At 36.9% G+C, this 72,089-nt stretch overlaps 4 protein-coding genes across 4 annotated transcripts in view; 2 read left to right on the top strand and 2 right to left on the bottom strand.

The window, feature by feature from the left end:
- LOC100890708 overlaps nt 1–7,731 on the top strand; it is an 8,339-nt gene extending 608 nt beyond the window's left edge. The window contains exons 2-4 of the mRNA XM_030985515.1: nt 5,118–5,308; nt 6,239–6,310; nt 7,214–7,731. Of these exons, the coding sequence (XP_030841375.1) occupies nt 5,185–5,308; nt 6,239–6,310; nt 7,214–7,434 (417 nt within the window). The 5' untranslated portion in view covers nt 5,118–5,184 and the 3' untranslated portion in view covers nt 7,435–7,731. The remainder of the gene's footprint in view (nt 1–5,117; nt 5,309–6,238; nt 6,311–7,213) is intronic.
- A 6,137-nt stretch (nt 7,732–13,868) lies between these two features.
- LOC100891085 (F-box only protein 30) lies at nt 13,869–21,597 on the bottom strand. The gene is made up of 6 exons (XM_030985516.1): nt 21,462–21,597; nt 19,336–19,462; nt 18,633–18,801; nt 16,890–17,118; nt 15,984–16,351; nt 13,869–14,459 (listed from the first exon to the last, which is right to left on the bottom strand). The coding sequence occupies exons 1-6, from the start codon at nt 21,478–21,480 to the stop codon at nt 14,409–14,411; spliced, it is 963 nt and encodes a 320-aa protein (XP_030841376.1). The 5' UTR covers nt 21,481–21,597; the 3' UTR covers nt 13,869–14,408.
- A 504-nt stretch (nt 21,598–22,101) lies between these two features.
- On the top strand, nt 22,102–30,135 carry LOC582470 (phospholipid phosphatase 5). Its single transcript, XM_782418.5, has 7 exons — nt 22,102–22,326; nt 24,855–24,963; nt 25,689–25,776; nt 26,387–26,450; nt 27,595–27,719; nt 28,060–28,230; nt 28,761–30,135. Exons 1-7 carry the CDS (start codon nt 22,238–22,240, stop codon nt 28,958–28,960), a joined length of 846 nt encoding a protein of 281 aa, XP_787511.3. The 5' UTR covers nt 22,102–22,237; the 3' UTR covers nt 28,961–30,135.
- A 4,619-nt stretch (nt 30,136–34,754) lies between these two features.
- On the bottom strand, nt 34,755–53,910 carry LOC592950 (major facilitator superfamily domain-containing protein 10). The gene is made up of 14 exons (XM_030985517.1): nt 53,852–53,910; nt 53,012–53,270; nt 51,757–51,853; nt 51,058–51,161; nt 48,456–48,614; nt 45,538–45,732; nt 42,310–42,406; nt 41,207–41,318; nt 39,725–39,780; nt 38,928–38,980; nt 37,938–38,028; nt 37,589–37,636; nt 36,104–36,193; nt 34,755–35,492 (listed from the first exon to the last, which is right to left on the bottom strand). Exons 2-14 carry the CDS (start codon nt 53,210–53,212, stop codon nt 35,389–35,391), a joined length of 1,407 nt encoding a protein of 468 aa, XP_030841377.1. The 5' UTR covers nt 53,213–53,270; nt 53,852–53,910; the 3' UTR covers nt 34,755–35,388.
- Nucleotides 53,911–72,089: the final 18,179 nt, after the last annotated feature.

Below are 72,089 nucleotides of genomic sequence, written 5' to 3' on the forward strand. Positions count from 1 at the left end.
GTGTGAACATGGTGTGTTTACATTATGGAAGTGTTCCCAGTGTGTGGCAACAGAGGGAATCACAGTGGGAGCACATCAAGTGTGAAAACAGAGATTATTTGCAACACTTTCACGACGCTGGCAATGTGAAAATAACGAATTCAAACTGTGCATGGCCAACTGTGGTCTATACACTACTGACACTCTGTGATTATATATTGTTAATGTAACACAAATGTTCACAGTGTAGTGACACCTTGTTTGACATTATGTGGTCACATAGCAAACTGCAGTACAATGTCTCCACAGTGACAATTTACAACACTTTCACAGTATTGACAATGTTAAGACACTGTGTCCACACTGTAGGACATATTTATTACAGCAGATTCTATAAATCACAAACGTAGAATACATGAATGAACTTTTTATCATCTGGATCACAAAACAATCTGAAGAGAGGAAAGGAGATTCCATGCTCACAAAGAACCAAAGTTATTATAAATTTGTGTCACATTGAGCAAAACTTGCATTATTTAAAATGTTCATAATAAACAACTTATTTTCTATACCTTTGACCTAAAGAGTAGACTGCTATTTGTGTGGGCCTAAAAGCAGGTCCAATGTTTTGTAAAATAGATTGTAAACCCTCAATTTATACATGAAACACTATTCACCAAGTCTGATGGCCTGGTTTGAGATATCAAAAGTTATGTTAAATTTAACGGAAGCCACAGCCAATACAATTAAAAGAAAACTATTTGCAAAGAACAGATTTGCGTACATTGATTTGCGTCAGACCGGTGTATCAACAATGGCGATTAGATACTGACAAAAGAAAATGAATGAATGAATGAACTTTGGAAATCAGGTGACTGGAACGAAGTGATAGCAGTTTGATCTATAGCTTTACAAATATAAATCTTACAAAAATAGTCTGTCGTATTCAGACACATTTACAATTTGAGTTGTGTCCATAATCATGATGGTTTTACCCTGCCAGCTACTCTCAACCCAAAAGTAGGACCTGTATACTTGGACAAACTTTATTTATTCAATTATGACGATGAATTTAAAACTTTTAAGCTGACGTATCAAATTTACAACAACAACCAAAACAAATATATTGCATGGAAAAATATTCGTGTAGCAATGGGCTTCTTTTGTACTTATCAAGTTTTCCTGCTAAGATGTAATTAATAGTATTACAATGGTTTCAAAGTTACCTTTCAAATCGATCGCAAGTCTTATGCTACAAGGAAATAATATCAAGTAGGAGAAGGATAACATATTATGGTGTCACTCAAGGTTCAGTCCTCGGGTCCACTTTGTTTTTGATATATTAATGATATACCATCTTCTACTAAATATTTTGAATTTAGATTATTTGCTGATAATTCAAATCTATTTCATACTTTTGATAAAAGACAGAAAGAAATTAATATGAATGAAGTAAATATAAAATTTGTGGAAGTCCAAAAATGGTGTTTTGTTAACAAGTTGACAATGAACTTAAAGAAAACAAACTCTATGCTCATAAAGAGACAAAGGCAATTATGTAAAATTAGGGGTATATTGAAACTCAGTGATAAAGTGATAGATAGAGTCAGTTTATCATTTTTCGAAGGAATTACAATGATGAAACCTTGATGTATCATCTGTTTAATTTTGTTATTTTGTTACCCACTTGAATACATTTGTAACATTGTGTTATGTTGTTAATAAATTCAAATTCAATTAAAGAACTTCAATGGAAACAGCAAATGTATTAATGCTCATGTCTTTGTACCTTTTTTGCAACTATAAACTGATCAACTCCTGATTTGATAGACTGTTCCAAAAACTACTTTAACACTGTTCATTCGGTAATATCTATTGATAGAATTCTATACAATAAACATGTACTACTATTTGCTTTTCCATTGTGTGGATAGGTATAATCACGGTATCATTGACGTCAAATGACGTAGGTAAATCTTTATTTTTGCTTCATGTTGGGATTTTTTAATCTGACATGCTATAATCTGGAATCTATAGAACAAAGTGCTGAAGTTGCTGAAATATGATAAGCCATAAAAGCAGATAGAACCACACCCTTAGATCTTAATATGGGTCGATCTCGTGTCAAATTCGTCGAATGCCTTATTTGGAAGTACCACAATAACTATCATTAACTTTGTAGTTCGTTCTATTATTTTATTTTCATTACAAACATCTTAAAATATACAAGAAAATCAATGATTTGAATTATCAAATTGAAGTTGCCATAGAGTTTCGTTTGTTTGTTTGTGTAATTCTTGGTGTTGCACGGTTGTGCATCGAACACCCTCTCCTCTGTTCTTTGAATGGAAAGTGTACACGTCCATGTCGAGAGAAAAGAAAGGAACAAAACTTTGGATCCAAAATCTTCGCTCACTTTTATCTTTTTAACTATGTAAGTTTTTTTTAAAACAAAATTATGGCGTGACGCCTGCTTGACAACTATTGTTCACTGCGTGGTCTTGCCAGAATAATTATTGTTGGAAATGCTCCACTGAATATGAATAAAGGTTACCTTGACAATGACTACACGTACCAACGTCACTGGTTTTACATCCTGCATGTTCCAAATTCATTTGAAATGTATTTTCTAGGCCTGGGTTCTCGGCTAACAGAACAAATGGATTTCCAGGGAAACTTGTGACGCATGATCTTTCCATTATTTACGCCTTAAAAGGCTTAGAACATCGGTCAAGTTCATAAATAGATTAAAAGAACGACACAAGTCAATAGTGAGATCTGATTGAACAATGCTCTTTAGCTATAAACATAGGTCATCGTATAGTTAAATCTATATAGCGACAGCGATTACGTAGTGCAAAACTTCAAAAACTGTCACCTTTCTTTCTAATCCAGATCATAATTGCGTCAATGGCTCTGTTGAATTACATTATTTTGAAGATAAACTATTCAAACTTGCAATCAAAATCATGAACATTGATATGAAACAAATTATAATATTATGGTAATGTATGATCACAAATAAGAAATTCGTCACACCCTTATACTAAACCACTAACTTCAACACCCTTTTTACTATGAACTGCATGTAAATGGATCTATGCTTCTTCCGAACTGTTTAATTGACCTGGGTCGACGGTTTCATTTCCGGCATTCAAGTTCATAGTAATGACAACCATATGTGGGCGTCATGACAAACCCCGTTTTGATATTCTTTGTACTGTAGTAAACGTCAGCTTCTGACAAGTTCCCTTTAGTTCCCTTGTTGTAGAATTTCCTGTTCCTTGTTTAAGTTCGCGGAAGAAATTAAAGGCTTCACATTCAGAGTCATTCGCACAAAATACACGTAAATTTTACCTTTTTTTGGAGATGCCCCCCCCCCCCCTGGCGCACGAAATTTAAATTTCAGCACACTAAATTTCAAATTGACTTCAAATTTGGCCCCCCCTCCCTAAGACATCCTGGATCCACGTGGCGATTTTTTCGACCTGCCCCTCCCCCTAGCCCCAAAAACTGTTTAAAAAATAGGATAATAACGTAAATTTAACCTTTTTTTAAACAAAAAACAAAAGCGGCCCCCCCCCAAAGAAGAACAACTAATTTTGTTTTCGCCCACACCAAAAAAAAAATTAGTTTTTCTTCTTTCCATCACCCCCCCCCCCCCACCTCCAGCGTATTCACCTGCTGGATGAATCGCTACAGATTTTCTCACGAATTAGCCCCCCCCCCCCAAAAAAAAAAAAATAAATAAAATAAATAAAAAAAATAAAAAATAAAAAATAAATAAATAATAATACTAATAATAATAATAAAAAAATTAAAAAAATAAAAAAATAAAAACAAAATTATGTGCTCTTAGATGACTGATTCGAGGGTACAACACAGTGTGGTACTTGAGACGAAGATGACTAATTGGAGGGTACAACCAGGCGCGTACGCAGGATTTGTTCAAGGGAGGGGGTTTTAACATTTATAAATCGGGCCTAAAATTTCGCAACGACTCAGCCAGCCGCTGAATAAGCCGGGGGGGGGGGGGGGGGGGGGGTAAGGTCAGCTTTTTTAGGTCAGCCATGGGAATTTTTTTTTTTTTTGTTTGGTCTCGAAATTTGAAAATTTGACATTTTGCTCCGTTGGGGGGGGGGGGTAAGGTCAGCTTTTTTAGGTCAGCCATGGGATTTTTTTTTTTGTCCTCTTACCCCCCCCCCCCCCCCCGGCTTATTCAGCGGCTGGCTGATTTGCAAGGGGGGGGGGGTTTAGGGGGGTGAGGGGGGGGGGGGGTTACACACAGAAAAATACCAAAGGGGGAGGTTAAACCCCCCCCCCCCCCCCCCCCCCCATGTGTACGCGCCTGGGTACAACACAGTGTGGTACTTGAGACGAAGATGACTAATTGGAGGGTAAAACACAGTGTGGTACTTGTGACGAAGATGACTAATTGGAGGGTACAAAACAGTGTGGTACTTGAGACGAAGATGACTAATTGAAGGGTACAAAACAGTGTGGTACTTGAGACGAAGATGACTAATTGAAGGGTACAAAACAGTGTGGTACTTGTGACGAAGAATTGGAGGGTACAACACAATGAGGTACTTGAGACGAAGATGACTAATGACTCACTTAGGTGGACAAACGCGCTGTAAAAACGTGATAACAGATTAGTTTCTTCATTTGACACATATTCTCATGTGCATAACTATGTGCTAAGTGTGACTATACAATTGGCGTCTTTTTAAAACCATTTTATTCTAGGGTTTACAGAGAAGACATTCTCAAAGGTTATGACAGTTTTAAAAGCAATGACGTTCATGTATGGTGAGCTACGGAGATATAAACTCAACCAGAGTAAAAATAGTTGTACCAGAATTTTTTTTTAAATGGTATTAATTGTCGTTTAAAAAACTAATTTATAATGACAATGATGACTAGATTGCGAGAGTGTTATTAGGTAGTATACAACTTTATTTCAAGAGCGTAAAACCTAATTCACTGAAAAGAAAACTGCATGTACTATATTATCACTTCAAGAATCTCCTTCCTGATATTCATGCAACAACAGAGGCGTCCAATTTGCATTTATTGTGAACTCCCTTCGAATGGTCTATCTCATCTTTTTAATTTGTCTTTCTTTATCTTTACAGCTACTACCACTGCCTGTTCTGTAGCCAGTGCCTCGATGGCGTTCGCACCCTGTCTAATTGTTCTAGAATGATAGATACTCAATGCACAACATCTTGTATTAAAGCAACCGATATCTTTGACAAGGGTAGAAAGGCCTGTGTCCCAGACCCGCGATTCAAGGAAGATACAACGAAATCGGCTGATCAAACAAGTAAGACACTTTCTTTTTCATTTATATAATTTGTAAGAAATCAATGAATAGATTAAAAGAGAATAAACGTAAGCGAAATGTTTTCCAGAAAGAACAAATCTAGCAAAACCATCCTCGTAACTCCCGATATTGGATTATTTGACAGCCACAAGGTAAATGAAGAAAAGTTGTAAGGAAACATAACCTCGTAGATCCTACCTTGCCTGATTTTATAGGCCTAGTTTTATCCTAATACTGCAAAGAAAGGTTACTTGATCTTGGATTTGTCTCACACACACACACAAGTGACACAACAACAACAACAAAATCTTTGAGAAAATCAGGACCAAAATAAATAGTTTATTGTGTTTATTGTCATCCCAATTAATGAAGAAGAAAAAAAAAATCCACGTTGATGCCCGTGTTCAATTCCACTTTTTAAAACCATGGATCAGACCCTGCCATGGATGAATAATTAGCGGGGGCGGTACAATAATAATAATAATAATAGCTCGTTCTTATATAGCGCTTTTCAGGACCGGAGGCCCTCACAAAGCGCTTTACAGATAAGTATATTATTACCCCGGTCATTGGATTCAGGCTTACCCGCACGCAATGTATGCACATTCTCCACTCCCTGGGGAGCATTCCAGCCAGGCGTCATTTTTACATGCGCACACTTGCTAATCTAACCACATTAGCTTTCGCATCCTACCGGGTACCCATTTATCACCTGGGTGGAGGGTGGCAAATGTAGATCAATGTCTTGCCAAAGGACATTAGTGCTGCGGGACTTGAACCACGGACCTTGTGATCCACAGTCCGGTGACTTATCCACTCGTGTACAACACCTCTACAACCCAGTTTTACAGGTATACGAAAGGATATGATTAATTGACACTAATTTCAATATTTGTTGTAATATGCGTTTTGCATTATTTCATTTTCCAGACTTGGTGGATGAAGGTGGAGTTCAGACAGAGGGAGAAAGGACGAATAAACCATCGTCGATGCAAAATACAGGTAAGGATTACTATAAACTGCAAGCTTGTGGACTTTTGGTTGATATGATCGTGTACTGGCCTATTTTAATATCAAATCCAATGAAAGATGAAGGAAACTGCTTTAAAAGTGATAAAGAATTGGAGCAAGTATATGAAAATAGTTAAAGACAGAGAGAGAGAGAGAGCGCCTGAACAACAAAATGGTCACCATTTCATGCAACTGTCATAAGTTTATGCCAACAAGTTCGCTTACATCCCGATGAAAGGAGTGATAATATTGTAAAACACGCTTTTTATTGAGATTTTGTCGAACTTCAGTTGGTTTCGTGAAAAAGTTTCCCATAAACAGTGTAGTTATTTCAATGGTGTGGGTCCGTATCCCACTGCTGCCATCAAGTTGAGCATCGGATTTGGTTATCATTTTCACTACTGTTTAATGACCAAAATTTAAACAAATCTCATCGTCTAGAGATTGGCTTATTACAATATATACATGTCAGGGCGGAAAAATGGCTAGGCAAAAAGAAGAGAAAGGGTAAAATGGAAAAGATAGAGGAGGGAGGTTGAATGTGGGAGGCGAGAGGAGAGTGAGAAGACAAAAAGGTAGAGCAAAATGGAGAAAGGGCATTTTAAAGGGGATAGAAATAAAAGGAGAGGAGAGAAACAGAAACAAAAAGGACAGGAAGGTATAAAATTGGAAATACATAGAAAGGGAAAGTCGAAAAATGGAAGAAAAAGTGAAAGGATGGAGGGAGGGAAAATAACATGTACGTGTGTGATTAGACATTAGAGGTGTCTGTCTCGAGAGAAAAGTAACATTCCATTGATTCATTATCATATCTGTATTTCAGACTACCCTGTGCATATAGACTGCAAAAACAATTGTATCTAAACCAAATAAACTTTTCCATTTTGTGCACAGACAATCACAATCCGAATGGTTCCTCCGGCAAATTGCTGTTCCTCGCTGACGACAAATACCTCCTGATCGTAGGCGGGGCCCTCGTCGTCGCCGTAGTCATTGTCCTGATTGTCAACATTTTCATCTGCAAGTACTTCTACCATAAAAAAAAGCGCGACCAGGAAAAAGATCAAGAAAAAGAGAAAATGCTGCCGTCGACATCGAATGACCCCGATGTGTGAAGGTAGCGATGATCATTGTCGTCTTCATAAACCAACTTGATCTTGCCATCATCCTGCCTCTAGAGATGCTGCGATTTATTGGACCATTTCGGGACAGAATGAAACAGATATATGAAAAGGATACTCCGAAATCTGTTTTTTTTTTATATTTCGTAAAAAGTATAGTGTTAGGGTGACGGTTGCAACTAGGTTTTTAGTTTAGGATTAAGTTAGGGTTAGTTATAATATTTGATTCAGGTTTAAAGTTAGAGTTGGGTTAGTGTTGGAAATCGCCGCGGAGCAATTGTTACAGGAGTCAGTGTCAAAATGCAAAAATATTGTAACTGAATTCGATAGCAATAAAGGAAGACGTAAAGAACAAGTATGAGTCACTGACACATAACATGTAAACAAAAAAGTAATACATTTTTATCGGGTTTCATTAGGAATTAATTTCTTTTCTCGAATGAATGGATCTTTTTTTGTATCACCAACAAGCTGAAATATGTTTTGCAAATTTATCTGAAATGATTGACAATGAAGTGTGTATTTCACATGTTGTGTTTTGGCTCGCAAATCAAGACCGTACACTAAGAGCCCTACAAAATATATCAGATGCATGAATATAAAGAGCAAAGAATTGATGCACACTGCATTCACTTTTCTTGATGCCTGGAATTTTACAGAGGAAAATGTGCTTCAAATTCCCAAAATCGGCAACACATTTAGAGGTTCAAAATCATTATTTTCGATCAAAATTTGTTATTTTAACAACTTTTTTTTTACTATGTTCCCACGCCTAGATATTGCGGGTTTTAGAGACACTGTATTTTATTAGACCAATGTAGTGATAACTCAAAATTGTTATTGTTGCCAATTTGAAGAACAACATGTGATCAATTCAGCCCTTAAAATAAATCCTGTCCTGAAATGGTTAAGGAAGGATGTAGATGGCGACTGTGTGCAATAAATATTTGTATCATAATACGAGTACTATATAGCTACTGATGAAATTATGAAAATGATGAAAATACTTCTAAAACTCATGTTATATACTGTAAAAGTGGCTGGAATCCACCTACTTGATCATGCAATTATCAATCTTTCAGCTCGGACTTTTGTCAATGCTACGTCGATCAGCAGCCAATCTGATTCTTGTATCCCAAACAATCAATCGGTATAAAAAATTAAGATAATGAACAATTAAGTAGCTTTTATTTGCTTTAAAGGTAAAGACCAGTATTGGAAACGCCCAATTTCAAAAAAAAGAAATGGAAGCTCTCATTACCAATCATGTGAAAGAAAATGTTTTGACTAATACATGATGATAAAAAATTTGCCGGGAAACCGCCTACTAATTCACATATTTGGTAAATTTGTTTCTCTCATGGTCTGTGAGAGATATAGGGTAGTCCCATATACATCTTTCTGTGTATAGTGCTTGTAACTTTACAACGAATAGGCCAAATTTCTTATCATTTTGATGATTCCAGAACCTTGCAGATGCTAGATGCTAGATGATCAACCTTTTCTGATCGATTCCACAACGTTTCTTTCACAATGCAATCGCATGACCATAACTGGCCTTTACCTTTAACAAATAATTTGATCTCATTTGTATAGGCCTGATTTTGTAAAACGCGACTAAAAACAGTAAAATATACTAACATGAATAAAACTTTATATCGTACTTGAATGCTCGACACAAGAAATTGAGTCGCGGCGGATTATAAATGTAGCGGTTAATTGTTAGGTCGTAAAGATACTATGCAAGGAAACCCAGGCGCGGATCCGGGATTTTTTAGGGGAGGGGGCCCAACTTTTTTTTTTTTGCTCCCGAAAATTTGAAAAACGCGCCGGCCAAAAATTCGCTCAGTGGGGGGGGGGGGGGGGGGGGGGGGGGGGGGGGGGGGGGTAGTGAGCACATTTTTTTTTTTGATCCTCAAAAAAAAAATTCAATTTGCACCCCCCCCTTGAGTGCCAAAGTAAAAATCACGTGATTTTACATGATTTTTTTTCTCAAGGGGGGGGGGGCCGGGCCCCCTGGGCCCCCTCCCCCTTGATCCGCCACTGAGGAAACCCGTTTACTTGCTAGACTTCACTGTCAGACACGATTGAGTGACTGACTGGCTTTTTTTCTTTTTGGTAATAACATATATAAAATGAGCTGTAAAGCGTACGTCAGCATTTGTACATCAATAACCCACTTCTTGTAATGGCCAAAATTAAACTTATTGAATATTTGCGCAGCATAAAACGTACGACCATTCGGTATAATATTCTGAAAATCAAGACTATTACTTATTGGCTCTATAGCTCCTAAGTCGATTCAACAACTAATAGTCGTTATTTTCCCACTTAAAGACATTTTCAAGGCCCCCCCCCTTTTTTTCAGGGAAGTCCTAATTTAAATGCCGTTGGAATTTAACCTTTTCATTTGTTTGGCCTGCAAATGGGACATAGTACCTTCAATGTAGCAAAATATAAAGAATTGCTAATACGCAAAGAGCTGGACTCAATGAATTTTCATCATTAGTAGGCCTATTTAATAACTAGTAAAAGTCATACGAGTATTAATAACAAATATTGTAATATGGACATGCACAAAGGCATGTGTAATAGTTTCTAAGTTATTTATAATTATTCTAAATACGATATTTATTGAATTAATTTTGCATTATAAAAATTCGTCATTCCACCATTGTGCTTCCAATATATTTAACTATACGGTTACTATAACAGTAAGGTCATTATTGTAAAGCGTAATCTGTTTTTGTTTAAATATTTTATATTACTTGTATTTGATGTTTCTTCATGTCTGTATTTAAGGGCTGGCCCGATAAGCTTTTATTTATGTGAAGTGGATATGTATATTATATATATTAAATTGCTGGTCAGTTTACGAATCTGAAAAATAAGTGCGGTGTTGCATTTCATTTTGCATTGTGATTTCGTACATTTAGACTATAAATTCTCATTCATGATTTTGGTCCCAAATATGATAATAGATAGATGAAAAAATTGAAACAATTTACCTCATGCATACTATTAATATGCACGAGGTATATTGTTGTTCTTTATAATGTCATGGAAAGAACAAACAACCCTCCACCCCCCCCCCCCCCACTTCCCTTTATTATACATTTCGATAAAAAAAAAATTCTTCAAGTTCTTTGCTCTCTCTCTCTCTCTCGCTCATTCCATCTCTCTCACCATGGACCTATACTATTTTCTCTCTCCCCCCCTCTCTCTCTCTCTCTCTCTCTCTACACCCCTTCATTCTCTAGATATATGTCAGTCTCTCTCTTCATATTCTCCAACCTCCGAGTATGTGCTTATAAAAAGGGGCAAAAAGAAAGAGTGACAGATAGAGGGGGAGAAGGGGAGCGGCAGATATATATATATATATATATATATATATATATATATATATATATATATATATATATAATAGAGAGAGAGAGAGAGAGAGGGGGAGGGAGATGGAGAGGGCAGAGAGAGAGGGCAATGTATATATATATATATATAGAGAGAGAGAGAGAGAGAGAGAGAGAGAGAGAGAGAGACAGACAGATATATATATATATAAAGAAAGATTGAGATTTGGAGAAGAAAAAACAGAAAGACGGACATAACCCGAAATATGGTTCCCAACACAAGTTTATAAATATTATTAATACATACAAAACAAAGCATATAAAGATATCTATAATACTAATAAATTTATATTTCGACAATGTTGTTCAATTAAATAGCACTACCACTAGTATTCTCTGCTACTATTGGAAGACCTTTGTAACCTTTTTAAATGGCAGTTCCATATTTTCAATAAACGTAATGGCAATTTCATGTACTTGTCTTTACATTATTATTGCATTTTAAAGAATGATTGCACATAACTGTTGTATCGTCATTCAAGTAACTGAATGTACCCCATAACACTCTAAGGAATCTGTTTTGGGGCTACATGCTTGATAATTGGTTAATAAATTTATCAATATCCAACAGTAATCACCAATATAGTCGTATCCTCTTCAATAACTTATTCATTTGAAGTTGTCACAAAAGAGAATAACTCTACAGGATAGCCTTACTTTCAAAAAAGGCGGGGGGGGGGGGGGTAGATGGAAGTCCATTTGATATCACTGCTATCATTTCAATTTTGTTGTATAATGAATAGCCTGATGCAAAAAAATGTGGTTAATTTAGATATAAACATCATTTAAATTATAATTACAGATACAGTTTAATTGGGTTTATATAATTACGGGAAAGGTAAAATAAATTGCCTAGACACATGTATAGATACGTCCAACGATGCTACATGAACATATACATTTGGTCAGCCAAATAAATAATTTCTCTAAAATAAATTAGTACAACTACATGGAAAATGTACATGTATGAAAGTGCAAATATATTGTAAGTACATTACCAGATTATAAAAAATACAATGCTTTGAACACAAAACTAACCTGTTAAGATTCTAATATTATGTCATATTAGTTGCAAATCAATACAAATTCCTATTTCTCATTTAAGTCACTTTTGGCACTTCTTTTATACACATTTGGGTTAACAAATGATACATTAAGGCCACGAATAAGATAAATATAAAAGATTCGAAATGACAATCATCATTCACTAATTTGTTTTGTAAAAGGGCAAACCAAGTAAACAAGCAATGGGATTATATTTCACCAATGGAAATTATTAGATAGTTATGGCATGTTTATGCCATACTTTCTGGGTGTGGTTCCCGTACATTTGTTTAATTAAATGGTCTAAATAAATAACTTCAACTCCTCTTTTGACATATCTCAAAATACTAACTTTGCCAGAAATCTTCCATCCAAAACCTTTTTTCTTTTTAATACCAATTCGAATATGCTATTACTGTACAATTCAGAAAACATGCTCGACTAGATACATGGCTATATGCATCTTTGCTGACGACAAGAACATACGGTAGGTCAAATCAAAGTTTTCAAGTATTGCGATGCTGGTTGTAAATTCTCCTGCATATACATTTTTAACTGAAGTCTCCATAGGATAATAATTTATAAGTGGGTGTGAAATTTGACATCACTAACAAAATGATGTGACATCACTTTGATTACTGATAATAATGTCTCTAACTCTCTATGCGCTTTCAAAGAGCTTTGGAACTTATTACCCTAGCTTTAGCTCCGGCAGCCGTTATCAGCGCACAGTGCATTTAAAGGAATAATCCTACCAGGTTCCCATTTATCTCACCTGGGTGGAGTGTGGCAAAAGTAGATTAATGTCTTCGCAAAGGACATTAGTGCCGCTGCGGGACTCGAACCACGAACCTCGTGATCCACAGTCCGGTGACATATCCACTCGATCACGACACCTCTATTGTTGCAATAAAAACTGGCCAAAGTCTATGAAGAAGATGTGATGGCCCATTAGGTCCCGGATTCGAAACTAAGTCATTGTCTTAGTGCTCGTTGGTAAGGCATCAATCCTCTTTACCAAGTCCCTCGGAGAGTACATAAAGCCGTCGGTCCCCTGGTTGCTTACTTAGACATGCTTTCTTGACATTCAGGTAAAACTAACCATCAAACTACAGCAAAGTTTGAACACATGTTATGACTAGAAACATAAGAACCAAAATACATTTTATCTAAGAATAAATAGCACCTTGTATGAAAATTCAGAAATGTATAAAATTACAGTAAATATCCATTGGTCACTCAAAACACCTACACACTGTGCTAAATGTGCATTATGATAGGAGTATAAATAAATACATGTATACAAATGTTAAAGACCCTATCGGAATTAAAAAATGAGACAGATGAATCATAGATAGATAAATATATCAACGGAAAGCTTATAAGCCATAAATTACAATAATATTGATTACAAATGTAAATGCTATTTAGTTTTTTTGTCAGAGGAGTAACTGCTCACTGAAAAATTAAAATCTAAAGCTTTGAAAATCGGGAGTTGTCAACCTAAAAACTAGCAATCGACTTGATGACATCATCTTATGTGGAGTACGCATTTTCATAATAACTTTGTATTAATCAAGCAAGGCTCATCTTTTCAGCTATATAGGCGAGCCGACCGGGTTCACATCTTATGTCGTTATCGTAATAGCAGCAAATTTGACCCGTTGACCAGTAATTAGGAGCGATGTTGAAAATGAGACTTTAATTTGCTTTTGTGCAATACTGAAAGTGACAACATTTTGATAGATTTATATTGTATTTGTATTCTACGTTTATTCAGCTTTCCATTGATATAAAGTTGTATTTTCATTGGAGAGGGTCCTAAGTGTAATGCTCTAAAATAAATAAAGATTAAGCTAAGAAAGTGTCATTTACATACGGTATACCTCATCTGATTTTATTATGCATTATTACAATTTTAAAAGACAAAATGGAAAGATTCCAAAATTATAATGGTACATGTAATTCCTTATTTTTCTCCATTACCAGTATACTTAAATCAAAGAACTTTAAATCATTACAGCTTTAACAATCAAAATTCTATGAAAAGGCTTAACTTCAGAGGTATTAACAAAGACATTTACGTGCTCAGTATAAAAATAACCCGTTTATAAAATAGGAACTGAAACTCACCACACATGATGAGGAAAAGTCATTGAATAAGTATTGAGGCCTGCTCGGTCATTATAAAGCCACTTTCAAGAAAATTGCTCCTTTGAAATATTTCAAACTCATGATGTTAGCATGCAAATGTAGATCTTTAAAAACTATTTGTAAGACTAATCTTAAAACATTATCCTGTAAGTACTGTGCCTGTTCTGATCATCCATATGTATTTGGACCATAAAAATATAATATATTGCTTTTAATTCCTAAGATCTACATTCATATATAGTTGCCTAGACACCAAATTCAATAAACTAACAATTCTGAATTACAAATTATTTTATTCTCCCCGTATCTTTTATTTAAAAAGAATATTTCAAATATGAAATATGAGTACGGTACGTAGCTCTAACTTTCCTTCGGTTCTGGTTTGAGATGTGCCGGGACATACCGCCAAATCTGTAGGAGGTACAAACAAAATGAAAAAGAAAACACAAAATATTGGATAATACATTCTTTTGTACTGTACATGGTCTTTTCAGTATACTTGGGTAGCAGTTTATAAATGTGGAATTTAATACATGTAGGTAGATTATGCTCCAAACCTTTAAATTGCATATCTTTTACACTCCAGCTCTGATTAATTAATTGTTCCATGTGTACACACACTTCAAAACATGTTTGATAAGAATGTTTTTTTTATGATTCTTATAATACTGCAGTAGCAATATATAATAGGATACCGAAATGCTAACGTCATATTTGCTTGTTGTCTCGGCCACTGGTTCCAATAAACAGAGCCTGTGCATGAGGTTCACCGCGACATCATTCAAGCAACGGGCTGGGGCAGGGCAAAAACAATTTTTGGTGCTGATGTGATCACAACGCCATTAGGGACTTTTAGATTTGCACGACGAGAACGTGGACTGCGACATGTAACATGCTTTTAAGGCAATATGACCTCCTTTAAGGCACTGGCAGTGACGTCAAATTTCCTTAAAAGGATGTCACACGAGCAGTCCATGTTTTCGTCGTGCAAATCTAAAAGTCCCTATTGTTTCGAACCAGCTATCTCGACACTTTGGCTAATATGACGTCACACTTCGGTGCTCTATCCTTGGCATGTATATCATTTTACTCAGTATTGTTTTTAGTTTATGGTCAGTGAATTGCCATTCAATTCATTGCAAGGCATTATTTCATAATGTGGTTGGATTTGAATCTGAATCAACAGCAAGTCTGCCAATCAATCGCAAGTTTGCAGTCTCCTATCTCTTATGTACATAGCTGCATTTGATATCAATCACAAAGAAGTTGTGATTAATCTCAACTGTTTAAAAGACCGAGGCCCAGATCTTCGGCCACATAGTCTTGCCTCAAGTTGTATGTAATCTGCATAATGGTTTGGGGCAAGCGTTAAAAAAAAATCAAAAAAAAAAAAAAAAAAAAAAAAATCAAAAATCAAAAATCAAAAACCAAATTTTCTTCAACTATAGTAGCTTTTGTTTCTTAAAGGTATAGACCAGTTCTGGTCATGCGATTCCATTGTGAAAGAAACATTGTGGAATTGATCAGAAAAGTTCGATCATCTAGTAGTATATAAGTATTGGTGTGCACTGCAAGGTTCTGGAATCATCAAAATGATAACAAAATTTGGCCCAGTCTTGGTAAAGTTACAAGCACTGTACACATAAAGATGTACCGTATATGGGACTACCCTATCTTGAATATATTTTTGAATAATTTGATATGTCCCTAAATTGCCATGATAACATAATTATTTCATAGTTATATTGTTCTTTATTAACTATGTTATTACATTTTAGTGACAGATTAAATTATTCAAAAACATATTCATATGGACACTTGGCATTCCATACTTAGTCGGAGGATTAAACCATGGACTAAAGTTCGAGAATACCACTCTATGCATTTATCTCACCACTACTCAATTCTCAATTATTCATCCCCTCCCCAACTTACCCTTCCATCTTCCATCCATTTGTCATCCTCTTTCTTCCATCTCGTTTCCACCAGTCCCTTCTTCCGGAGGAGGGATGCGGCCACTTCCCTGAAGAAGAGGGAAGTGAGGGCAAGCTCATGGAGTGACTCCCGGTCCAGGTGGAGCCCAATCTCCTGGAGGATCCCGTAAGGCAGGAGACTGAGTTGCACAGACTCATCTGGGGATGGCAAGACGGGGGGAGGGGATAGAGGAGGAGGGGAGAGGGGAGCAGTTGTTTCGTCTTCCCCGTCTTGCTCCCCTTCTCCTTCCATCCCCTGATCCCTCAGCTGCCAGGGCACGGTGTGGAGAGGATCCTGAGGCTTGGGCGTTGAGGAGGACTTTACATCTTCTAAACATATACAATATAAGAAAAACTATATATTATAAAAAAAAATGTAGATAGATTAGCAACACTTGGGGACACTTTGCATAAAAATAGTGACTGTGTATGTCCACAATATGCCCCACCTATTAAATTAATAGTCAATCGTGTTTGGCCACCACATAATATTTGACCTTTCGAATCCAAAATTTAATCAGTCTAGCCTGACAAGATAAAAAGCATTTGAGCCAAATTCGTACAAAATATCTTCAGTTGGTCTTTACAGTAACCTAATACTGTACTGAGATCTGTTACACTCTCTAAACCCTTTGATCTTTGGACTCTGGCCTCTTGACCCTAAAAGTTCTAAATCATAGTGCCATATTTCATGGTTAATATTCAAACAGAATCTGCTTCACAACATACAGGGTATAAAACCTAAAAACAACATGCAACCATGTTGAATTTCAAGAAGAATGCAGACTTTTCATAATTTGCATCATTCCAACCTTGCACTTACAGCAGGTAAAAAGTAAACTTAGGAAAACTAATTTACTTCTCTCACCATCTTTCTTCCCTGCACTGTCCGTTTCATCCTTCTTCTCAACCACGCCATCCCCTTCTTTCTCCTCTTTGCCCTTTGACCCGACCTCTGCTGACCCCGCTGTTTCCTCTGCAGGTTCTGCAGGTTCCATCAAGGCTCTACGTTGCTCCTTCCACACCCCAAGGACAGGCTCACACTCATGATCATGACCATCACAAAAGTGACTCTCATAGTCATCTCTTGCTATCGACTATTCAAGAGAAGATACAAAAACAGAGATTGCAAGAGACAACCACAGTATACATGTTATAACCACTACACATGTAACCATTACACTAAACCTGACCCTAACCCGAACCTTTACTATAATTCTGTTCCTAATCATAATTCTGATGCTGACCCTAACCCTAACTAACCAAAAACACTGATCCTAACCTGAACCTTGACTAATCCCTATCCATAATCCTGACCATGAACCTATCTTACTGGTTCCAGTTGCACTTAATTCTTATTTGTTGAACTGGAAATGAGTACCCATAACAATATTTTCCAGTTCGGCAATTGGTTTCAACTGGAAATTTTGTATTCCAATTGAAACCAGTTGGAGAATTCAACTGCATGGTTTCAATTGGATTTTGGTCCTGGGTAACCTAAACCTTGACTGATCCTGATCCTGATCCTGACCCTAACTAACCAAAAACCATGATCCTAACCTGAACCTTGACTAATCTCTCACCATAATCCTGACCCTGATCCTAACCCAAACCTTTACTTATCCCTAACCACAATACGAACCATGATCCTAACCTGAACCTTGATTAATCCCCAACCATAATCTGGTGGCTTAATGTCTAATCCCACTTTGTCTATACATCTTATTTATCCTCTATCCATGCCACCTAAGCAATTTGTTTGATTTTTCACATAGTCTCTTGATGATTCTGTCTAATGACCAGTTTGATAGTTTGATTATAATGTACATGCACATGTACACATGTAAATCAAGGGAGTGTTTCCTTAAAGACCTCATCTAATATTAAACTTCACAATGTTGGAACACATTTTTCAATGAATGTCATCTATTTTCATCTAACATATTTTTCTCAAGTATTGTTCAATTCGTGGCTTGGACTAGCCTGACAGTCATCTCTGTATCCACAAACCCAATTTAAATGAAATGATGACAATTAATGGTCATCTTCTTGGAGCCAACATCAAATTTTGTAGAAATTTGCAGGAATTATGAATATGTCATGTATGTCCTATCTGTGAAATTTAAACGATAGTAGTATCCTAATATTCAAATTATGCAAGGAAACCGTTTACTTGCTAGACTTCATTGTCAGACACTATTGAGTGACTGACTGGCTTTTTATCTTCTTTGGTAATAACATACATACAATGAGCTGTAAAGGGTACATGAGCATGTTGTCTACATCAATAACTCACTTCTTGTGATGGCCAAGATTAAACTGATTGAATCTTTGCGCAGCATAAAACGTATGACCATTCGGTACAATTACTTACTGGCTCTATAGCTCTTAAGTCGATTCGACAACTAATAGTCGTCATTTTCCCAATTAAAGACATTTTCAAGCTCCCTTTTTTGTAGGGAAGTTCTAAACTAGTATTATCTTTGAAATGCCATTGGAATTTAACCTTTTCATATTTTTGGCCTGCAAATGGGACATAAAAGTAGTACCTTTAAGAACAGAGTTCATCCTGACTTGGGCCCCTACATAAATTGAAATTACATTTCCATACCTGGCCACACATGATGACATGGGCAGGGCACTGCTGGAGATGGTTGATGCATAGAGCGCGTCTCATTATCGCCTGGCAACCAAGTTTAGAGTTCAGACACTCTGTCTTGACATTTTGACATAACTCGCTGTGGTCATCGGCCTTGCACTGATGAAAATAGGCACCACACCTGTTTAAAAAAAAAAGTTTTATTTATGGCAAATTTGTCATTGCTGATAGGAATCAACTAACCGGCCACTGTAGTTACTGTGGTTTTTTTTACAAATCAGAAAAAAAAAAAATCTACCTAAGATTAGTTTTGACACATCAGAATATTCTACTTTTTACCTCAATACTTTATAGGGTAACCTTGTTTTTCTCCTGGATAGGTGACATGTAACCAGAATATAGGTCACAGGGTTCACAACCCTGCAATGGTACTAATGTCCTTTGGCAAGCCATTAATTTACATTGCCATTCTCAACCCAGGTCAAGTTAAGGGTATGGCAGGAAGAAATTCCATAAAAGCTGGAGCACGTTAATGACAGCTCAGATAAAGCTGGAGTATAAACAGTATTACGGTAAGTGCTTTGTATCCTTAAAAAAAAGAAATGTTTTGTCAATATTATTGTAGACAACACAGTAATGGGTTCAAGACATCAATATAAACTTGTCTCTCTCTCCACCCAGGTGAAGTACCCGGTGTGTTGAATTATCGACTCACTTGAATGGGCAGTAGATATGTGCACATGATACCCCCGGTTGAACAGAGACGTTACAGCGTTTGGTGATGCAGTTCAGACAGTGGGGATGTAAACCAAGCTCTTCTAATGTCGGATCTCTCAACTCATCTGTGAAAAAAAAGTAGATACAAAGAATACAGAAGGCAATAAATGACTGTTTTGAGATCAATAAAACAAGGAACACTGCAAAATCATTATTGTTTAACCATGAATAAATTCAGAGAATAGTATCAATTAACTGCTAATTTTTAATGATTCAAGGAGATGACAAGGCATTTCAAAGTTTTTTTAAGCCAAAAGGTTAATAAATGCGAGGCTTTTATGTTATGGTTTTTTAAAGTGATTATCTGCCTGCCACTACACATTCAAAAAGTTTTTATGAAGACGCACTTGTTTTCAGGAGCTTTTGAATAGATTATTTGTTGTTGTGTGTCTGACACTGTAAGAAGTTTTGTTTTCATCACAGCACAGTATATAGTAGCTGCACTATATTTGATCTAATTATTATTTATTATTAACTTAAATGTTTTCTTTCTCTCTCTCTCCAGGCATATGTGGATTTATGTACATGCATGGATCTCCTCTTTCTCTATCTCTCTCTCTCTCTCTCTCTCTCTCTCAACATCCCTTCTCTTCTAAATTTCATTGCAGAGCTTGTGCCTTTGCTGCTCTAACTCAATTTTCATTTCTTTTTCCTCGTGTTAATATTCCTTCAAATGTATTGTTGTTATGTACATTAATGTACATTTCAAAACTACATATGCAAGATAATATAACATCTTATTTTCACAACTTAGGATTTTAGGATTAGGCCCTTCTGCTTATCTGTAACTAATTACACTCAGCTGTTCTATAAGAATCTGTTTTGGAATGTGCACCTGTTACTTTAAATACTACTCCAGATCATACAGATGGCAAAATCACAGCCCGCTGACTTACTTGCAAGCGCCTACATGTACACACAAAATATGACTTTCTTTTTTCATTGTAATTGTAAGCCGATACTGTGACTCTTCCTCCTCCTCCTCCTCCTCCTCCTCCTCCTCCTCCTCCTCCTCCTCCTTCTCCTCCTCCTCCTCCTCTTATTCCTCTTCCTCCTCCTCCTCCTCCTCCTCCTCCTCCTCCTCCTCCTCCTCCTCCTTCTCCTCCTCCTCCTCTTCTTCCTCTTCCTCCTCCTCTTCCTCCTCCTCTTCCTCCTCCTCCTCCTCCTCCTCCTCCTCCTCCTCCTCCTCCTCCTGATCCTCCTCCTCCTCCTCTTCTTCTTCTTCTTCCTACTCTTCCTTCTTCTCTTCTTGTTTCCTTCCTCCTCTTCCTTCTCCTTCATAATCTCCTTTTTCCTCCTAGTAATACAATCATCCATATATTTTGTTCACATTGTCACTGTGCAGCTAGCTATGCTAGCTCATTAAAATAAAAAATCTTGTTTTTGTTTGTACTTGATGTAGAAAGTTTCTTCTTCTTCTTCCAGTGCAGTGCAAGTGCTGCTTCAAAGTTCAAGGTGATGACTTTCACATATCCCGTTATTCCACATTTTAGTTTATGCTGATATTATTTTTTAAGTAATAATTTTCTTTTTAGTTTGTCTTTAGAAAATGAATTTCTCCTTCCCACACTGCAACTTACAAACATGACAAAGTTCAACTTCTACTTGAGGTTCTATTGATAGTTGTTCTAACTTCTAGATCTAGAATCTAGACTAGAGTCAACTCAGTCGAGTAATTGACACCTAATTAGTTGTTAAATTCCTTCTTTTTTTAAATTCTAGGCATAGATCGATCTAGTTCGACAAAAGTACTAGATCTACATGTAGTATATAGAGGACAATATATCTAGCTTTCATTAGTGTTTCATTAACTCTCCTCCAGTTCCATGACATTCTCATGAGTTTCCCTTCCCATAATCCCATTTCATCCTTCACTCTCGGCAGTCGAGGCCCGCCCGCCTCGCCTCGCCTCGTCCGATCCGAGGCGAGGCGCCTCTTACTATTTTCAGTATTCACTGGAATGCCGGATCATGATCATGCAGACTTTCAAGTTGCACAATCAAAATCAAAGATGTATAAGTCGTACTCGTCGATAAACATTATACCCAGTACTGCAATTATTACCTTGTCCTTGGATTTCCATGATAACAAAGTTCCCTTCTGATCTGTATCTGTTTCAGAGATGAACAATATTAATCGCCATTCCAGGAAAATGTAAACAACTCATAAAATGAATGGAGGTATTTCATAGCAGGATAATTTCTAGCTTGATTTCAGCCTTACATATTTATATCATAGCTATTTTGTACAAAAACTATAGACTCTAGAGTTAAATAAACTAATGTGATATTTTAAAAAAAAAATAACAATTTTAAGTTTTATATGATATATATTATATTAATACATTATTTTCAAACAAAGAAATAATAAAGTTTCTAAAATGAGAATATTAAAAAAGCCCCGCCCATGCAGCTGAGAGGAAAAGAATCTCGCCCAAATCTTGGCTAAAAATCGCCAACACGTTTTTAGCCTATATCAATAATAAAAAACATTTTAATAGTAGTTTCCTATATAAGTATAAAATTTGTCCGACTATTTCAATTTTTTTTAGATACATGTTATGTATAAAAAAAATTATTGTGTTATAAATCTATTTTGGTTTAAAATATTGTGAAATAAATATTAACGTTATATCTTGTTTCCTTTATTAAAACTAGCATAAACAAGAGTCAGCTGTGTACTGTTTACATTATGCACAAGCCGTGTGTATTGTACACGTGGACAGTGTATGAAGTGTCTGATATGCCATTGTCACTGCCATGCAAGCAGCAGCAGCATGCACACAGCACAGAACAGAACAGATTTCAGCACAAAATTTGAGCTTTAAATAGTCGACAATTATGTTGTCTTGTCGATGTCACATCAATACTCATGCTGCTAACATGATCTTAGAATTGCTCGTCAGGATATTCCTCTTGATTGCCTTCTTGTAAGTTTATTTTCCATGAAGTTTTAATTTTCATTGTCACTGATCATGATTGTTAATCAAAACTTGAAAAAGACATACAGGTAGGGGTCTAGACCGAATTTTCCGTCTCTTTCGTTCGTTAGCCTCTTATTGGGGTAGGGTCGGCCGGCTCTCTCTTTAGAGACGGAAACCGTCTATACACATTCCCTTGATAACGCCACGGCCATTTCAGGTCGTAGCGTTTTGCCCCCAAAATCCCCCAAAATGTCATTTTACCTCGTGTATATCCAAATGTAAATTAGGCCTAGGCTATAATACATCGGTTCCACTTACTAACTTGATTGAAATAATCCGTTTAATGGTCCCTTTTAAGGAAATTATGGGTCAAAATCGACATCCATGTTGAAAATCTTGCAAGCCGTGTATAAACTCTCGCTGCCGGAGTCATCTAAATCAATCACATCCCTTCTAGTCTACGCCGAAGGCAAAATGATTACGAAGGAAAAACTGTGATAACGCCATTACGAACGTGTAGATAGCGCACAGTTTTTCTGTACACAAGGTAAAATGACATTTTGGGGGATTTTGGGGGCAAAACGCTACGACCTGAAATGGCCGTGGCTTTATCAAGGGAATGTGTATAGGCCTAGACGGTTTCCGTCTCTAAAGAGAGAGCCGGCCGACCCTACCCCAATAAGAGGCTAACGAACGAAAGAGACGGAAAATTCGGTCTAGTAGGGGTCTAGATCTAGGCTAGATCTAGACTAGTCTAGGCTTAATTGTAATGTTTTAAATTAAACTTTAATAATTTTTTCGAATTAAATGTTAAACTTAACTTGGTAGTAATTTTATACATTTTGTGCAATTCATTCCTTTTTTTATTTGTTATTTATTTGATTTCCATGTAGATCTTCATGTAGATCTATAAATGAAACAGAAATGACAACACAGGGCATAACATGAAACTAAAAGAGTTACAAATACAAGACAGTCACAGTAAAAGTGCCACCAGCAGACGCCTGAGGATTACCTAAAAGAATTTCCATTCTGTCATGAGGTTCTCCAAGTCCGCTGTTGTAACATTTGAATAGATTTAAGAAGTATTAATAACATAACATAATTCAATTTAATGTAATTCGTAATACCTCAAGGGATCAGAGATCTGTGTGAAGAGACCTCCACACCACCCTGCCTGAACGCGCCAAGAAGCTTATACTCCCTGAACAGCCAGTCACTGAAAAGGCGCTACGACACAAGTGCTAGAATTCAATCCAATTCAATTCAACTAATTAATTAAATTTAAGCAAACTAGCGAAACCGAACCGAACCAAATTCCAACACCTACATCAGAATGCCCTCTCAATGGGAGACTGCTCAAAGAGCAAACCTCTCAGCGCACTAAAACGAGGCAACATACAGTAGAGGTCCCCACATACAGATCCCTGATCCCTTCAGGTAAAGTATCCCAGAACCTAGGAAAGGCATAAAAGCATGAAAATTTCAGAGCATTTGATCTTGCAAGTTGATGGTTGAAGAAAAGACTATGGGAGCGTCTTGAACTGGGAATGGGAAGAACATAATCTGGTACATCATGACAACTACGGATGCATTTTACAACAAATGACATGTCAAATAAATGAGACGATTCGTGGTGAAGCTAGCTTCTCAAGACGTTGCTCGTATGTACATGTAAGAGTGTTAGAAATGTGGTATGGAAAACAAGAACGAGTAAATCGTCTTTGAATAGCCCCAAGAGCTAAGATATGGTTTTTTGGTGTGGCAACCAAACTGGGATATTGTATTCAATCAATGACAGGTCGATCTACATATGGTACAGTATAATCGTTGAAGGACGGTTGTATTTCTGGAGTTTGCAATCCGACGCACATCAGGAAATCATTGATTGGATATGTTTACTCCAAGAGAGATCACTTGAGAATATTAATCCCAAGATGTTTGTGTGAGGTAACCGCATTAACAAAAGTTAATTGGCAGTTTGGCATGATTGCTGATTGCTCTGATGTAAATTTGTGTGTTCCAAAAATAGAACATCTAGTATTAGTAATTACTGTAAGTGCAGAAGCTCTCTTTTTAATTATATAAATTATAATGTGCACTTTTCTATGACTGTCAGTGTACAACACTGCAACTTCTATTCTAAATTAATTCTGCATTTGTCATTTTTGTGTTTGGCTTTTGGTTTGCTCTTTTCACCTCAATCGTCATCGTCGTTCTACCAATTCCTACGAGTCATGACTATGACCCTTTGTGACCCTATTTATTACAATCTCTGCAATAGTCCACCAGCACAACCAGTAAAGAAGATTGTGTTGCAACTTTTGCTATATAATTGTTAACTCAAAAGTCAGCAGTACCAATTTATCGTCTTGAATACACCACAAAATAGCTATTTTTCTTGTGTCAAAATGGGAAAGTTTGATAGATCTATCCATCTGATGTCAGAGGGATAGATCTTTCAAACCAAGATGAGATACAGACTTATTAACATGCCTTTGGTTTACTTATTTTTTTGTCTTTCAATTAAACAGAATTACTGAGGAGCTTGACCCATTTCAACGAGTAATACAGCCAGAAGAGATGTGGTTATACAAGAACCCCCACTCTGTGCACAGCACTGTAACGACAAGGATGCTATTTGTAAGTACATGCAACCATGTAAAAGATATTTCTAAAGTTACCCTTTATGAGGTCAAAGGTCAGAGATAAGAAATAGAAGAGATGTGCATGGTTTAATATACGAGAACCCCCACTCTCTGCACAGTATTGTAACAATTAGGATGTTATTTGTGACTAGGCCTGTAACCAATCATCGGATCGGGGGCCGTCTTGAGCCGATCAGGTGAGCATGCCTACATTATAATCCAAGATAGCGGCCCACATGTTTTGCCTCTTCTCTTAGACCAATATTATGAATTTCATGGTCATGAAAAGGCACTGAATATCAACAAACATGGTCTACAACTCCAAATGACAAAATAATCCCAGCTATGCATTTTGTAAAGCATTTGATAGCCCAAGACTTAAAAATTTTCAGCATTAAAAAGAATAATAAAAAAAAAAATGCCAGTAATTTTTGCCGATACCGATCACAGGTGCGAGGGTGTCGCTCTGATCTTCCGATCTGATCAAAGCTCCAACTTACAGGGTTATTTGTAACTATAAGTCCATGCCACAGTTCGTAACATATTTCTAAATTTAATCTTTATGAGGTCAAAGGTCAGAGATTTTTAAAAAATGGAAGAGAAATGGTTATTATACAAGAACCTCCACTCTGCACAGTATTGTAACAACTAGGATGTTATTTTTAAGTCTATGCCTTGTTGTGTAACATCTCTCTCTCTCTCTCTCTCTCTCCCCCGCAGAGCTCTGCTATCCTGGTGCCGCTTTGTGTTATAACAATCTTTAGTCTTATGAGGAAAGATAGACTTGATTTTCTACATGCTGTTTTAGGTAAACTTCATTGTTTTATGACCCTATAAATTTACCTTTGAACTAACATTTTTGTGAAGTGATATACTGTTTTATTTTACGAATAATATTGAGCCGACTAAATTATTACATTAAAAATATATATATACTGTACATGTATGTAAAACGCATTCCCCAAAGAAAGTTTTCACTTCAGAAGATTAAATATCGATGTTTGTGGAGAGTGAATTATGTTAATGTTTATTGACAGTTGATCGTGACGTAATTGTTGCAATAATAATAATAGTAATACATGTATAAGAGGCTCTTTCCCTTTTTTACCCCCGAGAATCAGGTTAAGACCCAGTAAGGTTGATGGAAGGTGTGTGTGTGTGTTTGTGTTTTTTTTTTGTTGGGACGGTGGTCGGTGGGTATGTTTATTATTCATGTTTCATATTTCTTGGAGTTGAAATAATTATAAATTCGTAAATTTGCAAGAGGCTTTATGCATTAATTGCTCAGAACACTTCATTAAAGCTTTTTTGTTGCTGTATACAAAACTCATGATTGTTTGTACATGTATGCTTTCAATGCTTTGCTTGCATTTTATTGACTTAAGTGTTTTCATGTATTTTATCATTTCATCTTACAGCTTGCTCGCTTGCTGAGCTTTTAGATGGAGTGCTCACCAATAGTATCAAGTTAATTATTGCAAGGTAAGGAATGGAAAAAATTCTTCAGAGTGAGAGAGAGCTTTCGATTTAAGTATTAAGAACTGGTTACAATGATGAGCACTGAATGCTGATGCTTCTTCTAGAGTTATTATCCTGGCTTTTGCTGAGCATCCCTGATGAGGTCCACAAGCAATCAAGGAATTCCTTCCTACCAGGGCCCCCGTGGCATAAAACTTACCATTGATGGTATTTTGTCATCAATGGCAACTACCGTATTTGCCGGCGATAAGGCCGCAGTATTTTCGGAAGAAAAAATATCAAAAAGTCGGGGTGCGGCCTTTGCGCAACAACAACAAAATTCAGCAGTCAAAACAGAACGTCCATTTGAACATATGGGACTAGGATGACTAGACAATGGTACAGGACAATTCTAGAATAACTCCACACAACTTACTGACAAGTTTATGTTGCATTGTTGACATGAAGATGAAAATAAACAGCATAACTTATTTTTATAATAAAATCTGCCGATAGATCTAGATCTAAGTCTGTACCATTGCATTGTCAAAAAGTAAAAGAAGGGACAGACCGTTACAGGTCGAAGTCGCAATTCCGGATTACACCGCACATCGTGGTAGGGGTATATGTAGGATACCAACTCTGCGTGCGATACAGTACTAGATTTAAAATCTTTAAAGATCTGCTAAATTACGATCATTTTTGAGGTAAACTTCTTGAAAATTTATAAGAAGATTGATGAATTTGGTATCAAAAATAGTGTTCTACAAGAAAATTACGATTATTTTTGTTTGGTCCTTTTTTTTTTCCTCTATGAAATGTCAAAGTTGAGGGTTCGGCTTATACGGCGCTGGTTACAGGGCTCAACAGCCAATCAAAATCAAGGTTTCCATGGTAGTTACCAAAGAGTACCGAAGCTGTGACGTCATAAAAATCTATTTTCAGAATTTCTCAATTTTTTCTTCATTTTCCGAAGGAGCATCAAAAATAATGTCAAAATGTCGAAAACCAATTGAATATGTTAAGTATTGGCTGAGATATGACCATCTGAATAAATATATGTCCTATGGGAACTCAGTGTTATATGCTCTGGCTCCTAACCATGGTCCATGGTCAGTTCATGAATAACAAATGCCTGACATTTTTCATTGTTTTCTTCACATCGCAGACCACGGCCAGACTTCTTTTATCGCTGTTTTCCCAATGGCGTGATGACAACAGATCTCAAATGTACAGGAGATTTAGATACAATCAATGAAGGCAGAAAGAGCTTTCCTAGTGGACATTCCTCATGTGAGTAGGATTTTTAGTTACCATATTTTTGGCTTCCTTCCTGCAGCTGTTCTTTATGCAGGGAAAATCAGAATTTGACTGAATTTCAGTAATCCATCGAAAACCAATCTGGTACCATGACCCAAATTGCATTATCAGTGTGTAATATACCAACTCATTGCCATCAGCTTTGATGGATATAGGTAACTCGTACAATAGAGGTCAAACACACAAACTTGCTCTTTTTGTGTTTTTGATTCTCTTCTGTCAAATTGACATTAAAAAAACATATACCCCGGTACCTTGCCAGCAATGTGATGGTTACCGTATGTCTTTTCTTTTGACTTTTTGTTTCGTGCAGTTTCATTTTGTGCCTTTGGCTTCACTGCCTTTTACCTGGCTGGAAAACTACACACATTTGAGAGTCGAGGTCGAGGCGTAGGCTGGAGGATACTGGTAACATTAGCTCCCCTATATGTTGCCCTCATGGTTGCGTTATCAAGAACAGCTGACTACAGGCATCACTATGAAGGTAAATTAATGTTGTGCATATAGATGATATACATAGCATAATACTGAAGGTCATTAGAGAGCAACAGTGATGGTTGTGGAGCCAATAAGTACTGAAGCTTTCTTGCGAGATAAATATTATCAGTAAGAGATGGGGGGGGGGGGGTTGAGGCGGGGCGTAGGGCAACACATGCCCCACTCAAGTAAAAATCTGGTTACATTTAATTAACACATGTAACCCCCACCCACAATGGCACCAAATTGAGATTTTTAATTTTTTTTTTTTTTTGGGGGGGGGGGGGTCAGAGATGTACAAGGATCATATAATAAATCAGTTTTTTATCTCAAGATTGGCAACATTAATATACATTTATGTATTTCTTACGCTTTTATTTCTCTGACAAAGTCTTGTGCATCTTAAATCAAACTTTACCAATATTGGGGTAAAAATTGCCAATTTATCACTGAAAACATATGGCTAATTTTGAATGTACTATAAATAGAATTAGTAGTTATTTCAATTTAAAGGTCTGTAACTGTGTTCTCTCATAGATGTTATAGCTGGGTCTCTACTTGGTCTTGCCGTTGCCTATGCCATCTATCGCCAGTACTTCCCAGCCCTCACCCACGCCACGTGTGACAAATCTTACGCAAGGCTTTACGCCCTCAGAGACGCAATGTCATTACAAGAGTACAACACAAACAATGCAATAAGTACACGTATACCACTGGACAGTGTTAAAACTGTTTGATGAATGGAGCATGCTCTAGACTCCAGTATTACAGAAGATATGGATGTATTGATTTTCGAAAGACATGCAACGATCAAAGATCACGTACGTCTGGAATCATGTAGTCCCTTTTGTTTACAAAAAATGGTCCACGTCAAGAAGGAAATGCGGGCTTACTTCATTCCATTGGGTCTGGTTGGCGGGTTACATGAACTTTTGTTGATTATTGAGCCCTAATTCTGAAAGGGTCGGATGAAAATGTTTGTGAAATAATGTACACCCTTCAATTTCACCAAAGTGTAGAGTCCAGTTTACCCAACACTTTCTCTACAGCAAATCTACAAAAAGTTGTGTCTCAACCCGACACTTTTTAGTACAAGATAAATAATCAAAAGGGTTCATAAAAAAAGCTAGTGATCTACATGTACACTTCGTCATTGTATTGGCACATTTTCGCAAATGTAATTGTAATGATACATGTACTGTTAAATCTGCATAGTACAGATACAAGTTGTATTTTACTGCCGGTATTTACAAAGTACTGGGACTAAAGAGAAGGACCATCTGTTAGATGATTTAATGCAGTTCTCTCTTCACAATCAGTGTTTTGGTATTAGCTTTTCACTTGCCGTGATGCAAGCCTCTTCAAACCTCTGTCGTATATCTACCGTATTGTCGTACTGCTATAACAAATTGTGGTTGTGGAGAAAGAACTACTTTTCAAAGTGCTGGGACCAGGCTAATATTAATATTCCGCTTATATAGCTCTTAATACAAATGTCTCTAAGCGCTTTACAGATATACTATTACCCCGGTCATTGGATTCAGTGCTTCCGCGCACACACTGTCTGCACAATCTCCACTCCCTGGGGAGCATTCCAGCCAGGCGTTACTTGACGCTTAAAAACTGTTTGACCAACAATGGCAGTCGCATCCTACCGGGTACCCATTTTAACACCTGGGTGGAGAGTAGCAAGTGTAGGTTAATATCTTGTCAAAGGATATTAGTGCTGTGTCGGGATTCGAACCCTCGACCTTCGCATCTCCAGTCAAGCGCCTTATACAGATATACATTGAACAACTCAATTCTTGACCAAAGTTTGTCACTTCATTTGGACTTTGCAGGAATTATGAATATGTCATGTATGTCCTATCTGTGAAATTTAAATGTAGGCAGTGTCCTAATAATCAAATTATGAAAGGAAACCTGTTTACTTGCTAGACTTCACCGTCAGACACTATTGAGTGACCGACTGGCTTTTTTCTTCTTTGGTAATAACATTGTATAAAATGAGCTGTAAAGGGTACATGAGCATTTGTCTACATCATTAACCCACTTCTTGTAATGGCCAAAATTAAACTGATTGAATCTTTGCGCAGCATAAAACCTACACCATTCGATACAAAGGTCTGAAAATCAAGACTATTACTTATTGGCTCTATAGCTCCCAAGTCGATTTGACAACTAATAGTCGTTATTTTCCCATATAAAGACATTTTCAACCCCCCTTTTTTTAGGGAAGTTCTTAATTATCGTAGTATTATCTTTCAAATGCCGTTGGAATTTAACCTTTTCATTTTTTCTTGCCTGCAAATGGGACATACCGGTATTACCTTTAATGCATATTAGTTTGTACAATTTATTTATGCAATTTATACGTTTGCATTTTGTTTATAAATTTCTTTGATAGAAATGATAACATCAACATACATTAATGAAACAACATAAGAAAAGTGTTACTTATTATTCATTTTTATTTTCCTTCATTCAGATATTGTCTGTATTTTTGTCATTTTTTAAAACCAGTTTATACAAACAAATATTTCACTATTTAATTAAGGTGATTTGCCTACCGGTATACAATGTATACTAAGTTGTATTTATGATTATCCTTCTGAACGCTTGTATTATTACATATTTATTTTTTTAAAGAGCGATTTCAGTTGTGTAACATGCTCTCAATACATGTAGTGTGCCCACAATCATTTTTTAAATGATAAAATAAATGAGAAAAATCAAAATAATATATTCTTGTTCATCTCTGCTTGTTCTAGAATTGATGAGACCTATACCAAAATACAAATGTACATGTGAAGTAATTCTGTTCAAAATATATGTATAGTACTTCTCTTACATATGAACGTCCTATTCCAAGAAGTAAATAAGTTAGGGGAAAACAAAACGTACCAATACCCTTTTTCATGCTACAACTTCATATACTACATGTACATGATGACTGAAGATGTAACGGAATTGCAAAACAAAGACACTGTAGCTTCATTCATTGTGAGTAAAAGGATACTTTAAAGGTAAACACCAGTTCTCGTCATGCGATTGCATTGTGAAAGAAATGTTGTGGAATCGATCAGAAAAGGTTGATCCTCTAGCGTATAAGTATTGTTGTGTACTGCAAGGTTCTGGAATCATCAAAATGATAAGAAATTTGGCCCAGTCTTGGTAAAGTTACAAGCACTGTACACAGAAAGATATATATGGGACTACGCAACACATGCGCGATATCTATCCGGTCCGAATAGATTTAATAATTTACCAAATATATCAATTAGTAGGCGGTGTCCCGGCAAAATTTGTATCATCAAGTAATAGTCAAAACATATTCTTTTACATGATTGGTAATAAGAGCTTTCACTTCACTTTTTTGAGAGGGGGGGGGGGGGCGTTTCCAAAACTGGTCTTTTACCTTTAAAGTGTGTTAATGAAATAGAAAATAGCATATCACAATATTACATCAATAGGTCATGAAGGCTGGATTGCTAACAAACAACACCAATGCACATGTGAAAGAGCCCTGTTATGGTGGTTATAATACACAAATATATAGGAGCCAGGGTCTGTATTCAATTCAATACTTAGGACAAGTAAGAAGTTTACTAAGTAAATGGCGAAGTTAAGTAATTGACTTATCTCGTATTCAAATCGCATTTTAGACTTATACTTGCGTAAGACAAAATCTAAGTAAAATACTTACTAGTAAGCATTGTGACGCCACAAAGTCAATCAAAAGTAATGCGCAATTGATGCATTGTAATAAATGCGCGCTGATATAATTGTGCGCAGGATATAATACTGCGTAAGAAAACCATATGCCTGCCAATCAAGGCCACCAAATAATTGGCTTAAGTGTGGTATGGAGTTGGCTTAGATTTAGAGTAAAATACATAGCCAAAAGTGTGAATTGAATACCATAATTGGTTAAGTATTTTATCTAAGCCAAATTCTAAGTAAAAAGCTTAAATTTTGTAATTAAGTATTGAATTGAATATGGGCCCTGGTTACAAATCATTTTATGGCTCACAATATGGCTTGTCCTACCTAACTACACGGAATGTATGCAAATTCGCATTCTGACTATCGAAATACAATTATTCATAACGGGTGAATTAAATCATTTGTAACGAGGCACTTAACAAAGATCTGTGCATTAAATTTCATTATGTTATGGAAATGGCCCATTGGTGAAATAAACAAACTTCTGCACTGACTCAATGCATGAATTATGAAATCAGTGGTTTTCAACTGATAGTTACTTCTACCTTGCATAATATTGATTTTGATGTACATGTACGGAACCTCCTGGTTCGATAACGAAAAAAATCTCTAATTCATCTCAAGGTCATTTTGACAGTGCCATCTGTTAACATACCATTGTTTTTTAGCCCTGACATGACAGGTTTACAATATACCGGTAACAAGTAATTTTTCTTGGTCTAGAAAGAGATTTTCTATATTCTACACCTGTTTGTGTAGGTTAAAGGTAATACAAAGTTTTGGTATGGGGTCATGAATTTGGTTCAAATTAACATATTGGAAGCATATGCGATCCTAAAATATTCAGTGATCATTGTTGCGGTTGAAATCGAGTCTAAAGTTATGAAATTGTAACTGATAAACTCTTTATGTTGTATAGCTCCCTCTTAAGGTCAAGATATTAATTAAGCTATAAAACAATGTTCTTGACTAAAATAGAATGATTGGCTATTCCCTTTTGGAAATTATGTATCACAACTACATATTCTGAAATGTTCATGGTCGCAGCTACCATTATATGGCCATTATCAAAATTTACCGGGAGCACCAGTTAATTTTTATTTTTCATTTTTCTCGAAAGCAGAAGTGTTTTAGGGGCTAAATTTTCTAGTGCTTATAATACATCCACAGGGGCATCAAAATATATCAAAATTGTGAAGAATCACTATCCAGCCAATTTTCAATATTTCCCAAAACTTTGTATTACCTTTAAACTTTATTGCAAATCCTGTTTAATAAGAAAAAGTGTTTTACATAGTTGGCAAACATTATTCTTGTGCATGTTATGCTCTTCCAAATGCTGCTTCTGTTCACTCAGTCTTTGGGAAATTTATAGTCGAGCATATCATTTTAATCTTTAGCCTCCTAAATAATGGGAATGATTCCCTGAAACCCGGCTATCAATATGCTGGAAAAAATGATATTGAAGAACAAATTAATGTAACTCTGCCTGCAATTTGACGTTCTGATAATAGTGATGTACATCATCACTGTGTGAAATTAGATTGTAGTTGATTTAGGGTCTTTTTTACCTTTGGTCAAAATTTGAAATATATACAAAAACAAATGAACAAACAAACTCTTTATTACCACTATACTAATCCAAAAAAATCTTTTTATATGCTTGCAGGTACACTGTAATATCCTTAAAGATAAACTTGAGTTCTGGTAAATATAGAAAATAAATACTCACTTAATCCAACAAAACTTACAGTGAATGTTCAAGATTACAAATAAATGAAATGTGCCAAACAATTTTTGTAGAAAATGTATAGTGGCTGAGTTATGAGCATAGAAAGATAAGGATATCCGGGTAAGCAGGCCCGACACCATGTGCATAACACAGGTCACTATGTGCAAATGGGAGTTGTGGTTTTATCGAAGATGATGCCCAGTAAGTTTTTTTGCGTTAAGTTTTTATTTCACTGGTTCAAACAACCAATCTACTGTAGGATAAACGATCCAGAATAAATCATGGCAATTTTCTCTCAAAATTTGATTCCCATACCAGAGCTCAAGATTAGCTTTAAGAATTCTTTATACAAGAATATTATCTTAAAAACACTTACGTACAATGTATCTTATAATAATGTATGCCTAAATCTAATATTGCTATTCCTATAACCTCACTATTAGTTCTGCATCCATTATGCAGATTTCTAAAATAAAAATTGGTATACTACTGTATATTCAACATAATTTTATTTATCAATCTACTTCATCATGTTCCAATGTAAAATAAAAACTCTAAATACTTTAAAGGTAGGGTATTCTACTGACACTACTTCAAGTTAACGTATACTGCCATATGTACTGCCACTGTCGACAGCTGTGTCCCACAATGCTTCACCAAATCATGATGACGCGCTCGAGACAATGCTTGGATACAGGAATTTGAAATTGCTCTATGTATGCCTTAACCAAAGGATGGCGCAATTGAAAATAGACTACATCAGTGGTAGCGATGTCTGTAAAATACCCTGACTTTATTACAAGACAATTATAGCATTATCAATTTGCATTCATCATAAATGTACAATTCTTTTTGTACGATTAAGTACATGTACTATTTGTCAATTAAAGACATGATTTCTTTACTAAATACACAAAACAAATCATAACAATCATAATCTTTTTGATTATTGTTGGAAGACATTTTCAACACATACCAAAATTTAAAAGTACCGGTACAAACAATATTGTCAATATCTTACACGTCAGACAAGTACTCCAAAACAAAATCTTTCAAAATATACATGACAAAAGCAGTGTTTCACACACAATGCGCTGAAATTTAGTACTTTTTGCGACACACAAAAATATAACTCTAGTGCCGATTCTGCTGTTTTCATTGCACAGGAGTGAATTTGCAGAAAAGAACTGACACATGTACTTCCTAAATAAATAAGAAAAGACTGCTTTTGTGCAATTCTAAGAACAGCTATGATTTGTTTTTAAGACCCAGCTTAGAGTTTCCTACAGGTTTTGTAAAGCACACTGCACACCAAAGGATACAACTGCATGGAGTTTAAGGTAGCTGACTATTACATGTAGGTGTTCCTTACATCACCAAGTTTCTCAAAATAAATTGACATCAATTTTTTTTTTCACTTTACATTTAGTCTGTTGAAAGCTCCAGTAGGGCTAACTTAATACCATGATCAGATATATTACAATGTGATGGGAGGAAAGGATGTGGCTCTTGAACAGGGGTAGATGGGCGTGGCACATCGGCTGAGATCACTGGGTCTATGCAGTGATGGGAGGAAAGGGTGTGGCTCTTGTAGAGGGGTAGATGGGCGTGGCACATTGGCGTGAGATGACTTGGTCTTTGGAGTGACGAGAAAAAGGGTGAGTCTCTTGAAGTGGGGTAGATGGGCGTGGCACATCTAGGAGAAGATCACTGTGTCTTTGCAGGGATAACTCTCGTGAGTATGTAGATGGGGAACACCATGAGGACAGCTCCCCAGATGTAGCAGACACCGGCTCCAGCTCCCCAGTACACTGCAAAGACATAGCACACACAAAGATGATTACAAAAAATGTCTAGGAACAATGGATGGTTGTATAAAGCTTGGCCTTTTCAGTGTGAAATCATCAAAATAGATTCATGCAGGTTTTTATTAGAATCTTGTAGTTCTAGTAATGCCATTTTCAAAAGGAATCTGTAGAAAATATATTCTAAATAAATTTTATATCAATACAGTTGACTATAGGGTAAATAAAAATTAGATCTATTTTTTTTTCAATCATCATTTTTTTCTATAAAATCAAAGTGTTAAGTCTAGATAAAGGAAAACCGTGGGCAAACTTTTTAGTTGGATTCCGGCGAAAATAGGCTAGTTAGTCCCCCCCCCCCCCCTTGTGCATGCAGTGAGGGTTACCGTCTGTGTATGGGGAAGGTTGAAAAATGTCACTTTTATTAAAGAATTCCCAACACTAGATGGTTATTTTTGTCTTGTATCAGAAAACTGCTACATACAGTACATATATCATGTTTGTCGTAATGTTGAACACGCATTTAAAGTTCTTAATATTAACATCAAAATTGACTGAAAATGCAATACCTCAAACTAATGCTTATAAAGGATTAACGAGGAGGATATAGTAGTTACCTGCAGAAGCTGCTGCCGGTCCGAAGGCCCTGGAGAGCGCCCCCAGTGATCTGAAGATGCCCATGATGGTACCTTTCTGGTCCTCAGGACCTACATTACAAAAAAAACGTGCAATAAGGAGTAATGTACATTAGCCATCAGTGACTACATGACCCAAGGTCCTGTTTCATAAAACTTTTTATTAATAACAAGTTACAATATCTGTAAGTTATAAGCAACTGAAATTGTGGCATTTGATTGGCTTAGAGCAAATTTGTCACTGAAATTTAGCACTTGTTATTGATAACAAGTTTTATGAAACAGGGCCCAGGTCACCCAGGTATACACGGGGGCTCTGGGCGAATTATCCCCTGAAATGCCCAAAATAGCACCTGAAAATCAGAAAAGAGCCCCTTTAAATTTGCATAGAGCTCAATGCAAAACAAATTTTAGAATGTTATTTTCATGCAGGCAAGCTTGAAAAGAAGCCCCCGAAAAATTAATATTAGTTTTTTCCCTGTCCTATAGGAATGAGCATAGTACTAAAGGGGTAAAGAATGTTGACCTTCTAGTTACAAATAATACCATATGACACTGCTTCTATTAACCAATACAAGTACCGGGAAGTAAATGGAACTGACTTCTGAAATGCTTAAATTGAAATTCCTATCTTACATATTGTAGCAACAATAATTCATGTTCATTAAAGGTAAAGGCCAGTATTGGAAACACCCCAATTTCAAAAAATGAAATGGAAGCTCTTATTGCCAATCATGTGAAAGAATATGTTTTGACTAATACATGATGATAAAAATCTTGCCGAGAAACCGCCTACTAATTGAAATATTTGGTAAATTAGTTTATCTATTGGTGTGTAAGAGATAAACGCACGTGCGTAGTCCCATATACATCTTTCTGTGTACATTGCTTGTAACTTTACCAAGACTGGGCCAAATTTCTTATCATTTTGATGATTCCAGAACCTTGCAGTACACACCGATACTTATATGCTAGATGATCAACCTTTTCTGATCGATTCCACAACGTTTCTTTCACAATGCAATCGCATGACCATAACTGGTCTTTATCTTTAAACACAGAGTTAATGCGTCATCTACACATCATCCAGATACTTTCAAACTTTCTATGATTGCCTTAGCAATGTGGTCTTGAATAGAGAAGAAATATCATAAAAATTAGTCACTCAGGTATAATTTGAGTCACAAGACGATCCAAAATAAAAGATAAAAAGAAGAGTTGGTTGATGAAATGCATGCCAGTCCCACTAATAATATGTAGGAAACAGACAAAATAGGGCAAAATGTATTATCATAAACTTGTTCCCCCCCCCCCCCCTCCCTTTAACTGAACTTTTTTTTTAATGGAAAAGAAAGGATTGGTGATGCGTTTTTAAACCCACAATACTCTGTGATGTATGCAAAGTTAACACATTTGTTGTATGCATATACATTTAACTATATTTGTTAAAAGTACCCTACTACTTACCATACATAGTGACAATGGTCGTCATACAAGGCACAACAGTTCCAGATGCTACACGATAAGAGAACAAACAAAAAGAGAAGGAATTTTACTGTCTCTTATTTCCTGCTGCGTTACCACTTTGTTTCTCCACATCGAACCGGCATCAAAACGGTATCAAAGTCAGATTGATACTTCAAACCAAGAATACATTGAAGGTGGAAACACATGGGAAACGCATACATGTCAAAAATCAAGAAACGAACTGACATCAAAATGAAAAAGTGTTGGTGAGACCTAGGCAACATTTTTTTTAAACAGCAAATGCAGTAGATAAACTGAAGACATTGAGCGATCATCATTTCAGACATACCTATTGAAAACAAGGCAAGTCCCAGGTAATATAGGAACGACCCTGATGAAAAGGCAATGATGACAAAGGCTGGTATCAAAATCAGCATTCCCTGAAATGAGAAAAAGGGGAGGAATGTTAGCCCATTGCTTACTGGAACCGGTCAGTCCCTGTGTATTGAAGATAAAGACCAGTTATGGTCATGTGATTGCATTGTGAAAGAAACATGTGGAATCGATCAAAAAAGGTTGATCATCTAGCATATAAGTATTGGTGTGTACTGCAAGGTTCTGGAATCATCAAAATGATAAGAAATTTGGCCCAGTCTTGGTATAGTTACAAGCACTGTACACAGAAAGATGTATGTGGGAATACGCGACACATGCGTTATATCTATCTGGTCCAAATAGATATAATAATTTACCAAATATATCAATTAGTAGGCGGTTTCTCAGCAAAATTTGTATGATCACGTATTCGTAAAAACATTTTTTTTCACATGATTGGTAATAAGAGCTTCCATTTCATTTTTTGAGAGGGGGGCATTTCCAAAAACTGGTCTTTACCTTTAAGCCTATGGGAAGAAGATATTTCAGTAAGTCAGCGGGTTAAACACACTTTTGTTTTTACTTACATTCTTGTACTTTCAGATACACAATTCTCATCATCTTTTATTTTTCTGAACTGGAAGAACATTACTGGTTCAAAAGGAAGCATAGGCCAATATTCTCATTTAATAAAATACACATACAACTAGAAATAGTTCATGACTTCAAGTAAGTCATATTTATATTTCATGCTCGTTTGGTCCACACACGGACGCACATATCTGTAAACAGTGCTCTTCATTTTTTGATATTCAGTACAGTTTAGATACAATTTGGAGTCTTGAAAATATCATTGAAAGACAAAATATTGACATTTACATAATCATGTTATTTATTTATTATGTAATAACTGAGGAATAAGTAAACTTTAACCTTCAAGTAATTCATACAATGTTTAACTTACAGTAAGTGCAACTCGCTTTTCTTGTCCTGGTTTTATTCTACGTACATAGCCACCTAGAGAGGAAAAATATCAAAGGTCAAAGGTCAAAGGTCAATGGCCAACTTTTATTACTGAGGAATATATTCCGGGGAAAAAGCAGGTTTCTGGAATTATTTGGAGCAAACCCACCCATGTCTTTTAGAAAGAGACAAATTATCATGTATTTAGAGCTGCACTTTACAATTTTGATGAGAAGATGATTAATAATACTCTGAGGAAACTATTTGTCACGTATAATGTACTCTACCTGCCTTTCTTAAAAAAATTATCTATCACTTACATTTATCATGTGCAACAATAAACCTGTAATAATGAGGGTATACACTTCAAAATACAAATGATGTATGCATTGCATACTTAAATATCAGTTGGATAGTACTGGAAATATTGCATGCTTTTTCATGAAAAAATGTTGTATAGTCTCAGTAAAACGTGGTATAGTCTCAGTAAAACGTGGTATAGTCTCAGTAAAGCGTTGGATAGTCTCAGTAAAGTGTTGGATAGGTCTCAGTAAAGCATGGTATAGTCTCAGTAAAGTGTGGTATAGTCTCAGTTAGGCGTTGGATAGTCTCAGTAAAACGTGGTGTAGTCTCAGTAAAACGTGGTATAGTCTCAGTAAAACGTGGAATAGTCTCAGTAAATGAATCATACATAACCGCTTTTGACAATTCATTTGAATAGGATCAAGGAATAAGTTGTATACTATCAATTCTGTCGATCATTCATCAATATTGTTCAGACTATTTCAATATTATTACCTTGCAATGCAGCCATTATAAGCCCCATGAAGACAAACATTTTACCCTGTTGCATACTGTGAATAAAAACACAGACATAACATCAAACAAATGAATAACAATGTGCATTCTACCTAAACAAAGGGTAGCTTAATGTTACCCTTGTATATAATATGAATAAAAAAGACAGAATACATCAAACAAATAAAATACCACAGTGCATGATTGATCAACTGGACCCTTATGTTGAAATGTTTCTTCTTATGGAAAACAAATATTTACTTTAAGAGAAAATACACCCTCAGCACATGAACAGCAAATAACAATATCAAAGGCAAATAATCCTAGATCACTTCCTCTTTCAATTTACATATACATGTACATTCAAACAAAGCACGATATTAACATGATATACATCTATTTACTTCAAGGAGGTCATTTTTTTTTTTACTGTCATTGAACCCTTTTCCCCCAAATATTTCTTCTTTTGTAATTCCTAATTTGAGTGTTATTTGAAACGCATATTTTCTTCATGTATCTGTGTACAGGTACCATTCACAAAAGACATTAGAAACACGTATGCAATTTTACCTCATACAATAGAAACATAAATTTATTTAAATGATATCCTTTAGTGGTTGAGTAAAGCAATACAATTTTTCTTTTATATCCCTTTTAAAGCTCTCACAAACAGAGCAATATAAACTTTCCTGCACTGTACTACTTGCATCTGTCAGTCTTAAAGGTACATGTACTATGTCCCATTTGCAGGTCAAAAAAAAATGAAAAGGTTAAATTCCAATGGCATTTGAAAGATAATACTAATTTAGAACTTCCCCCCAAAAAGGGGGCTTGAAATTGTCTTTAAGTGGGAAAATAAAGACTATCAGTTGTCGAATTGACTTAAGAGCTATAGAACCAGTAAGTAATAGTCTGATATTCAGACCACTGTACCGAATGGTCGTACATTTTATGCTGCGCAAAGATTCAATCAGTTTAATTTTGGCCATTACAAGAAGTGGGTTATTAATGTAGACAAATGCCCATGTACCCATTACACTTGCAGCTCATTTTATATATGTTATTACCAAAGAAGAAAAAAGCCAGTCAGTCACTCAATAGTGTCTGACAGTGAAGTCTAGCAGGTAAACAGGTTTCCTTGCATAATTTGAATATTAGGACACTGCTAACATTTAAATTTCACAGATAGTACATACATGACATATTCATAATTCCTGCAAAGTTCTACAGAATTTGATGTTGGCTGCAAAAGGGCCATACGGTAGTATCTTTAAGAGACCATAGAATATTTCACTTTCTAATAAATCTTTGGTTTAAACTTCACCTCCAAATTTTTTGTTCTTCTTCTGATTCTTCTACTTTTGACTTGATGCAACTTGCCATCACGGTTGATTGCCAGTAAATTGTTACAAGAGAGAGAGAGAGAGAGAGAGAGAGAGAGAGAGAGAGAGACATGAAAGTCCAGTATAAAATAAGGCTCACCTAGTGTACTGGAATCGTATATGAACCAGGAATGTAAGCGTAAACTCCAGTCCAGAGAATAAGAAGAGATAGAGGAAATAACTCAGCCCAAGCTGTTGTAAAATCTGCATCTCTAAAGAGTAAAATAAAAGATATTTATATCACACAGATATTAGTCAATACCACTAATCAAATAGTTGTTTCCGTTATCAGTCTATATACATGTAATGTACTATTTTACTATTTATTAAGCTGTCTATTGTTACATGATGTATTTCAATTGTATTTTGTAGTGCAGGGCTCTCTTGCAAAGCAGTTTTTTTAAAGTCCTGAAGAGACTCTTCTGTATAGAGAACACAGGAAAATAAATAAGTAAACAGATAAATAATGGACATCTGTGCCGTGTTACAGACCACCGACTGTTCTTTACACCGGTGATATGACAGCTATCAATCGGTGACCGAACATTTGCCTCGGTGACATTTTCTCTAAGCTTTATTTCTTCAAAAGATAAAAGGCTAGGGTTAGATTTGCATATGGGTTGGGAAAATAACGGTTGATGGATTTTCAAATTTGCCTACAGATGTTCACGAGTTTTCCTAGCGAAAAAGAAAAAAAAGAGGTCTATCAGTTTTTGAGATCTGCCATCAGTGACACCCTTGTGCGTATTGGGAATTCCTCTTTTCAGTTAACCACACTAGAAAAAAAGTTGGATAGTATGCACAAGAATACTATTAACTGCAACAAACAACACTACAATCCCGGGTTGACCTAACAGTCCCACAATACTTTGCGGTGACATAATTAGCCAGAGTTTGATGAACTTTTTCACTGCCTTTTTTCTGGCTAGATCGGAATACGCGTAGATAGAAAGTGCCCTTACCTGGCATTATACGCTTATTTATTCAACCGGATAAATTCAGTATAACTAATAGAAACACGCTGAATGATTAGATTTTTAGTAAAAACCTTGATCAACTTCCATTATTACTTAACAATGTTCAGTACTAGAACCTTTAAAGGGAGTGTAGCTTGGCAAATACTGGTTAACGCCATCTACATCTTTTTGGACAACTGCACGTAAATTTATATATAATTTGTTGCATACATGATTGTATACTCACCTTTTGTGTTTGTGTTTTTGACAGCTGAAAATCTAAAGAGACTGAATGGGTTGATAAGGTTCTGTCTTTCTTGAAAGCTGTTTCCCATAGATGGGGCCTAAGTAAGAAATCAAACAAAAAAATAGATAATAATAACAACAATTGCATATAAAGATGAAGTTGAGTTCTGGTCATGCAATTGCATTGTGAAAGAAACGATGTGGAATCGACCAGAAAGGTTGATCATCTAGCATATAAGAATTTGTGTGTATTGCAAGGTTCTGGAATCATCAAAATGCCAAGTCTTGGTAAAGTTACAAACACTGTACACAGAAAGATGGGACTACATGAACACGTGGCGTAAAAATCTGTCCCTGGATTTTCACGATGTTACATGACATATTTAGAATACGAAGGCATTTGAAGAGCCATGCTTTTCAGGGAACATGTCTTATCTGATGTTCTTCCACACTTGCATAATAAGAGTGGTAACGCTCACAAATTATTGTTCACCTCTTCCCAGAATTCAACCTTCTCTTTAAATAGCACCTTTTCCACTAGCGCTATGATGTATACATTGTACATGCAATGAAAAATCCCTAACAGTTTTAATTTTTTAATCCCGTCTAATCTAATCCAATCAGGATTTGATATATGGCAGCTCTCCTTAGCAGCAACAAAGCATTATAAATACATGTACACATACATCATCAGTCCACATAAACATTTCTGCATTTCATCAAGTGAAATATAAATGTTATATCAAAATTGTGTTGATCAACTAATGAGGAGAGCCTCCTACAAAAACTCAGTTTCTTTTGGTAATCCTCAGGCATTAATAGTTGATGGTTTTTTTCTTGTTTTTGTATTTATTATTGTGATTTGTTTTCTTGTATTCTTTGGTATTGTTATACTCCTTTATGGTCCTGGAAATGAAATATAAAAAAATAATAATCATAGAGATTGTTCATATATCTTAACACTTTCTAAAATTCCATTAGACGATTGCACCTGCATGTAACAGTAATAATCATTTGATTAAATTACTGGATTCATATCAAGCCTCCATATACATGTATTGGTCTATATCTCATCCCCGCTCCTTAGGGAGTATCTGTTACATATGGTCACCAATAGGACATACGGCAAACTCAATCAAACAGGACTCTTTGTGGTCCTAGCATATCCTCATTTTGCTCCTGCTGGGTACAAATTGGCACTGTAGATTGTACATAAATGTTGTATCTCCTCAAAGGACATAGAGCTATTGCTAGTCTGCAGGAACAGACTCTAACTTGACACTAGATCATAATTAGCTCATATGGTCACTAATAGGCCACATGGCAAACTTAATCAAACAGACTCTTTGTGGTCCTAGCATATATATCCTTATTTTGCCCCTGATGGGTACAAATTGGCAACGTAGACGACATGTAATTGCAGTATCTCATCAAAAAACATAGAGCTAGGGCTGTAGTCTGCAGGAACAGACTCTAACTTGACACTTTACCATAATTAGCTCATACACCTATACATGTATGGTCACCAATATCCCATATGGCAAACTTAATCAAACAGACTCTTTGTGGTCCTAGCATATATATCCTTATTTTGCTCCTACTGGGTACAAATTGACAATGTAGACGACATGTAATTGCAGTATCTCATCAAAAAACCTTGAGCTAGGGCTGTAGTCTGCAGGAAAAGACTCTAACTTGACACTTAACCATAATTAGCTCATATGGTCACTAATATAGGCCACATGGCAAACTCAATACATGTACAGACTCTTTGTGGTCCTATAGCATATCCCTATTTTGCCCCTGCTAGGTACAAATTGGCGATAATTGCAGTATGTCGTCAAAGAACATAGAGCTACAGTATGCCTAGTCTGCAGGATCAGACTCTAGTTAGACACTTTACCATAATTCCAATAAAAGCCTTGAGCAGAGCCTAGTTCTGTCTGTCTCTGTGGCCGTGTCAAATACAGAGCATAGGGAGTATGTCGTCAGCAAGGTACAGTATCACAGTGCAGACACTGTTACGCACAATAACTGACTAGGGTGTGTGCCTATACAAACTAAGCTATAGGTATGGTTTTCACCTGAAATGTTGGCCAACAGGCCAGTGACAAATACACTGACTGCACATACTTTGTACTGCAGGTAGACACAGGACATTAAAGTTTGAATTACAGACTAATAGGTGCATACGTGTACAATGTAAATACATTGAAAATTAAACAAATCTAAAATGGTGGGCATCTCCTTTTACTTCTCTAAACCAGGCCTTCTCAACTGGCGGCGCGCGCGCCACTCGTGGCGCTTGCGGTCAGTCAGAGTGGCGCGCGGCTGTTCCAAAAAATTAATAAAAATTAAAAATTAAAAATTAAAGAAAGAACAACATTAACAAATTATATTTTAAAATAAAAAAAACTCAGAAAAATCAAAAAGTCGCAGTCAAAGTTGAGCCCAAAATGTAAGGAAGCCATTTTGTTTGTTTGATTTTCACTTCAGTTTGACATTTTCCGTGTTTATTTCACCAAAATAACTACATATAAATTAACTTCCAGTGTAGATTTTAGCCAGGAATTGTACTAATTATTTCACATCAATATGAAATTATGATTGATGTTTTATGGAACAAAAAGGTGTTAAAAATGCCACATCTGGGCCTTAAAAAAGCCCCAAAATCCACTAGCTTCCGGGGGCTTCGCCCCCTGGACCCCACCTGGTATCGGCTCGGTCGCTACGCTCCCTCGTAACACAGTCACCAGACATACAGGTTGGCACTTCAACCTCAATTCATTTTTGTTTTGGCGCTTCTAATAAACTAGTTGAGAAGGCCTGCTCTAAACCATTCATTAAATTCTTAAAATATGATATATAAATATAATAAATTATCTACTTTTAAAATGCTCATATCATTTACTACATACATGTACAAGTGGCACATTATATTGAAAAAATATGAGGTGTACTGTTCAGAATCATGAAAGGAAGTGAATGTTGAAAAAAAATAGTATAACATAATTTAGTGTCAAAATGGTCATGTGATTTACTACATGTATAAGTAGCACATTTTATTAGAACATTTTTTGGCATTGAATGACTACTGTTCTGAACCGTAAAAAGGAAGTGAATGTTGAATGTTGAACTGGAAAATGTTGGAGGTGTCATATGAACATTGTTCAGAACAATGAGAGGAAGTGTTTAAAGAGGAGGAAAAACAATAATGGCTTGTGCTTACCCTCTTTTCCTGTGGGAGTGTTTCCTTGAGGAAGGCGAAGACAAAGAGAAGATCGGCGATGGACAGCGTCAGGGCCAGGAGAGCGGGTGTGACCGCCCACGCCCCCTCGGCAAAGAGCCCTCCTTTGGTGGCGAAGTAGGCCCCAATCATGGGACCGACGATGAAACCGACAGAGAACGCAAGACCAATCATAGCCTGTGTTCAATGAAAATGATAGAATTTTTGTTTGAGCCTTCATTATGAGGACGTACAAGAAATGTGAAGAAGTCATAAATGTTTTGAGGGTGCTGAACAGAAGAATTAAAGATGAAGTTGAGTTCTGGTCATGCGATTGCATTGTGAAAGAAATGGTGTGGAATCGACCAGAAAAAGTTGATCATCTAGCATATAAGAATTTGTGTGTATTGCAAGGTTCTGGAATCATCAAAATGATAAGAAATTTGGCCAAGTCTTGGTAAAATTACAAACACTGTACACAGAAAGATGTATATGGGACTACACGAACACGATGTTACATGACATATTTAGAATATGAAGGCATTTGAAGAGCCATGCTTTTCAGGGAACATGTCTTATCTGATGTTCTTCCACACTTGCATAATAAGAATGATAACGTTCACAAATTATTTTTCACCTCTACCCAGAACTCAACCTTCTCTTTAATAATTACTAATAACAGGCTCCAATATACCGGTTTACTATTCAAATATTTTGCACACCTTTTAAACAAAGGTTTTTCTTGACAACTGCAAGCTTGCCTGTGGCTTTCCCGACATAGCAACAAGTCATGTAAGCAGTCTGGGTTCCAAGTACTGTAGTTCATTATTAATAACAGGTTAATTGACTAACTCATCACTACTGTAGGTCCCCAGGAAAGAAGCATCCATAAATTTGAATATGTTAGTAAACCTGTCTATTATGGAACCAATGGTGAAACCTACAAAGAAAGCAATGGGTAAAATCAGTTCAAACCGTCATATAAAAAAACAAAAGAGAGAGAGAGAGATGGAGAGGTCTGAACTGACCTGAGGGTGGTGAAAAGATATTAATTTCTTAATTAAAAAAGGAAAAAAAAATCACAAATAGTTGGTCCCAAACATAGAACCAACAATAAAGCCCACAGCGAATGCAAGGCCAATTTGAGACTGTTTCAAGAGCAATGGGTAAAATAAAGTTTAAACCTCCATATAAAAAACAACGGAGAAAGATGGAGAAGCCTTCTGAGGGTGTTAAAAGAAAAATTACTACTAGATTTTTCACTGTTTTTATACAAAAGAAATGTAAGGTCCAAGATATTGTTGCATTCATTGCTACCAAATGGAATTGATCTCTGTTTATATCATACATGTTTGATGAAACATGGCGTATCCAAAGTTCCTATGAACTTTGGTTGGACCCCTGAATTTGGATAATGTTAAAGTGACTCGGTAGCATTGTTGAAGGTTGATGAAAAAAATTGCTTAATTTTTGTATAAAATGTTACTTACTATATTCCTTCTACTATACTAACCCTCTGACATGCAAAAAATCCTGAACAAATTCTCAAACCACAAAGATATCTATGGTTTTCTTTGAAGGCGTCGATGTGAGACACCCTCTAACAGTGATTAACAGTAAATTCTCCCAACCATTTTTGAATTTTCCCAACCGTTTTTCCATGACAAAAATATATAAAACAGGCTATAAAAATCTGTCAACACTTAATTGTCTGGAATGGAATGTAAAGCCATTTTATTGCTTTGTGACGATTTACATTCACATAAAATGTAATTAAATTGTCCTTGTCTTGATGCTGAACAGGCTTTGACAAGTAGCAGAATAGAAGTAGAATAATATAGTTGGGAGAATTAAGGAATCGATCAGATCAGTTTTTCTCAATTTGTACCATGAATAATGATCCGTTTTCACTCAAATTTTCAGATTATCTTTAATTGTACATCTAGCATTGAAGTCACTACCTTAGCACCACTATCTCTCATCTGAACAATGTTACAAAGTCCCTTTAAACATAAGACAGTTTATATATCAAATCTTCAGTTGAAAATAAGAGATTTGCAATCAACAGATCAAACAGTTAAATGCTTTAATCAGATTAAAAATTGATTGTTTCTCTCTAAAAAGGCCTATACAATGTACATGTAGATGAAAATCTTATTGATTCACCAGATAATCTGGGCATTATACGGGTAAAAGATAATCAGAGCCATAATTCCCAAATCTTTGCTAACAGGAGATTCATAGAATGGAAGTGGTACACAATGTTCATACATTCATATCGAAATTCAAAAGCATTTAAAATTTCTAAATCTGGGTTACTTCCTCCAAAATTCCAAAATAAATCTTGTGATTGTATATTTCATAAAACCTTGTCAAAACGTACCAATAAGTATATGCAGGTGATCATTTCATCCAACTTTCAATAGGATTATAACTATGAAGTATATGTAGATAAGAGTACAGCTTGGATTTAAGACAAAACTTGAAGAAAAATAAAACTTTGGATGACCAATATACAGTAGATGATGACTATTCACACTTCACAGCATGGACATGCATATATGGTACCATACCTCATTTCTGTTCAAAAAAAAACTTTCAATGGTGCAATATTTCTCACTACTTGACAATATACTCTAGGGCATGGTGGCTCAGTGGTTAGAGCGCCTGCCTCATGAACGGGAGGTCGTGGGTTCGAACCCCGGCCGAGTCATACCAAAGACTTATAACAATGGGACCCTCTGCCATCTAGCTAGGCGCTCAGCATATTAGATTGGAGAAGGGTAGTAATAACATTTTATGTTATGCAGGGCCCGCTGGAAGAGCAGTTTCATGACTGAAGTGGCTGCCCTGGGTAAATAAAACGTTATTATTATTATTATTATTAATCAAATATAAAGTTAGATTTGAATTTTGCTTACCATGCCTTTCCCTCTGGTCTTGGTTGTTGAGATATCAGTCACTATGGTCGTACTTAGACTGACGTTACCCTTAAAGATTCCACCTACAATCCTCGCTAAAACAAAGATTCCAAAGTTGTACGACATCGCCCATAGAACGTAGGATAAAGCAATGCCAACCTGTCGAATCAATATTGTAAAGGGACTATTATTAAAACACACATTTAGACAAATGAAGACTGTCAAAGATATTTCTTATGAAGACCAGTTAATAGTAGTGCGTGACTTACACAAGTAACGTAACCCTTTCTGAGTGTACATGTATCTACAATCCTTGCTATTAAACATGAAGCTGCTAATGTTATATGACAACACCCACAGACAGTTACTATTTATTTCATACATTAGAATTGTATTCAACAATGTATCCTTACATGTTTAAAGCAAAAGTAATCCTCAAAATAGTTTTTTCCCATGAAAGATCAAACAATTTCAGTGTCAAAACACCAAAATGTACTTGAAAGACCAATACTGTGTTGCTACAAAAGAAAGAAACATTGGAATCAAATTGTGATGCATGACGAACATGCCATTGTTCCTATCATTAAAACAAAAATTGTACTTGCCATGGCCTTCTACCCATAATAATACATCCATACATATTAATGAATTCTCTAGATCAACATCATGACACATCTACTTCTCCTGGTAAATCTGAATTCTTGCTAATATCTGTCATAAATATAAACACCTAAAAAAAAGTTCTGCTACCGGTATTCAAGTTTTAGGATCGATATCGCTTGTTAGTACAATCTGTATATTATCAAACATATAGTTGACATTCCTTTCATTAAAAACACTATTCCCATGTGTAATGATTATGTAATCATGGAATGTGCAGTAACCTGAATATGGGCCATGTCAAAAGTGAAATGTTGCCAAATGCATTGGAATTATCAATAGTGTATTCTTCATTTTTACAGAGGATGGATTGTGTTTGAAGGAATAACAATGCATTTTGCAACTTTTCATTTTTGACGTGGCCCCATATTCAGGTGTATATATATTCCATGATTACATAATCATTCCAAATGGGGCATTATTGTAAAGGGGAATAAACAGGCTTTTCAATGATACCAGCACCAAATATGATACTATAGTAACAAGAGAAATATCGAAGCACAAATTTAAATTACAGAACATTTTTGAGGAGATTATATTTCCATGATACACAATGAATCGGATTGGATCTTTGCATGTAACTGACATTACGCAACAAACCAAAATGTCAGAAATCGTAATTTTGTTAGGTTTTAGCCAATATCAACTACATTATAGTAAATCATTATAATAGCTTGTCAATGCAGCTGGCAAACTTAGAATGCATTCAATTATGATACAAACAAAAAGCTACCAGTACAATGCATTTTATGGTATATCATCCAAATACAGAATACTATATCGATGTTTGTGTGAAGGTTTTTGTTTTAAACTGTACATGTACATACGATGTAATTTATTGAAGGTAAAAAACATATGTCATTCAAGGGTTTAGAAGTTGCTGTTCATCTTGTGAAAAAAGTATTCCTACCATAATCAAACAATGTGCATCCTTGTATAATGTAGAAAAACAAATTGATTAGAGTGTTATGAATGAATATTAAAGTAAATATTGTTTTAAGTGTGATTGACTGAGAGTGAGAGGAGTATAAAACAAATAACTAGGAGTGAAGATTTTTGTCAAATATTCTTTTATCTTCAATGTACACAATGCAGAGGTCAATCACGCTTTGCCACATGTACTGTATGCTTGAATCTCACACTGTAGATATACCGTACACTGTGTATAATATCATTGCAGCAATCCATTGTCATGGTTTTGGAGAATTAAATCAGAGCAATTGTGACCTTCGGAGCTTCAAACAAATGAATAATAGATCAAAAAGAATCAATGGCCATGGTGCCAAACAGAATAACATGTGTTCAGCTGCATATATACTGGTATTGATAAACTAAGAGATCTTTCTCCATATTTTACACTGTAGTCTGGACGATTCATTCTGCAAAAAATCCATACATAATACGAATGGTTTCATGAATTGAAATACACAAAAAATATAATGCAAAAGAACTGCTCTGTACAAATACATGTAGGTCAGCTCTTGCATTAAGTTTTCAAACAATAAAGTTGTGATCTTTGGGCATAATCTTTGGCCTATAGTTTGTCACAGATGCAACGTTGATAGCTAAGTTATCACAATTGAATGCACAATCCGTTTTTAGATTTTGAAGAAGACTATTTAGTATTTCTTGATTTGTTATAGTTTGGATGTTTGTCGACGTTGGCTTTTCTTATGGGATGTCAACTCAAAGTAAATGTACATTATGTAGCAAGACATTGATTTCATGGCTTTTAACTTGGACGAGTAAGCTAAATGTTCATGTCGGGATACAGACTTTGGCAAAATACCTGGGAAGATGAACGACATGGACACGGATAGATCTTATCTCGGAAAACTCCAGCTGATAAATTATCAATATTTAGTATCAAACTAGAACTAACCAATTTACACTGTACATGCACATGTACATATTAACAGAGCCTGTAAAGTCATTCACTCACCATGGTAACGAGCATGACTGACCGCCTCCCGTAGACATCGGATGCAGCTCCGATCACAGGACTCGTAACAAATTGTAAAAGTGAGAAGAGGGACCCAAGTACTCCTGATGAAAATGAAAAAAAATATAAGACGGTGCATTTAACATTACAGATATTGTGATTCACACATGTGTACCACAGCCTTGACTTTTTAATATCGGGAAAACAAACACTGCAATTTTCAAACATGCAAGACATTGTCAAATTAAAAATCTTTCTTGTCAAAACATTTATATTATCCGGGTATGTACAAGGTTAACAAGGGACCCCCCCCCCCCCCCCAAAAAAAAAAAAAAAAAAAAAAAATTATTGGTTTTGCATTTAACATATTCATGTATGTTTAGAACAAAAGTTACAACTTTCAAGTAAAATTAAAAGTCTCTTCAGCCCTCCAGGCTGAGAGGCTTATTACATGATTGATTTCTTCCTATTAACTGAAATTTCACATTGACAACAAATACGGCTGTAACTTTTCACCACTAACATGTTTCTCATTATTTGTCAAATTAGTAATTTACCATTTGCCAATTTCTTAATCACAGATAAATAAACAACTGTTCTGTTTATAGCTGAAGACAAAAAGTCCCAATACAACTTAATATTTCTTTCTTTACATTTCAAATATGAAAGTATAGTGTATAAGTATTAGATGAGCCTTACCTCCAAAAAGAACTGAATTGTATTTTTTGGTGTCAGGAATTTGTAGAACCTCCCTAAACTGATCTACACTGTGATGCAATGATGCGTACAATCCACTCTGTACAAATAAATCATATGAAAAGATTTGATTAGATAGTTTCTTGGTAAATCAATAAAAATCATAAATATTTGGAATAAATGGAAAATAAAAGATAGTTTATCAATGGTGACTATAAATATAGGAGATAAATGGTATTCAAATCTTTGAATCTGAATTGTTTTCAATTTATTAATCATTGTATTAATCATACAAAAGATAGGACTTTGAACATTTTAAACAAATACTACAGCTGTATAGCACAAGGTATTACACATTTCTAATTTTCTATGACATACCAAAAGCAAACTTTTGGTTTATCACAGACATCCTAGTGATCCCACTTCCTTGTGCCTCTGTGTTATCATCATGTAACACGATGAGATAGCAATCAACTGAGTGCAAAACTGCAAATACAGTCAATTCATATCCTGTTTGACAAATATGTAGAGATTAGCTAGAGAAATAGCTTCTGTGCCTGGCTGCATATGTAATTCAACTTTTTTCCATCTTGTTTTCTTCATCAATCTTTATCTTTATTATTAATTCTTCTCCTCATTCCCCTTGTTTTCTTCTTCCTCTTCTCTGCTTCCTCTTCTCCTTTCTCCTTTTATTTTTTCCCCTTTCTTCAATGACAGATGAGGACACATATCCCCAGTTTAAAAAATCTCCTTATTCTCCTCAGGGAAAAAAACTTTACAAATTTTGGGGCTACTTTTCAAGCTTGCTTGCATGAAAATAACACTCTTTAATTCATTTTGCATTGAACTCTATGCAAATTTTTTGGGGGGCACTTTTATGACTTCGGGGGCTCTTTTTGGCATTTCGGACGGTGGCTACTTTGCCCCGAGTCCCTGTGTACATTGTATTTACTGATTCTCCTCCTTTTTATTGTTTTCCTTTTCTAATTCATCTCCCAATCCTCATCCTCACCCTACTTCTTCTTGTTCTACGTCTTCTTTTATTCTTCATCCTCTTCTTCTCTTTATTCTTCTTCTGCAAGGGTAGGGCAATACAGGATCACAGGTCCTAAGCCGAAAACCACAATATGCCATTTTACAATGCCCCCTCCCCCAACCCCGCCCCAGCAAAGTTTAGAGACCTTCTTTTTTTTTAGTACGTTGGAGGCCCGACTCTGCCCCCCCCCCCCTTTCATTTAATGTGCAAATAAGTAAGTACCTCATCATGTCGTCCATAATAATCAAGCAATGTTGGGAAGAGTGGTAGGATCATTGTGAAAGCCAAAAGATCCAGGACCAACGAGATGAAGATAATGCGAACCATGCCATGAGTTTTCGAGTTCTTGGTCTCTGACCCTCCCTCCGGCTGGTCGCCGACTTCAGCCGGTTCAGGATATGATGTTCTTCTGGTGGACACCATAATGAAGTCTGGGTTACTGTCCTTATGTTCTTGCAAATTATGGGAAATCTGCTGTGGGCTGGATGAAGAAAGAAAGAGAGTGGAAAAAGCATATTATTCTTGACAATATTCTTCTAGGCTACATCTGGATACATCTGGATTCATCAGAGCTTGGTGGACAGCCTTGTACATGATAATAGAAGTCTGGGGTCTACATGTAGCTCGATCAGCTCACAAGTCAAAACATTATTACTTAGTCTTAGACGTCTATACTAGACCTATAGGCCTAGACCTGTTAATTATTACTACGCCTAGACCAAGATAAAATATAATTCCATATAATTTCAAGAAAATGGAGCCGACGTCAAGCTAAAAATTCGATTAAGCTTAAGGTCAGTAACCTCACTGGATTAAAACTAAATAAATCAAGCAGCGCAGCTAACTCAACTGTTGCAATTCAGCGAGAAGCACGAGAGTTGCGGACGGAACCACTCACTTAGCTTTGGGCCGGAACCAGCGGCCTAGAATACAATACACAACCGTCGCAAGATTTCCTCGTCGTAGACTTTTTATTTGAGCAAAATATATTGTATTATACGAAAAAAAGACAAGAATTACATAAAAATGCCAGAAATAAATGTTAAAGAGCAAAAAAAATACCTTTTCCAACTGTCAAGTTTGTGTTTATATCGTAAAGATGCTGTCCAAAAGTTTCTCCTCGCCTCAATCTCGTCTCGCTTGTGACAGGCAGTTCCGTGTTTTTCATGCAGTGCTAGCTAGATAAACCGGTACCAGGTACCGTACGTACGATGAGACTGCAATATGCATGCATGATTTATGAAGATGATTGTTTGTGTATAAATTCCGCTCGCGTTATACAATGCGTCCCAAAAAAAATGAAACCGAGAATTATCAATGTTTTATCCCAAGTTTTATCATAACTTAATCACAATCAGACGTGGCGCTCCCTGGGGGGGGGGGTACCCCAAAAGTGCCCCTTTTTACATAGGAAAAGTGCCCCTTTAACTTTGTAAGAAGCGCCCCTTTTTACAGAGGAAAAGTGCCCCTTTTACTTTGAAAAGTGCCCCTATTAATTTGTAAAAGTGCCCCTTCCCCTTACAAACTCTGATAAATCCCCCTTTTATTTTGACACGTACCCCTTTTACTTCGACAAGTTCCCATTTTCCTTTGCAATAAGTGTCCATTTTTCATTCTCATAAGTGCCTTTTTTAATCTCTAGTAAGTGCCATTTTTCAGGTACGAGAAGCGCCCCTTTTCACTTTTGATAAGCGCCCCCTTCACCTCTGATAACTGCACTATTCACATCTTAGAGGTGCCCCTTTTGCTTTGACAAGTGCCCCTTTTCCTTTCTAGGAGTGCCCCTTCCCCTTTTAATAACTACTCCTTTGTTAACTCGGATAAGCGCATCTTATATTTTTACAAGATTGTGCCCCCTTTCCTTTCTAATGAGTGCCCCTTTTCCTTATGATAATTGCCCCCATTAAAAAAATCCCTTTCCCCTTCTCATAAATGCGCCTTTTCATTCTCATAAGTGCCCCTTTTTTCCCTCTTGTAAATGAACCCTATTCAATTCTGAGAGATACTCGTTTTACTATGACAAGTGCCTCTTCCCCTCCTGATAAGTGCTCTTATATGATCCAATATCTTATGATGTGTAAATAGAATTATAGAAACAAATATTGAAATAATCCCTGATAATGTAATCACAATATAGGGGTTACGGGTATATACCAATGTCTAAAATATTGTATATTTTCGCTTTGAGATTTCCCTTTGAAGGTGCCCTCTCCCCCCAGAAAGTGCCCTTTTTTGTTGGTGCCCCCCCCCCACTTTTAAAGTCACTCCGCCGCCTCTGATCACAATTATAATTAATAAATGACACGTATTTGTAAAGCTTAGATCCTCTTCTTTTATTTAATGCAACTCATATGATGCATATTTTACGCATGAGTGATTAAAATCAATTTCAGTTTCTGCCCTTTCATAAATTATGACACCTCAATCAGGAAAAATGAGCAAGGAATAACAAAGGCTTGCATTTCCATAATTTTATTAAACGATTTAGCGTTTTCACTGGCTGCCTGCCATAGCAACAAACGGAATTGACAAAATGACGATCAGCCATAGGCATATGCGAAAGACTTCATGCATGGCTGAATGTCAACGAAACGGAGTAAATTAAGCTTGTTGCTACGGCGGGCAGCCAGTAAAAACGAATTCGTTTAATAAAATTATGGAAATGCAAGCCTTACTTTAAACAAACAGAACTTTGTAATTCCTGGCTTATTTTTTCTGGTTGAGGTGTCATCATCAGTGAAAGGGCAGAAACTGAACTTTTTAGAAATGTGATTTTCTCTTTGAAATTCAGATACCGTCCGCCAATTGACTTTTTGCAGGCCCGTACAAACTATGGGGTTCGGGGGGGGGGGGGGGGTCCCGCGACCCCCCCCCTTCATTTTTTTTAAACATTAATTATTTGCTGAAGTTTAGGGGTGTGTTGATTTTTTTAAATTGTACTCAATACCCTCCCCCCCCCCCCCCCCCCCCCCCCCGCTTATTCGCCGCTAAATAGGCTCGGGCTCGCTCTCACCTTTGGCTCAAAGTTGCAACCCTAAGAGCCCCCACTTAAATAAAGTTGTACGGGCTAGGTTTGATTCTTCTCTTCAAATTGATTTTAATCACTCATGCGTGAAATATGCATCATAATGAAAGAGGAGGATCTAAGCTTTGAAATATGTATCATTTATGATAAAACATCGATATTTCTCGGTTTCGAATTTTCTGGGACGCAATGTAAAAGCATATGGTAATCAGTTTCGGTGTCACTATTGTTTTCTTCCCTACATGTATTATGAACTTTGATTAAAGAAAATTAATTGACCTCTCTCTCTTTTATCATTATTGTATTTATTAGTATCCCTGTGTTTTTAGTGTATAACAACCGTGCACCAACCATGGGGGCACCTTGACTATACAAAAGAAAGAAAAAAAATAAAAAGATCTGCCTAAATTTGGATAATTATGTGAGCCCCCTCCCGTACAAACTGATTCTCGAGTATTGCTTCAGATATTGTTTTTCTATGGTCTAGTGCCCCCTGAGATAATAATAAAAAACTTTATGCTTGCTTGTCACCTTAATTCGTATGTAGATGATTGCCCCCTTCGAGCTTCCCTTCTTACAGAGGCGTTAGCAAATGCTTCCTACTTTGGGAGGGGGTCAGAACTCCCTCCCAGACCCTTCCTCCGTTTGGTCGCTCCGCTCCCTCGCCGCTAAAGCCTCGCTCTGTCGCTTCATCGTTTTACATATATTTCACCCCATGCCATTTTGTGCCCCCCCCCCCCCTGTAAGAAATTCCTGGATCTGCCACTGATGACCATACCCCTTGAGCTTCGGGGGCTCCGGCCCTTGACCCCCGGAGTTATACATTCAATTAAATATAACCAATGAAAAAGCACAATAAATAGAGTGGTTCTCTGACTGCTAAAAAAAAAGTGGGAGGAGCCTAGAGCCCCGCAAGAAAGTTCGATCCCTGGAAAAACAGTCTAACAAGTTTATCAGAAATAAACACCTGTAAATATAATGGAGAAATTCAAGTCCAGGGGTTGTTTACCCTTACCTGGCATGCTATCAAGGACTTTAGAAAGTCAAATTAATAACCATACAAATGATCAACTTAATTAATCCGACTCCTCTATTGCTATAGCGCCCCCTTTAGGTCAATCAACGTACCACTATACAACGATTTCTGAATTGTAGCGACAATCGTTCGCCTTTGCTGCACTTTCAATTATTTTTTTCAGGACTCATGATAAATTCGTTTGACAGTTGATTCCCCTCTGTTGATTATTTTGGTCGGATTATTTGGCGGGGAGGGATAGAAGTGAACGGTCTCACGCTAAACGACGTTGTATTCTTATTTTATTTGTTCATCGTCTCTACAATATAAAATGCTCTTTGAATAAAACAAAAACAGCTTTTATTGTTAGGCTTCGTGAAAGAAATTTCAGTTGTTGTTAAGAAGTTTTTGGTTGCACCCTGTAGATTATGATGATGTGTTTGATTTTGTTTTCAATAACAAGATCAAACACATGCTTTACTGGGTGCAAGCCAATATTTTTTATTTAAGTTCTTTTAACACAACAATAAACACAAATGAGGTGCTATTCGATGTGGCGTACACATGGCATTCACATGGTAGATAAATGAACATCATGCAATACCGGGTCTAATTAATTAGGGAAAACTGAATTTGAACCCGGGCCATAGGCTACACCCCCCCCCCCCCCTCTCTCTCTCTCTCTCTCTCTTGTCATTAATTGCCCTTCTTTTCTCTCGGTTATTTCCTTCTTGCCATGTAATGTGCATGTGTAGGCTATGCCTCGATCATAGAGAAAATAATTACTGATATCGCTAAAATGATTCTTTTCCTTCCCCCTTGTTCTTCATCTTTTTCTTCCTAGTAGTAGTTTGCTTAAAGATAAACTAGGAGTTCTGGTAAAAAAAAGAAAATGAATTCTCACAGAATCTAACGAAACTTACACTGAATGTTCAAGATTACAAATAAATGTCATGTGCCAAATAATTTTGGAAGAAAATGTATACTGGCTGGGTAATGAGCATACTAGATAAGGAAATCAGGGTAGTACCAGCCCCGACACCATGTGTGTTGTCCCATATACATTTTTCTGTGTATTAAAGTGATTGTTACTTTACAAAGACTCTGCCAAATTTATGATGATTTTGATGACTCCAGAACCTTGCATTACACACCATTACTTACATGCTATATGATCAACTTAAGAGGACACTTTTTTTTTTTTTTTTTGGTATCGAAATTTGAACATTTGACATTTTGCTCCATTGGGGGGGGGGGGGTAAGGTCATCTTTTCGAGGTCGGTCATTTTTTTTTTTTTAAACTAAAAAAAAAAAAAAAAAAAAAAAAAAAAAAAAATCCAAAAGGGGGGGGGGGGTTACACACACAAAATTACCAAAGGGGGGGGGGGGGGGTTAACCCCCCAAACCCCCCCCCCTGCATGTGTACGCGCCTGGTGCCATTATAGAAGCGCTGTGCCGTTATAATGAAAACGAATCAAGAATTATTGGAAGTTTAGGGAATATTATGATTTTTTATGAAACAAACAGTAAGCATTTACCAACTTCAGATGTCTGTTTTATTATGATTAAAATTTGAGTCATTTCAAATAACAAAATATTTCTAAGTATTTTTACATTACCTCAAAAATGCCGTCAAAGGTAACAAAAGATCGACGGTCTTGGCTGGTCTGTTACTGATTGCCACACAGTACTGACGTCATTTTTCAGAACGCCATTCGTGTCCATGCGCGTGCAATGACGCCCGTGATTTCTACGTGTCAAACGAAAGAGCTTCTCTCGGACTATATATCCAGAGCAATTTGTAATAATTATGTTGCTTCTATGAAAGGGGAGAAAGGTAGGGCGACAGAAAGGCCTTTAAAAAACGGCCCGTCACGGACAAAATGGCGCCTGCCACGGTCACGCATAAGTGATTTCGGAGAACGAAGACTAGAGAAGGGACCTAGAAAGGGCTCGCAATTAAGCACTGCGTGCAAAACCAATCGGATATAATTATGTAGTGCATGCTAAACATGAGGTGACGCGTGCTGTGCCACAAACAGCCGTATTTCTTAACATAATCATGCAGAATATATTAAATGGCGTCTGAAATGGCCCCCGTTGACAGTTTCTTAACATCCGATTTCATGTAAAAAAAAACACGAAAAGGATCGAGGCGAAAAATGCGATTTTAAAACTCAAATGTTTCTGCGATAACATATAACGTATTTGGTATTATTCGAAAGGGCACTTCATTTCAATCAGTTTGACACCATTGGCATTTGTGCGCAATGTACTACAAGCATTCAACGGGCTGTTACGTGATGCATAGTGAATTCATCTTTTGGGCAACGAATGTTACCAAACTTTGCAAACAGTTGTCATGTGCTTGGAGTGTCTGCCAAGTTTCATTGACGTAGGTATAAGGATCGTCATTTTAGAGCAACTTGAAAGTTTTTCGCAATTTTCTTGAAATCTGCATATTTGGATGGTAATTTTCTCAAATTTGGTCAGCATTAGGGTATTTTTTTTCTAATTGGCTGGAAAGGGCATACCTTCAAAACTCTTAGACCCTTGTAAGGCATCCCCTAATCAAATTCTCTCTACATAGACAGTAAGTTGTAGGCGTTAATATTCCTCCTGGTGAGAAAAGCTTGTACGTCACAAAAGGGTTTTACTTGTAATGTTTGGTAATTTTCATATTACACGTTTGCCTTGCGGTGTATTCATTGGCTTCGAGAGCCCCTTTGTAAAAGAAAAGGGTCAAGTGCGGTCGGGCAGGAGATAGAAAAGAAGCGCACTATTTCTGGACACTTTTTGAAATACATGAATATTTGATATGTTGAATCAGAGTTAATAGAAACAAAAGCAACCTGTTTAATGACGGTAATATCTGGTGACTGGTGTAATGTTATGATCTTAAGTGCCAATGGTGTTTGATAATGAAGAGTTTCAATCAAACATGTTATGATATAATTTTATTGATTATGTGGCATTGCATTTACTAATGAAGTTTTGGCCATTTTTAAATTTATTATTTTTTCTTATTAGCTTGTATACAGGTAAACAAAGTGATGTACACCGTGCAATTGCATATTGTAGTAGTCAGTGGCGAAGCTACATGGAGAAAGGGGCATGTACCACCCCTCCCCCCCCCACACACACACACCATCGAGTGTGGAAGAAACATAAAAAGAACGAAAATGCGATAAGTAAAAAGAGAGAGAGAGAGAGAGAGTAAGGGAATATGAGAAGAGTAAAAGGACGAAAAAGAAAAATTCCCGAACCATTGCGACACCCGATGTTTCCCCCCCCCCGAACCCAATCATTCGAGTGCACCCCCAAGGGGCGTCGCTAAAGGGGGGTGTGGGGTGCGACACCACCCACCCCCCCCCCCCCCCACACCTATCAGGATTTTGTCTGTAAAATTGCGCTGCGGTCGGGAAAATGAGAAAAGGGGGAGGGGAAATGCGAGGGAAAGAAAAGAACAAAAGGAAAGGAAAAGAAAGACAAGAAAGGAACATAAAGGAAAGGAAAGAGACGAAAGAAAGAGAGAAAAGGAGAAAGGAGAGAGAAAAAAAGGAAAAGAAAAGAAAGGGAAGGAAAAGAAAGAAAAGAAAGAGAAGAAAGAAAAGGAGAATTGGAAAAAAAGGAGAAAAAAAGGGGGAATGAAACAGAAGAAACGGGGAATGAACAAGAGGAGAGAGAGGGGCAAGAGCATGAGAGGGAGTCGATTTTGGTGGAGTCGTCTCCCGTCGAGGGAGCAAGAGAGATACACATAGATATGTCGCTGTATCGGGTCAGCTGTGTCGGTTTTTTTGGGGGGGGGGGGGCTCCCGGAAATTTGAAAATTTGGCTGACCGATATTTCGTTCAGTTACGGGGAGGGGGTAAGGTTTTATTTTTTTTTTTAATATTACAAACAATTTGAGGGTTTTTTCCCCCTCCAAATCATACACATACAAAACTTAAGGGGGGATTCGACCCCGACCCCGACCCCCCCCCCCCCCCTGCGTACGCGCCTGATCCACAGTCTCCTTCTGACTTGGGGGGGGGGTGGGATGGGGTAATCAGATTTGGTTTGGACGGGGGAGCCTCGAAACCCCTACCCATTTTAAAGGGCCATTTGGGAGGATTTTTCTCGAAGTAAAGCACATTTTTCGTAATTCCCCCCCCCCCCTCCCCCCCCCCCCAAAAAAAAAAAAAAAATGAAAACAAAATGAAAACATTAAAAAACGGGCCCATGTTTAGGGATATTTTTGTTAAAAATGGGACCCAAGTCAAGGGATTTTGTGTGAAAAAGTGACCCATTAGTCCCATTATGTCTTAATATGTGAGTGCCACATTCAACCATTTTTGACATCACAGAATTTAAAGATAATCTTATTTATAATGATGGTAGATGGTTGAGTGAATATGCCAAAAAAAAGAACCGCTATGCAACAAAGAAGGAGGCAAATTATAAAATATGGCAAACAAGTTGATGATTTAAAAGATTACAAACGTAAATAAATAATATATTCTAATTTGAATATTCTAAATTGAACTACTTTTGAATTATCAATACACTATATTACTGTAAAACAAATATATACGGAACTCTTAAAATGAATTCAAAAACCATCTAGGGCGGTAGATTTCTGGAACAAAACTTTACCGACAAATTTTTCTATTGATTGGGATTCTCTGTGGTTACTTAAATTGAAATAAGCTTGTGATAATTACTAGTTCTTGATACAATTCAACTTTAAATTAATGTATAATATTTTACCAACACCTGTTAATATTTTAATGGAAAATCAAAGAAAACGATTTGTGTTATTACTGTAACAAACCTAATGCCATGATACATGTATTTTTTTAATGCGAAAAGATTTATCCATTTTGGAACTTTATTGAAATATTATTATACAACTCCTTCTGTACAAATTTTCAATTTTCAACCATTTGTGTTGTATATGGGTTTTCATGACGCGAAGGAAAATGTTACAGATATTAATTTACTACTTCATTATGATTTATTTGAAATTTATAAAGAGAGTGTTGTAAATGAATTTAGTAAAAATGTAGCAACAACAATAATAAGCAAATATTTGTTGTTTATGTTAAAAAAACAGACTAGAAGTTGAAGGAAATAAAACTAAGACAACAGATGTGAACATACACTAAGTGGATGAAGATAATTAATGATTTACTCTTCAAGTAAATGCAGATAATTATGTAATTTGATCTCATGTAAACATGTGACGAAGTGCCTGTTATAAATATTTAAGTATGATGTTATCCGTGATTTTGTATCTGAATAAAGATTTATTTCAACAACAAAAACAAAAAAAAATCAAGTTAATTAAATTCGAATAACTTTATTTCCATGCCTCAATCAAAACATATCACTTTCGTGAAGACCCGTGCAGAAATAATATAATCTTGATGTGTTCATGGGGCTGCCTTCGTAAATAACGATCCCCTTCGCCTTCATGGAAGGATTCCGCCCCTCTTTGTCAATTTTCGGATACGCCACTGCATAAACTTTTAATATTCATTGAACGTCTCTGTAACATAATATGATGAAGTTGCACTCTTTTTGAAGGGTGATACATGACTCCTCCTTAAACACTGATAAAGATAACTGAATAAACAAGCAAACTAGTGCAATATTGAGATAAATGTATACGTATACTATTCTACTTTGAATGGTTGATAAACATAAAAGGAGATAACGATGAAAATTAGGCAGAGAAAATAAAAGTCTGCAATTCAACTCAAAAGGAAGACGGTGAATAGATTACCAGGGGGCTTCGAGGGCACCACTCTCCACCCGCCGGAAGAAGGGGAGAAGAGGGGGGGGGGGATACATGTGTAAAAAATCATCATGAGCTAATCACTTTCTGTCTTTCACTCCCCAAAACAAAAGATTTTTTCTGTTTGCTTGTCAAAGAAATTAAGGAGTTGAGCCCCCCACACCCCCCCCCCCCCCCGCCCCTGGCAGAGAGTCCTTGATCCGCCACTGGCATGAGAGGATGGCATCACCGGCGTGTAAAGCTGTGTTTATTCTTGAAAGGTACCGAGAGGTGTCACTTCCAACCTTCTCTTCTTCTCCTCCTCCTTCTCCCCTTCATACGCCTTAAAATCAGCTGTTGGAAGCTCTCGAGAGGGATTCCGTCCAATTTATATCACGAATGATAATTAGCAACCGACTCTCATAATATAAGCTTGAAGAAAGTCCACGCCCACTTTCCATCCAAAGTGGCTGGTGTGGTCGCAATCTCTCTCTCTCTCTCTCTCTCTGTCTCTCTCTCTCTCTCTCTCTCTCTCTCTCTCTCTCTCTCTCCCTCTCTCTTTCTCTTTCTCTTCGTAATATGCCTTGGAGCATTCACATTGGTCTAGTTTTTGGTCGTGATTTTGGTTTGTCTTTTTCTTTCCAAAGCACTCATCGCATATTAGAAATATAATTATCCCGATTCGCGCTTTTCATTAATAATGAGTAAACCCGGTGGACATTGTAGTCCTCTTCAGAGAAAAATATATCGGTTAGTCTTCCCTTTTTCCTTTGAATTACGTTTCCTCAGAACTGATTCTCGACCTATTTCGAAAGGAGCTTCGTTTGCTTTTAGCTCAGGAAACTGTTTCAGGATGAGCATGTCTTATTTACTCAGGGGCAAAATATAGATCACCGAACATTTCTAGAACGATGCGAATGTTTTCCCAATCCCTTGGCACGACAAATTTATCCGATTTTCTTTACCTCTTTAAACTCGTAAACACGCGCGCCCACTTTGCCCGTGCGCCTGATTCTTTGCGATGTCGTCTGCTCCAAATGCTTTCGTCCCTTCCTTGTTGATTCGCTGCTCCATCGCGTCACAATGCACTTTAGCTTACTGGCAGGACGGGTTCGTTGCTACAACCTCTTCGGCTCGGGGGCGTCGCGAAAAAACAAGCCCTTGGAATAGAAAGCTACTTCGTAACATGCAAATCAGTTTAACCGCCGGTCATGATCCATTGTTTTTTGCTGTTCGGGCTTACCGTCTGATGTTTCACGGGACAAAAATAGTTGCTGTATTGCCGCCACTTGCAAACGGGATTCACTTTAGTTTTTCCCTCAGTGCCGCAAGTTTCTTCGATCTCCGCCTGGAGATGATGGTGTATAATACCAGAAAGGAGAACAACTGCTCTGATAAAGGGGATCTATTTACACCTTCGAGATTGTTTTGGTCTGCCTGAACCATTTTATATCGGTGAGTGACAGTTTGATATACAAAGAACAAATTGATTATTGAGACACTGAAATAGAAAATGTTTAAGAAATCATTCACTTGCCACTCTGTGTGTTTAGTTTCGTATTTCGTATTTCATAACTTTTTTGAAATATTGAAGATTCGCAACCAACATGTTCGCAATAAAAATCAACCTGTCCGTCACCTATTGACAATATGTGCGAACATTACAATGACGTATTCTTAAAGTGACATTTGGATGAGCTTCAACCGAATTTAATTCTGATGCTGAGAAACGCAGCGAGGAGGTTCAACGCATTCTGAACTCCGGTTTAATGGAAATGTCATTTTACTGTTCAAAATATTGACCCATATTTGGACTTGATAATCACTGAGTAAGAAAGAAAAACAACAGAGGAATCCGATACGACATAGTCATTGGCATAATCTAGTTTCTTTATATACCCTGTCTCATCCTGGCGATTCGGTCTAAATCCGCGATAGACGAATTTCCTTTCGCCCGATTTATGGGCAGATTCGAGTTAATCGTTGACTTTGATTCAATACCATAAAAAATATAACCCAAGTTAACATGTCTCTCACCAACTCACCATTGCGTAATCAGACACTCTTGGTAATTAAAAGAGGTTAATTTGAAAACGCTTCTGTAATAAAAGTAAATCAGGGTCGCCCTAAAATAAACAAGTACGTGTGTATAGGGTTGGAAGATATAGGTGAATGATATAACAAAACAAATCAAAAATATCACATGGAATTAGCGGAAATAGAATAAAACTTATTTATTATGAACCACGCAACGTTTGTGTATTGCAGTCAATGAAAAACTTAAATGTTAGATGTTTAAAGTTTTGATACATAAAACGGTTTTCATCTTTCGAGCGTCATGAACCATTTTAATATCGAAGATTGAGGGTGGAAACTGCAATGGATTTACATCCATTTGTGCTTTACAAACGAAAGAGTGGGAGACGACGGGACAAAGAGGAGAAGGAAGGGAGGCAAGGGGGTAAAGAGAGACACCAAGAGAGAGAGGGGGGTGATATAGATCGTTACGAGAATGAGGAGACAGTGACAGAGAGCGCGTTTATCTAGGCTTGCCACTAGATATGTACATATCGTACCCCACTATTGAACCCCACTATCATACCCCACTATACGATCGTGATTTGCGGGATGTCGCGTTTATCGACCCTTCACGATTCAAAATAAAGGCCTTGTGTCTGCCCAGCTGTTTTGACCAGGGAAGCAGACAGTTTCTCGGAGGTCAACTTCACACACATGCTTGTACACAACACCTGGGTGGTCCTATTTGTATGTGAGGTACAAAACAGCTTTGCGTTTATCGATCTCTCAGAAACGTGATTCTGGCTGTATGTCACATACAAAACGCACCTTTTTGCGTCTTTAGATATGCCCATATCTAAAGCCCTTTAAAAAAGGCTTTGCGTTTATCTACTTCTAAATTTGCCTGAAAGACGTTTGAGAAACCTGATTCTAGCCAAAAAATTGCTAGATAAACGCAACCATAGAGAGACAGAGAGACAGGTAGAGAGAAAATAAACTGATGCTACTTTGAAAGGGAAGTTCTGCGTGAGTGTGTGTGTGTGATTGGAAGTACGTATGAGTATGGGTGAGTACATAGACTGTGTGTATTTGTGTGTGAGGGGGAGAGGGGGGGGGGGGCAAGAATCACTTTTCATAAATTATATAGATGAAAAGGGAAAAGGGGCTGTGTTGTCGTTGATGAAAAAATAGCAGACAACTTTAACTCATACCAGGGACGTTCCATGTTCATAGAATCCATTCCATTTGATAACACAAGCAAATAAAGTAAGAATTCGAACTAAGAAGTCAAATGATAGATACGAGTCAGACCAATCATAGGTTATAACCAAATTATTCATTCATAACGCCATCATATTTCTTCGGTCTTACAGAATGTGTCTAAAATGGTATTTGTTCCAAACTTAGTCCAAAAAAATCAAACTTAACCAAAATCCGGTCATCCGGTATTTCCGACCTTCATCATTATAGCCAAATAACTATGGTCGCCATGGAAACCCATTTAGGTAACTGCCAGATTAGAATATGAGGGATGTCATGCAAGGAATCAACCCTCGTTATGAAAGAAATATCATGCGGGCATTGTCGTGGTTAGAACGTATGTTACAGATGGTTTACTCGTAACCCGGGTCATTGCGCCTATTAAAAAAAAAAGAGTGAAAAATCTTGGCGCGGAAAAAAAAGGATGGAAATCGTCAGAGACCGTCACAGGAATATAGTAATCATCCGCCGTGGGCGCCAATACGTGAATACTCGTTATTAATGTGGTCTTCATACCGGAGGTAATAGCTGTTCCATTTTTAGATGTTATGAATATTATGTCTTTCAATACAGGATGTTTATCTTGTACATAATAAATTGGAAGGGGCGGGGTGATTTTTGAAGCTGCAAACTGCGAAGACGGGGAGGGGAGGCGGAGGGAATAAGTGATTCTTTTGGGGAGTTCATAAGCAACAATGATCATCTTGAGAATTTAATGGGCCTATATACGGACCCTTTGGGTTTTGGGGGGGGGGGGGTTCTCCAGCAGTGGGGATGAAGGTGGAAGGTGTTATTTCTTGCCCAAATCCTACCTTTTTTATGCCTGCGTTTAATTAGTGACAGTATTCAATTCTCAGTCAAATGCTGCGTTTTATGAATCATACCTGTACTTGACATTTTGTCTTTGTTGTTTTGATTGTGTTTCAGCCAAAATTAGTTATTGCCTAGTTGTATTATACCAACCCTAATTAAAAGAAGCTTAATAAACACAATTCTCTTAGACTTTAAACTCATATGTTAAGACCAAACTATTTATTGGGTAACTTTGTCTCCGATCCTGAAACAAAATCCTGGATTTGTTATTATTATTATTATTATTATTTAGCTCATGCTGCAATGATAATTATAACCCTTTAGGTCAGTCAGGAACCACATGACTTTTACAAGCCGATCACCTGTCTGATTATCAAGATATTTATGATTGGAAATCGAAATTCAAAAATTCGTTTTCTAAACGGTTTTAACAACACTACAGTCTATTGGGGGAATTGAGTATGGTAAAACCGGTCACTCAATGATTTTTCCTTCATGGTCATTTTGAAGCGCATTTTTTTTTCTTAGGGCTTCAATATATTACACCATTTCACAGACACTGATAACACGTAAGGCCATGCATCTCAGATTTAACATTGTTAAACGATGCCTTTAAAGGTTCAACGGCAAAGACAAACAAGCCCGTGCCTTCCTATCGATCAAGGCGTTTGGTTTCTTATAAATCGTCTGGTTCAAGCCCGTGGGACCGGACTTGAACCGTATGCTAATCATGATAATTTGAATGTACGATTTCCATGCAATGGTTGAAGAAATCGATGCAATATCATACGTGTTTCATGTAAAATTTCGACCTAGTGGAACTTTGCGTTAGCATTTGCGATCGAACCTTGTCGCATTATAAAAGGGGTGGGATGGATGCGGGGGGAGGGGAAGGGGGAGGGGGCATTCGAAGGTGCAATCTCCTTAGGTATTAGCAGCCCCAAACCATAAACATGCATGTTAAGGGGCTTGACCAGAACAGAGGACCACCGCGCAAACCCTTTGATGGACTATGAAAAGTAGTGAGCCTTCGACCATCGGGCGGTGTTGATTTATTTATATGATTTTGGTATTTCTCAGAAGAATACATTGATCTTTGTTTAATAATAATAATAATATAATAATAACGTTTTATTTACACAGGGTAGCCACTTCAGTTATGAAACTGCTCTTCCAGCGGGCCCTGTATAACATAATATAATATAAAATGTTATTACTACCCTTCCTTAATCTAATATGCTGAGCGCCTAGCTAGAAGGCAGAAGGTCTAATTGTTATAATAAGTCTCTGGTATGACTCGGCCGGGGTTCGAACCCACGACCACCCGATCATGAGGCGGGTGCTCTAACCACTGAGCCACCATGCCCGGTATTAATCCCCGATGGAAATCATTGAGATAAAATACCGGATTGTATCTTTCTTAATCTCCTTTATTCCTTTCTTTAAAACGACTTTCGTTTTTGTTTTGTTTTTGCCATTCGATTGACCACATGTTGCCTTTTAGCTACGTCACAGTGCATCGGCAAACTCGTTAGTGTACAGGCAAATGGACAGCTAGAGAAGAAACATTGAGGGGGTGTCACCCCCTTCACCTGCCCCTTGCCCCTGGATACACCGTTGTCCCCATTGAAGTGAGAATAATGTAGGCCGTTAGAAAGGGGCAGGTGAGGGGGTGTTCGCGTAATAAACAAACCTCCGTAATTATTCGTTTTGTCATTGGGCGCACTCGCTCACTCACTTCAATACCATTCGGTCGGTGACGGAGCGAGTGAGAGAGGGGAAGAGTGAAAGGAGTCGTTCAAGAGGGCTTGGGGTGGAGGAAAGAGCGTATAAATACATCACCTTTTCATACTCGTATGGCGGTTTTAGGGTGGGGTCAGGGAGGGACACAGGCCACCACCGTGGCCAAATCAAGTCTGGTATGTTATTACATATTGAGAAAAGGTTGAATAGAATGACACAAGGCTTCTTTGTTATTTTTTTATATTCATGTATGTGACGGATGGTAGAAGGACGGGGGGGGGGGATTCGGGGGGTTCGCCCTGGCCAAACCAAATCTGGCATGTCTTGAGTATACATTGAGTATGTAGAAAATGTGCCTTTTCCATTATTTTTGGCCCCACCGGAGGCTTTCTCTTGGTCGCAGACTTGTCTTGTCAGAGTTGTGAAAGGTTCAGAACTCTTGAGTTACCATGAGAATGGTTATTGTATTAAAATTGGCACACTTCCACCCTCCCAATTGACAACCCTAACTTTCACCCCGTCTCTTCTGTACGGTTATCATGGTTATATTTGAACTGTACTTTATTGATAGCAACAACGGAGTGAAAATTAATTGATGTCAACTCTTGACCTACGGTTAGAGGTTATACAAAATTTTGGTATGGGGTCATGAATTATTGGAAGCATATGATCCTACAATATTCAGTAATCGTTGTCGCTGTTGAAATCGAGTCTGAAGTAATGAAATTGTAAATAATAAGCTATTCATGTTGTATAGCTCCCTCTCAAGGTCAAGATATCAATTTAGCTATAATATAATGTTTCTTGACTAAAATCGACCGATTGACTATTCCCGTTTGGAAATTATATATCACAACTACATCTTCTGAGATTTTCATGGTCGCAGCTACCATTGTACGGCGATAGGCGCTATTTGAAATTTATCAAAATTTACCGGGAGCACCGGTAAATCTTTATATTCAATTTTTCTCGAAAGCAGAAGTGTTTTAGGGGCTAAATTTTCTAGTGCTTCTAATACATCCACAGGGGCATCCAAATATATCAAAAATGTAAAGAATCACTATCCACCCATTTTTCAATATTTCCCAAAACTTTGCATTACCTTTAAATAATTTCTTATAACACGGAACGGAAATTTAATCAAACTCCGTGTCTGCTTAGTAATCCGAATGTAAATGTATGAATGGAAAACGGAAATCGCAATTCGAAATATGTGAATGAAATGTACTCATGATGATGTGGGGTACTTCCTGAAAAGCTACTTTACAAATGTTCTCGTTCTTGTGTTTCTGCCGTTACCCTTGTTCACATTCTTGTATAGTTTTGCGATGCCATGTGTGTCAGAATAATATAGAAAATGATGATTAAAACAGGCATGTTGCCCACCCAATCTTATAAACATTATTTTTAGAAATGGCAGGTTAACTGCCAGAATGGGTACAGTTAATTCGGCCTTGGGATATTTTGACTTCTAATGCTTTTATTGCTTTTATTATTTGGAATGCATTCGGACGTACTCGATACAATGGCCTTGCTTAAAATGTTGTTTTAATGTCTTCTTCAATTCCATGGATTATATTTCAATCAAAACCAACTCATGTTTGTTATCAATAACAAGTTACAATAAATGATCTAAGCTACTGAAATCATTGCATTTGACTGCCCGAGAGCAGAGTTGTCATAAATCTGTTGCAACTGCTATTGTTAACAAGTTTTGTGAAAACAGGTTCCATGTTTTTTTAAATCATGAAATGATGGTATATGTTCATATTAAATTTAGTAAATCAGTATATATTAGAAAACGAGTAGAGGGAAATTAATTTTACTTTAATTGAACACTCGAACATGATGATTATGTTTAGTGCTCTTCGTACACTAGGGACTTTTAGATTTGCGTGGACTGATACGTGTGACGTCCAATCAAGGCAGTGCATTAAAAGGACGTCGATCGTAGCAATCCACGTTGTCTTCGTGCAAATCTAAAAGTCCCTATTGTACAATACATGTAGCCATCCGAGATGTTGGCAAATACTAATGTTCATTATTCTCCAGATAAGAGACAGGTTGGAATTCCATTGACAAAGAAAAAAGAAAACTATTGATATTTCGGGAATCAGGGATTCGATAGGCATCTCCATAGTGTCAAGTCACGCTTAAACGTACAACATCATGGGACAGAAAGAAAGAGAGAGAGAGGGCTAGAGAGAGAGAGAGAGAGAGAGAGAGAGAGAGAGAGAGAGAGAGAGAGAGAGAGAGAGAGGAGAGAGAGAGGGGGAGAGAGGGAGAGATAGAGAGAGTAAAAGAGAAAGAGAGAGACAGAGACAGAGAGAAGGGGGTGTTTGAAATTGAGGGAGAAGGACAGAGAGCGGGGAAGAGGTGCATATAGAGGTATCAAAGAAGGTGCGGGAATGAAAGGGCGAGGGAGGGGAAGATAGAAAAGATGAGAAGAGTGGAAGGGGATGGAGTAGAAGGGAGAGAGACAGTAAGGTAGTGGAACTGAGGATGAGGGGGAGAAGGTGGAGATGGAGGAAAGGTTGATAGAGGAATGCGTACTCTCTTCAATTCCTTCTCAGAAGGAGGAGTTAAGGAAACAGGAAAGGGAATACGAGAAAGGGATAGGCAGGGCGACGGAGATAGAAAGAGAGAGAGAGAGAGAGAGAGAGAGAGAGGGGGAGGGAGAGGGGGGGGGGGGGGGATAAAGAGAGATGAAAGAAGAGACAGGGGTGAAGACACGGAGGAAGGAAATCTTTCTGAGTAATGATGTAATTATGGAATTTTGAGAACATACAATCTCTATCAGCGACGAGGCTTTGGGCGGATAATGTTGCTCGCTTTTGGCGAGTAATCGCATCGCGGAGCACAACGGAAAGCTCTATCTTCGAAATTCGATATTGACAATTTTGTGATTTTAATTCTAATTATACCTCCGCCGAGTAACATCTGAATGTGTTCAGACGCGATGATTTCTAAAATCAAATTTGATAAATAAGTCACTGGCCTATCTTCCCATAAGCAATATCCTTCTGCCCCATTGATGAATAGACGTTTGGTGCTTAAAGGTAAAGACCAGTATTGGAAACGCCCCAATTTAAAAAAATGAAATGGAAGCTCTCATTACCAATCATGTGAAAGAATATGTTTTGACTAATACATGATGACAAAAAATTTGCCGGGAAACCGCCTGCTAATTCATATATTTGGTAAATTTGTTTCTCTCATGGTCTGTGAGAGATATAGGGTAGTCCCATATACATCTTTCTGTGTATAGTGCTTGTAACTTTACGAAGAATGGGCCAAATTTCTTATCATTTTGATGATTCCAGAACCTTGCAGATGCTAGATGCTAGATGATCAACCTTTTCTGATCCGATTCCACAACGTTTCTTTCACAATGCAATCGCATGACCATAACTGGTCTTTACCTTTAATATTGTACTTTCCCGAATATTGTTGCAAATATCAGATTCTACGTTCTCCTCTCCCCCCCCCCCCCCCTCTCTCTCTCTCTCTCTCTCTCTCTCTCTCTCTCTCTCTCTCTCTCTCTCTCTAAGTCCATATACATATATGACACACGATAAACAAAACAATTAAGGTACAGTCTGTGGCACAAGATAACCATTTTTCACGTTCTAAATGAACTATTCATATATTATACACACACAAATAT

This window comes from Strongylocentrotus purpuratus, unplaced genomic scaffold, assembly GCF_000002235.5.
Source record: "Strongylocentrotus purpuratus isolate Spur 01 unplaced genomic scaffold, Spur_5.0 spur5_scaffold_15, whole genome shotgun sequence".
Classification (NCBI taxonomy): Eukaryota; Metazoa; Echinodermata; class Echinoidea; order Camarodonta; family Strongylocentrotidae; genus Strongylocentrotus; species Strongylocentrotus purpuratus.

What these genes read in the sequence shown, in the direction of transcription:
- LOC582470 (XM_782418.5), top strand. Translation starts at nt 22,238, where the DNA reads ATGTTGTCTTGTCGATGTCACATCAATACTCATGCTGCTAACATGATC. An exon ending in TAACGACAAGGATGCTATTT is followed by an intron (nt 24,964 to 25,688) that starts GTAAGTACATGC and finishes TCTCCCCCGCAG; the next exon opens with AGCTCTGCTATCCTGGTGCC. An exon ending in CTACAGGCATCACTATGAAG is followed by an intron (nt 28,231 to 28,760) that starts GTAAATTAATGT and finishes GTTCTCTCATAG; the next exon opens with ATGTTATAGCTGGGTCTCTA.
- LOC100891085 (XM_030985516.1), bottom strand. An exon ending in CATATCTACTGCCCATTCAA is followed by an intron (nt 18,802 to 19,335) that starts GTGAGTCGATAA and finishes TTTTTTAAACAG; the next exon opens with GTGTGGTGCCTATTTTCATC. An exon ending in AATGGATGGAAGATGGAAGG is followed by an intron (nt 14,460 to 15,983) that starts GTAAGTTGGGGA and finishes TACCTCCTACAG; the next exon opens with ATTTGGCGGTATGTCCCGGC.
- LOC592950 (XM_030985517.1), bottom strand. Translation starts at nt 53,212, where the DNA reads ATGGTGTCCACCAGAAGAACATCATATCCTGAACCGGCTGAAGTCGGC. An exon ending in AGACCAGAGGGAAAGGCATG is followed by an intron (nt 45,733 to 48,455) that starts GTAAGCAAAATT and finishes CATTGAACACAG; the next exon opens with GCTATGATTGGTCTTGCGTT. An exon ending in ACCGGCAGCAGCTTCTGCAG is followed by an intron (nt 35,493 to 36,103) that starts GTAACTACTATA and finishes ATGTCTTTGCAG; the next exon opens with TGTACTGGGGAGCTGGAGCC.